The sequence below is a fragment of the Notothenia rossii genome (assembly GCF_949606895.1).
Source record: "Notothenia rossii genome assembly, chromosome: 10".
NCBI lineage: Eukaryota > Metazoa > Chordata > Actinopteri > Perciformes > Nototheniidae > Notothenia > Notothenia rossii.
Window position 1 is genome coordinate 54960960 of NC_136908.1, and position 72089 is coordinate 55033048.

The 72089-nt window shown below is 41.9% G+C and overlaps 2 protein-coding genes across 5 annotated transcripts in view; both read right to left on the bottom strand.

Annotated features, from left to right (window-relative positions):
* Positions 1 to 2184: 2184 nt before the first annotated feature.
* On the bottom strand, positions 2185 to 59016 carry mpped1 (metallophosphoesterase domain containing 1). Of its 2 annotated transcripts, none has more exons than XM_079655429.1 (7): positions 58879 to 59016; positions 54740 to 55101; positions 52491 to 52672; positions 39084 to 39309; positions 13240 to 13355; positions 8701 to 8814; positions 2185 to 5421 (listed from the first exon to the last, which is right to left on the bottom strand). In XM_079655429.1, exons 2-7 carry the CDS (start codon positions 54916 to 54918, stop codon positions 5300 to 5302), a joined length of 939 nt encoding a protein of 312 aa, XP_079511555.1. In that variant the 5' UTR covers positions 54919 to 55101; positions 58879 to 59016; the 3' UTR covers positions 2185 to 5299. The 2 variants fall into 2 exon arrangements, with proteins under 2 accessions (XP_079511555.1, XP_079511554.1); XM_079655428.1 differs by having other exon boundaries at positions 54740 to 55121; positions 58879 to 58994.
* Positions 59017 to 62364: 3348 nt separating this feature from the next.
* Positions 62365 to 72089, bottom strand: part of scube1 (signal peptide, CUB domain, EGF-like 1) — a 73310-nt gene continuing 63585 nt past the window's right edge. For 2 of the 3 annotated variants that reach the window (XM_079655202.1, XM_079655200.1), the window contains 12 exons: positions 72029 to 72089; positions 70291 to 70389; positions 70057 to 70173; positions 69757 to 69915; positions 69404 to 69607; positions 68874 to 69035; positions 67478 to 67645; positions 66632 to 66793; positions 66344 to 66541; positions 66012 to 66164; positions 65837 to 65916; positions 62365 to 65707 (listed from right to left, as the gene is read on the bottom strand). The exon at positions 72029 to 72089 is cut by the window's right edge and continues 59 nt beyond it. In XM_079655202.1, coding sequence (XP_079511328.1) covers positions 65555 to 65707; positions 65837 to 65916; positions 66012 to 66164; positions 66344 to 66541; positions 66632 to 66793; positions 67478 to 67645; positions 68874 to 69035; positions 69404 to 69607; positions 69757 to 69915; positions 70057 to 70173; positions 70291 to 70389; positions 72029 to 72089 — 1716 coding nt within the window. In that variant the 3' untranslated portion in view covers positions 62365 to 65554. The remainder of the gene's footprint in view (positions 65708 to 65836; positions 65917 to 66011; positions 66165 to 66343; positions 66542 to 66631; positions 66794 to 67477; positions 67646 to 68873; positions 69036 to 69403; positions 69608 to 69756; positions 69916 to 70056; positions 70174 to 70290; positions 70390 to 72028) is intronic. The other variant, XM_079655201.1, reaches the window with a different exon arrangement.

A 72089-nucleotide genomic window follows, 5' to 3' on the forward strand; every position in this document is an offset into this window, starting at 1 on the left:
CTTCTTCTTCTTCTGCTTTGGGTTTACTGGCAGGCCGCAAACAACTTCACGGCGTACTGCCGCCCAAAATCCCCGGCCGGAAGTCCCCGGTTGTTGGGGACTGGCTTCAGTAGAAGCTGCTGGGACTCCCAGCAGCTTCTACTGAAGCCTTCCGAGTAAATCGCCAGAACGCCGACACCTCCTCATCTCCACCGCTCCCATGTTTTATTATGTGTTGCCATAAGTTAGTCTCTCTGCGTTTCTGCGCTGGGCTAATGCTAATGCTAATAATGCTAATAAAATGGTGGCTTCACAACACTTTTTTTGAGTTTTACGGGGCGTGGTTTGCAATCTGCCCAGCCAATCAGAAATATAGCTCTTTTCTCACAAGAGAGCCGCATGAAAAGGGGGTAAAAAGGTTCTCATGAACACATTTTAGTTCCGGCTCTTTTTGGTGTGAACGCGACATTTCGGAACTATATCGGAACTAAAGTGGGAAAAGTACTCCGGTGTGAACGCGGCTAATGACGTCAGCGTCAGTCGAGCTCGCCCAAATGCGGTAAAAATCTAGTTTACCTAACAGACTGCGCACATTCAAGTGGATGAAACCCAACCCAGACCTAGCTTTAAAATCAGCAGGAGTAGCGATCTGACTACTCCTACTACTGGGTGGACCAGAGTTAGGTTGTACATTTCCTGAGAGTAATAACAACAAAAACAGGCATCTCTTCCTCTTAAACGACACACATACATTGTCATCTACTTTAGAATCACCGGAAAAGTCTGTGAGAGTGTGATTTGAGCTTAAGAAGCAGTCCTGAAGAACCATCATCGCGGGCAAACAAAAAAGAAAAACATATTTTGTCGAGCAAATTGACTGTGACAAGGCAACCGGTAATTGTTTGTGTAACACATCCGAACCTTTGCAGGGGATGCCCACTGCGGGTGGCAGAACAGACCTGAATCCAGTAGACTTCTCAGAATGACTAGAGATCTTCTCATAGTCCAAAACAGTTAATAGGCACAGCAGAATCACGATATGGGCCATTTTCCCAGACCAGCACACAGTATCCGCGATGTTCCTGGGGCAAATCAGCACAGCAGCAAAGGACAGACGAAAGCAGCAGCGTGGAAGCAAGTAAACGTATTCCTCTATAAAATTAAATAAATGTTTTCTCTAAATAACAACCTATGCTGTGTTTTTCAATTTTTTTAAAGTAGCTATCTTTCTATGAAGGAAAATGGTGTCTCATTCTTTATTCCACCTGTTGAACTGATCCTTTGATGGAATCAGAGGTGCAACAGACCTTTCAAAGGTTAACTAGAGAGGGCAGTCAGTCTGGTTGCAGGTGACTCTTTAATACTTATTTTTTAGAGACAGTTGGTCAAACTACTTTGAATTTAAAGCATTTGTGAATATAAGAGATATGTTTGCCCCTGGGTAGGTTTATCTATCCCTGACGAGAAGATTTTTTTATTTAAAAACAATGAAAAAGCTACTTTAGAGTTATTTGACTATTTGTCACTTATTTGTGTCCAAAGCCAATTAAATAAAGTGCTTTTGTAATGACGCAGACGACGGGACTGGGTGCATGTTTTGTTCATATGGTGAAGTGTAAAGTGAGATGGATGGCAAGAAGATAGGAGGGTGTCCGTCATTCATTTAAAGAAAACACAACCGCAGCAGTTGCTCTCAGAGAGGAGAGAAAAATGTAGAGAGATGGGAGTCATTATCTGAGGACGCCAAGAGAGGAGGAGCAGATGGAATTGGAAAAGGGATGATCCCAACTGAGAAAAAGAGCTCAGCATTGTGGTAGAAAAAAAAGAGGGAGGGAGATGGAGAAAGACAAGAGTATATGAAAGCTAGTTGTATTAATGGCAAAGTAAAAACGCCATCCACGAATAAATTACCCGGTCTCCCCTGGGATTACTAATGTAATTATTTGAATGAGGGTCCTCATTAGAATGTGCAGAGGTGTGGAAGACCTGCGGAACAAAATGGGAGACGGGTTTAGCTTCTGGAAATTAACTCGCTGCTCTGGGCTCTATAATTGATATGAGACACAGATATCTTTGATTGGATTAAAAGAAAGAACCAGGACGGGAAAAGTTTCTTCAATGCCTCTAATTTTTTAGAACAAAAAATAAGAATAGAAAGAGAAAAGGGAAGAGCGACGAAGGAAGTAAGAAAACATGATCCAGCGGTCACAGATAAGGTTTTATTCAATCAGTGAATAATCTCTCAGAACCAGCAGAATCCTTATGGTTTTAAGAAAGAGAGGTACTTTACATTTTTAGAGTTGTCTCCAGGAACAACACAGTCATATTTTCCCACGGTTGGGTCTTCATTTTCTTGTATACATTTCTAAGGAAAATTCCCCAACAACCATGGAAATATACGACACCATATGAACACTTTTATTCCAAAATGCAATACATCCATTTAAAGAGAAGACCTGACGCTCTATCCAGTATTGTTGGAGTGTGGAGGATCCAGCTCATAAAGAGAAGGTACTAATGATGCTTTAAAAAGTACCACCACAAACCGCTTTCAAGTTGTAGCTGTCAATCATTCTGCCTGTATAGGCGTCTCTTCTTTTTCAAAGAGATATCATTTTGGAACCAAACTCTTCATATGCAGATTGTCTGATTAGCAGAAGTCATTAACTCCTTTAAGCATGCCTCAAGAAAGAAATTTAAGAAATAGTACAGCACTTTTTTTTTTCTTGGAAAAAACAGGAAACACATAACACGGCTACTGAAGCAGAAGAGCATCAAAGTGAGACATCTAAATGAGGACTGGAAGAGGAGAGTGGGACCAAACAGAAAGCTTTTCATGAAACAGAGATGAAAGTTCTCCAATTTTCTGGTTTTCAACAGTTCCCTTTATTCCTTTTTTCAGGCACATTCCTTCGTAGACATGAATTAAGTTGGTGTTTTAAAGGATGAGGCTGAGCACTTCCTCTCCTTGCACACTCACACAGACACACACACCCGATGTTGTGCTTGTACACAATCCCACATTCAAAGTATTAATGCATATCCTTATTTAAAGGCTCCCCATTTCATGCCTCAAATCGTAGATCTTTATGATATTTTGTGCCAGAATTCAACAAACAAAAATACTTGTTTTTCTGATTCACCAAAACCAATTAGTGAAGTGAAAAATAAGAAAAATGGTGCAACTGTTTGTTTCTTATTAACAATTTAAGTTTTGAGCAGAGGCAGTTGTTTGTTCCAACTATCCACAAACCACTTTTTCGAGAGGGATTTTAATGTGAAAAATCTGCAGATCTTCAGCTCAACAGAAATGATTATCAAAATAAGTGATTATTTAAAAAACTGTTTTTATGCTTTATTAGAGTAATTAAATGCAGCCAATGACATGACCGTTTTTCTTTATACTATTATGTGTCCGCAGGCCCGTCCCTCCCTACAGACCGATCATGCAGACTGCGTTGGGCCTCACCTTGGGGAGGGGGAGTCATCTTGCGGAGGGTGCCTCAACTGAGCCGAAAATGCGGCCCACCTATGCGCTTATGCGGCGCAATTAGTGTGGCGCTCGCGAAACAGAGGGCCTCATCATAACTTTGCGTGGGGCCTCATGTTGGCCAGGGACGGCCCTGTGTGTCCCTTTGTGTTTTTGCTAGAAACAGACAGCTTTAACTTGACTGACACGATTATTTTTGAGTTTGCTTCAAATGTGCAATATTAGTCATTACATTTAATCTGCAGAAATTTCCTGAATTTCAAAACAAAACTTCCACGTTATATTAGCAAAACGCGTAGGAACAAGTGCACGCACCTCCCCCCGTTATCCACACAAATTGGTTTCTTCGTGAGTAATTCTGCTGCTCTTTCCTCTTTTGCCTATTTGGAAACATTAAGACATCAGCTGGCACAATGAATGCTGATGTGCTGAGGAAGCGAGAGTGAATGCGGGAGGAAACTGCAGCTCCAGGGAGCATTCATACAGTAGATAATGTCTGAGAACAAGAAGATCAAAGTATGACATGGTCTTGTTATGCTAAGCACATTCAGACTCTTACTGAGAACAACGTTATTCAGAAATAAGAGCAATGGAGAGAAAAAAAGGAAAAGCTTCTTAAAAACACAGACACATTTGTAAGAGACATGAAAGAGTTAATAATCACCAAATGGGGCCGAGCAGCTTTACAGAGAAGAAAATACCATAATAAGAATTTACATTACTAAGAAATTGACAAAAGGAAATGTAACAACCACAAATATAAACAAGTGTTTTTAAAGTATAGCAACAACCTGGAAATCTTTTAGAAAAACTTCAAGTTTTTTTCTTCTTTACACTGACAGAGAACATTTACATTGACCAGTTATACAGTACATGTAGTTACAGCTTTATTCCTCTTGAAAAAGGATACAAAGTTTTATCTCTCAGAATAGTGGCTCAGAATTACTGGCCATTAGCATTTAGCTCGTAGCGTTAGCATTTAGCACGTAGCTTCTACGTTGAATGAGACTCAGTCGCTGCTGAAAAGTTGTGGTAGTCATTCAAAACATGAATGATAGACAGGAATTCAAATTAAAATAAGAGTAGAAAAGGTGAAAGGGCAGCTACATGGAGGGAAAAGAAAGGGGGAAAATGAAGTGCTGTGCGTGGTTTCCTCTGTGTCCTCCTCTCGGCTGGTTAAGAGGCTAATGAGGGCTGTAATGAGGCTCAGGGGAGCCATGTGAACATGTTTGACTCCCCAACTCTCATACAGCCCTTAGCAGAGACCTCTTGCTGCCCTCACACATTCACTTTGATCTCACATACAAACATATTGGCAATACAAAATAAAAACACTCCATCTTGCTCCGGGCGCGAGGAGAGGAAAGAAAAAGGCGGGAGACAGGGAAAGAAATTAGGAAATACATTTTTAAAGTGGTAAGGGATCAAAGTTCTGGTAAAATCCCCCAGAGTCATGGCTTAGCCAAAAGTCTCATGTAGACAAGGTGCTGGGTCGTTTCACGTCCATCAACATCGTCTCTCTGAGAGCCACTTCAGATTGTCAGTGCAGTAAAAGAGTGCAGAGAAATGTCCATTTGTCCGCATATAAAAGTGTCTCTCCGCTCGTCCATTTGCCTTTTAGACGCAATGTTGAGATGAAGAAATTATGGCACATTAAATAATATTTATACCGTCAGGAAAGGTCCCTTGCTTAGTCTGTTCCATCCCTCGGGTCGTACCGTTTGTGTCTAATTTACACAGTCGCTCTCCGCTCCACCACCGTCCTCACCTACCTTTCCTGGCATCTTTCTCCTCACTGCCGGCAGGTGTTTTGGGGGGAGCTTCCTCATGTCATGTGCTGGTCCTGGGGTTAGGAAGGTCAAAGACGATGGGGGCGTTCATGGGCATGAAGTTCACGGTGCAGGCGGAGGCGTTGATGAACGTCGTGGTGCCATCAGTCATCATGCCGTAACCTGGGGAACAGTGGACCACATTAATCATGTTTTTTTTACTTTTTAAGACTTATCAACTCATTCATTAATTTAAATGTTTCAATCTTGGGATAAGTTTAACTACAAATTACAATTAAGAACCGCAATATGTGTTAACTCAAAGTGTTACTTCTTGATGTAATAACACATGCATCTTTTAATTACCATCTTCAACGTAAAGGAAGTCATCCAAAAATATGTTTCTCCATATTTTGTAAAATGTTCATTTATTTTTTTCATGAAAATGATAAAACATACACTTTATAATACCAAACCGGAATGGATGTCCTCATCTGTAATTGTTATATTTTTAGAAAGGCTAAGGAATACGGTGATGCTTGTAATAAGAATATGGATGACAATACCCATAATCCACCTGTGATCTGGTGTAATTTGGCCATGATAGATAATCTACTAATCTAGTTAGCTTATTTTAAAATGTATTTTTATTCAGTTTTAAATTACGATTGAATGAAATAAATACATTTTATTTTATTATGGTATAATTATTTATATAAATAAAAAAAAAACATACATTTTGCGTGACCATATATATTTTTATAATTAGAAAATTGTAATAATTATAAAAATAAACTTAAGAATAGGATTTATCGCAACTGTGACGCATTGGATGGGGTTATAACCGTTATAATAAAGACACAAACATATAAGATATATTTTGGACGTGACAGCAGAGCTATCAGCGCTCAGTATCACCGCACATCGTTTCCAAAATGGAGAGATCCCAGTTTGAGCAAATATATGCATGAGAGTGCCACACTAACAGCATTACAGCTAAAAAAATCCCTGCTTCAAAGGCACTTTAGATCAGCGTTCCTTCCAAATGGTAGATGTGAAAGTGTTACCATTTTGTCAAACATAAGTTAACTACCATCTCTCAGAAAGTACTACAATTCAGCTTTGCGCCATCAGTGATTTTTTAAGTGTAGGTGTCACTTTCAGCATCTCTTGGAATCGAACAGATGTCTGCGTTGGTCCATTCAGATTTGGAATACATGAATACAAAAACGCACTGCAGATCAGTTCTGTCTTTCTCTCTGAATGAAGAGAGCTGCGTTCAGCCTATTTCTCTTGTTGTGTAATCTGATCTAGTTTCTAATATGGCTCACTCTGATAGGGCACTGCTGCTCCAGGGGCTCAGCACTGACCTGATAACCCCGAAAAAGCAATCCTCGGTCCAGGGAGACGGCCTTTCTGCCCTCGTTGGCCTGGATTAAATGCTTATAAGGATGTGGCAGCTCAGCTATTCCATGATATACACTTTTATTAATTAAGACATTCACATCACTCAGTGTTTTTCAGTGGAACCGGTTATTGAATGGCTGGAATTGAACTTTTGTAGGCAATTTTAAGGAAAAAGTATAAAGGTCCCATGTCATGGCCATTTCCACTGATCATAATTACATTGTTGAGGTCTACTAGAATAGATTTATATTGTGCAATTTACCAAACTCACTTTGGTTTCTCATACAGCATCTCTGTATACTACGTGTATTCACTGAATTTCACGCTCTGCCTTTAACGGCTCATTGTATCTCCAGTAGCTCCAGCCCCCACCTTCCCTGTGAGCACAGTGTGCTCTGATTGGTCGGGACGTTGTGAATCGCGCTGAGCTCCATGGAGGTGTGGTTTCCTTGTTTAGCGATACACAGCCAAACACAGCCAGACTCACCCTGAGCACACACAAAGTCACAGCCGAAGTAAAAACAATAAGTGTGGCTTGATATTGAGTAAGAAAAAGGTTGATAAACGCTGTGAGAATAGGTCTGCAGAGAGAATTTCGCCGCGATCCCAACTGTCTGTTATCAGCCTGCAGCCAGGGAGGAGAGATCAGCAGAGCTGCATGCACTGAGTGTGTGTGTGTGTGAGGAAGTCCGTGGAATGGTCAATTTGGACCAATCAGCGGGGGCTTAACGTAACAGCTCCACGGATTGGTCCATTTCGTTCCGGGTACGGTTGACATCATGCGTACCCGGAAGAATCAAATGGACAATGACGTATATCCAACGAGGCGTTCTGGGGCAGCATAGACAGGTATTTTCTGTGTTAGAGTTTTACTCGCTATAGGTTGTACTTTGAGGGTTTGTGACTCTGCAGACCGTTTACATGCATAAAAAACTTCATAACACACAAGGGGACGGGTAATAACCGGAAAAGCATGAGATGGGACCTGTAAGTAGGTATAAAACAAGGATGTAGATACATTTCTTTTCGTAAATGTTTAGGTTATAAGATACATGAGAAAATATTAGACAGTGATGTAGCAGCAGGGGTGTTAACTATCTGCCTCATTCAGAATGCAATTTTAAAGAGGCCATTCCTGGATGCTAAATATTATATTGCATCCCATGAATTTAGGTCGTTAGGATTTATGTGAGCCTTAAAATGTGTACATGGTACTCTGTAAACAAAAGAGGGGGTAGTTTATATTTAGAGTATCTCTGACTAAAACACAGGAACTTGGAGAAATGTGTGGCCATGTTGAGAAGTTGTATCCTACTCCCACTTAAATTAATCAAGGGGGCTAATTCCACTGGGAGGAAGATTGACTCCTTCACTAAAAGACCACTAAGTCAGCATTATGATTATTTGCAAGTCCTTTGTGTGAAATAGTATTCATTATTTTTTAAAACATTATTTCAATGTTTTCTGAACTCTGTTGAATGTCTGTTTCTTTTGATTTTATGAGTATGATTTGACAGTCCAAATATTGCCAGAAAAAACAAATGTTCAGGCCATGGCTATATGTGTAAATATTTAAATAATAATTAAACTATGGAAAGATTTTTTGGCATCATGTATAGGAATAATTGTGTTTAAAAATGATGTAAAATACCATAACTAAAGAAAACAGGACCAGAACATATACTGTTACCAGTCCTTTGCTTTCCTTGTGTTGCTGCTGTGCAAACCGGCCTAAATGTTTGATTCATCGTGTTGTATTGATTGATTAAAAACATTTCTGATTTTAAGGGCACGCCATTCACTTGACAAGAGACACTTTATGTCTATGTTGTGAAGGGACGTGTCATTACCTGGGCTTCTAGTTTCTATAGTTCCAATGTAATACTATATCAATAAACAAGCATGACTGGAAAAAAGTCCATTTGATTAAGACCTCCTCTTTTACAATGTTGAAAATAGTTTATTTGCTTTAAATGGCTGTGGATCGTCACATTTGTCTCTGTTGCAACTGCAGGATTGTGTGTGTTTTACTGTTTTACAAGCACATGCAAGTACCTTCATGAATGTGTCCGAACACGTGAAACTTGGGCTGGACTCTCCTCTGGACGGTGTTGAGCAGCTCCATGCAGCCCACACGCTGCATCTTTTTCGGGACCCAGTCCAGGAACCCTGCACAGAGTGACACCAAAGATCAAACACACCTCACACTAAAACGCACCACTTCCAACTGAGGACAAATGGCACCACGACACATATGAAGATCTGTAGCACATGTGGTGGTATGCTAAGTATGCTAAAGAAAAGTGTTTTTCTATCTAATGAGATGTAATATTAAAAATATAATGGGCAAAAGTGTACTGATCATTTTGGGCTGACTTTCTATTTTCTGTTTTCATTTTAAACGTCTGAATTTGTCTTCATGCAGTTATATATTCATCTTCCTTCATACATCACATTTAAGAACAACACTCTCATTTCAGACTCCTTGTCTAATGGCAAACTGCACATTGCAGCACAAAAAAGACTCTTAGAAAGCAGCCATATAAAATAAAGATCAATCACAGCCACACACAGATGCAGACTTCCCAGTGTGTGTGACAAGGATGAAGCAAGGAGTGTACATGATTTAGTGGCTGCTCTGCGAGGAGGGATGCTGCTGATGCTGAGTCAATAAAAGCATCAAGTCGGAGAAATAAAATGAGTGAGGAGCTCGTGGCTCCATCTTCCCTGCCTTCTGTCGCGCCGCGCAGACAGGAATAATAAAGTCAACACAAAGGAAAAAAGACAAATAGATTCAAGTGAACAAAATAACAAATGGCCAGATGAGAAAAATAAACTGAAAGAAGACTTTAATTCCTGCTTGCATAGTTTTTATCAATGTATCCATTGTTGCTTATATTAACTGCTAGAAACATTATTTCCACAAATTATTAGAAGATTTAAATTTGAACAATAGTCTGTTGGAGTCTGCTAATTCAAAGGCCTGGACAAATGGCGACCTCTGGACAGTCAGGTTTAAAGTCTTTAAGGACAAGTCCAAACCAAGTCTCTAGTCTGAAAGGACAGGTGAAGTGACAATTTGTTTACACATTGTACTAGAAAAGTCTCTAAGGGCGAGTCAAGACCAAGTGTCAAATCTCTAAGGACCAGTCCAAGTTAAGCTTTCAAGTTTTTTAGTCCAAGCCAAGTCTCTCTAAAATAGGTTTAGGTCAATTCTCAAGCCTTTAAGGAGTGGACTACTCCAACTCCAGTCTCAAGTCTTTAAGAACAAATCCAAGCCAAGTCTTTGAGGACAAATCCAAGCCAAATCTCTAGTCTGAAAGCACTAGTCTAAGTCAAGTGTCAGGACATTAAGTTGAAGTCAAAGCCAAGGTTTTTAGGGCGATTTCAAGCCAAGTCTCAAGTCTTTAAGAACAGGTCCAAACTGAGTCTTTAGGGACAAATCTTAAATCAAGCTCAAGTCTTTAAAAGATGAGTCCAAGCCCATCCTTAAGTCTTAGAGAACGAGTCAAAGCCTTAAGTCTTAACGAAAGAAACTCATGTCAAGGCTCAAGTCTTTAAGGACAAGTTCAAACCAGGTTTACAGTTTTTAGGTCAAAGTCCAAGCTAAGTCTCAAGTGTTTGAGGACAAATCAGGTAAACTTTCAAATCTTTAAAGACAAGTTTACATTTCTAGCGACAAGACCAATTCACAACTACATTTAGAAGTCTAACAGTCCAAATTAACCTCTCACCAAGACCAAAACATTACAAAAATTATTTCAAGTTGTATGCATTGACATGCCAACGCTGAATGACAAGTAGCATGAGTTATGATAGTTATGGCTGCCTTTCAGCAAGTCAGGGGCAAAAAAAGAGAAAGGGAAGAGTCTCTCTAGGGATCTCTAAGATTATCATTCTTTTTTTTATCACCAAACAAAGTGCTAAAACTCTCACTCACAGCACAGTTAATGGATTCTCTTAAACTCAACACAGAAATAAAACTTCTGTGTAGGCTGGCAGTGAATCAGTCATGATGGTAAAGTAATACAGTCTGACTTCTTTGTCCTCTAAATGTATCTACTTGTAAAAAAAAAAAACATACTTGTAAAATCAGTCTAGGTATGAAACGCCTTCAGAATTCTTTACAAGCCTTAGGAGATGATGGAAGCGCCGTGAGAAGTTACGAGGGCTTTTTGCGTCTCGGGGTATTTTGCTCTAATGTGCCGTTTGTTTCAAAGCAGCTGCTGCTTTGGGCACGGAGCCTGTTTTCCTCTTTTGTCTCACTTGCTCTCTTTCCCTCTTTACTGTTAACTTCTTCCTCACAGCCAGATAAAGAGGCCATATTTTTCCTTTCTAGCTGCCGATCTGCCGTTTTATCGCGCCTCATAAAAGACGAGAGCTTTTTGCTGCAGTGCGAAACAAGTCTTGCTAACACTTATTTTTCCGTCACCTTCTGGGCCATGTTCGTTTCACACTCTTTTTAAAAAACATTTTAAAAAAGGATGTCTTTTCTTGACCTCTAGCGCGTTAAACAATCCTCTTTATTATGCACACTTTTGTGGTCCATACCCTTTATCCCTCTTTCTTTCTCATGCCATTCCTGCAATCTTGCTCTGAATATGTGTGTGTGTGTGTGTGTGTGTGTGTGTGTGTGTGTGTGTGTGTGTGTGTGTGTCTCGTGCATTAGTAGCCTGCTGTTGCCGCTCCATATGCCAGTGGATTACGAGCAGATAGCTGGAGACACTTCGCTAAGCTGAATGGAAAATAAACGGCCGTGTTTGCAGCCGAGACGCAGACACAGAAATCAATCACACACACTCGTCTGAACACCACAGATGCAGAAGGAGATGAGGTGTGAAAGTGTGTGTGGGAGAGTGAGGGTTAGGGAGAGAGAGCAGTGAGTGCCCCTGTGTCTCTATAGGATGTCAGTTAGATTGCGAGTCAGCATCTGTGTTTGTCAAACTCTTGCGACATTTGTTTGTGTGGGGACGAAAAATGTGAAAGGTGATGACACAGGAGACTCTACAGGTGAAGTGTGTTTGTGACCGACTGTGAGAATTTATTACATTACCAATTACTCAACAATATAAAATCACCTTTTTGACGATTACACAAATAGGTCCGAAATACAGCCCAACAGTGCCCACGATGTAACCTCAATTCTGTATTTTTGGTTTGATCGGGACTTGGACCGACAACCCATTTTGATATTTTTAAAGAAAATCAAGCATTTACAGTGTTGAGGAAATCTGCAATAAAGTTGATGAAGAATATGTCTTATACTTACTTAAGAAGAGAAAAGAATACACCTCAGAACAAGTCTGTAGTGTAATGAGAAATTCGACCAAGGTCTTTACACATTATATCGAGAGAAACACCAAAATAACTAAGAGCACTTTCCCTGAAGTGATATTCAAATGTGTACTTGATGGTAGGGTGAGAGCTGGTTTCAACAAACTCAAACACTATACAAACATGTGCAGTGAAGGTCAGTTCACATGTAAGTATCTAAATAAAAGTAATACAAAAAATATGTTTTTCTTTATTTGCAATGAAGTCAGGTCCAATCCAGCTAGGGACCTTTCACTGTATAAAAAAATATAAAAACGTGACAATAATATAAAACATGTTTTATAGGCTGGTGACATTCTTTCTAAACTCTATATATTTAAAATGTGTCTACGTGTAGATCAATAAATAAATATCGAAATAAATAAATAAAGGACTGAGAGCCAGATTTACTGGTCGGGAACAGATGTGACGCAATCTGCCCCAAACAGAAGTTTATTTATCTAACAGATGCAGCGGGGTGGAGTTAAACAAATATATATATCATAGGTGAAGATCATGCCAATGATATGTAACTTGTCGACTGTATCTTGCTGGATTCACTGCGGTCAAGCGCTTTGGAACTGCCACTTTTGTGGAGTCAATTGATCCATCAAAGTTTATAGTGGTTAAAAATACCCACAATATATATATATGCAACCCCCTTTAATTTCAACCCAGTCTCACGGCATGTCGTGTAATAGTCACAAAATGTATTTAATCTATTGATTCGTGTTCACCAACACAACTTTCCCATTTTTTTCGTGTCACACAGAACGATTTTAAAAGCAATGTATTTCTATTGGTAGTGTGTTTCGTGCCTGCACCACGTATTTTTGTCCGGTCGGGTCTTGGACGAACGGAAGCTGTGTGGTTCATAAACACATGTTCTTACTTAATATCAAGCCACAATTATTGTTTTTATTTTAAATGGTTCAATGTCGGACTTTTTTTGCTGTCCACAAGGAAAATAAATGGGGCTCAGGGCCTCAGAATACTGAAATCTGTATTTTTTAAATCTTTTTTTCCTTCTAATTTGTTATTATTTACATTGCTTTTAAAATCGGGACTATAACACGAAATGCCATGAGACATGATTTAGGCCAGGAGGGTCATAATCTCACCAAAATCCCACTATTCCCCTTTAGTTTAAGCAAACAAAAGCAATTTACTCTGAGCCAATCAGTTGAAAATGTAAAGGGCTGTGATTGCCAACGGTGTGTGTGTTTGTGCGTATGTGTGTGTGTTTGTGTGTGCGTGTGTTCAGTGTAATGTGTGTCTTACCCAGTGGGGGGCAGTGTGTGACCAGGATGTCTGTGTTGTCAGGGATTTGGTTCCACTTGTCCAGCAGAGCCTGACCCCGAGGCAGGTTGAAGCCCCAGCCGTAGTACCAGGGCTGCCTGAAGACAAACACACACACACGGGAAGATAAATGGTTAGTCCATTCACCATCAGTACAGACAACATCAAGTGAACATCTTATGCGTTTCTCTTCGACTCTGGCTGTTAACCTTTACAATAATATTGCAGCTCATTGAAATGGGATGTGAGTGAAGTAACACTAAACAGAAGAACTCACAACCAAACAGCACACATAGTAAACAACCTACAACACTTCAGGCTTCGTGGAAAATGTGTTAATGTGCTCATAAACGAAACACTCGCAACCCTCTCAACACAAAGATTCCTTTAGTGTGTTCTCTGTGGGAATTTCTCTCTCACCCATTCCCCCCCTGCCTGAAACGCCTCCATTGGACTCCTTTGTTTACTTCTGTAACATAGTGACATCACTATGTCACGCTTATATTTGATAGTGCTGTAACACAATGTACGTGACGGGTCAGGGGGCGGGACATCTGTGAGGAGTTGACCAATCATCATCAAGAGAGCTGGCCAGCTAACCAATCAGAGCAGACTGGGCTCTGGTTTCAGACAGAGGGTGAAAAGAGGTGCTGCAGCACAGGCAGTATGAGACAAGTAAAGACCTTCTTGAACATTAAAGCATGGAAACATCTCACAGAATACAATATGATCCTGAAAATGCGCATAATAGTGAGCTCTAAAAAGATATTCTCAAAACACTGAAACTACAGCAAACAAACCGCAAACACACAGCAAAAGTCAAATGTTTCAAAATGATGATGTCGCGGCATTTACAGGTTGTTGTATCAAAAACTTTGATGAAGTTTATAATGTTACATTTTTGCAGACTGTTGTTTCAACCGGACAGTCATGATGAGTCAGTTTTTGACAGTGTCTAAAATAATTTGTGATTGCAGTTTTTCTGCACTTACACTACAGCAGCATTTACTGTATGCAATCTTGCTCTGTAAGCTATCTTCGTTCCATTGCCTGAAAAAGTGACAGTTTTCATTTCCTTAATAGGACTTTATTGCAATATTTTAACGGTGACTTCCTGAAGTTGCTGCCTTTGCTGGTAAATAATGAAACACACAAGGAAGTCAAAACATAGTGTGACTTCTCACTCTTCTTTAGCATCCCACACACACATCTTCTTCCTTTCAAGTGTCTTAACTAGTGGTTTGACCTTCAAGGTGAGAAGTTTCCAGGGGGTCTTCTGAAGAGTAGTCATGTACTGAAGGGCGAGGGGAGGAATCAAACAGATCCCTAGAAGGAGGGCGGGTGAGCTGAAAGCGACATTAAACTTCTTCTTGATCACAGTCAGCCCTTGAACGCTCCACGACAGGAAGACGAGAGAAGAATCAGGGAGAAATGAGAAAAGAAGAGAAGAAGAGGAGCCTTGATGGCTGGGGCTCGCGTCCCTTTACTTTGATAGCGGACGCCTCGTATCGTGAGTGACGGAGAAGAAATTAACATGTCACTTACAATCTGTACTCCGATCCATCTTCCTTTCCAACACGCCGCACGTGTGTGTGCAACGACGACGTCCGCCGCCACTGCCGCACAACCGGCTTTAAATTGCCGAGTGCAGTCACTCGAAACGCCAACTTTATCGCTGTGGCCGCTGCTCCACGCATCTGTGCTCAGTGGAACATCAGATGAGGATTTTTTTAATAATTTCCGGAGTGAGTGTCTGTGTGTCTGACATGCTTGAGGACTTTTGAGATGGAAAGACAGGTTTGAAGATAGAAATAAACACCTTCCACATATGTAAGTCCCTTTCCAAGCTAAAAATGAGAACTTCAGCTCAGGGAGGGTGGTCAAGCACATGTGGCAGTAGTGCATCATGGGAAATCCTGTCCTATTTCGACAGTGCATCCGATTAAAAATCCTCCCACTTCCTGAACATCAGAGAATACATTTCTTACGAATGATCTGATGCTGCCCATGGACAAAATCTCAATAATTTACACTGGGAATATTAAAACATTTAGACTGGCCTTAGCACATTCATAGGGCTTGTGGAATGTAATATTCATGTCAGTTTTCACGTGGACATCTCAATTAAAAAGAAATGAGCTTGGCGGTGCGGTTGATTCTCCCGATTCTCTCCGTGTGAATGTTTGGATGACTAGAGAGCAAATGAGGAGAGACCATAACGACCAACGGACACTACTTAACATTTATAAAAACTTGCCCGACTTGTGTAGACTCTTTTCTTCTTTAACTTTTCTTTGTTGAGACCTTCAAAAGGAAAGCATCTGTTCAAGTGCTTAAACTACCTGATGATGTTCCTGTGATTTCTTTAACTTTGATGGCAATCAATCTAGCTATTGGTCTCCAATATCAAAATGTTTCATTCTTCTTATCTAAGAAAGCTCTACTGAGATAAGAAGTCTCTTTTTTCCAAGGTAAAGAAGCCTACATTGTTTTCCTATCCAAGGTCTATTAACTTTAGCTAACCTTCATGATCCTAAGCTCATTCAAACAGTCTGAGGGGCCTTGACCTAAAGGTAGCATGTGGAGTCAATCGCATTGATGTTCCAGCAAGGGCAGAGAAGAAGAAGACTGTTCGCCAGTCAACAAGCAAGTCACATGACTTTAAAAACAATGGCTTTACAAATGTTTTAGGAGAAATTGTATGCATTTACCGTGTTTGTTAGACCCTAAGGCCACAGATAGTTGTATGTGAGTTATACCGAATGTTTTATTTGCATATGAGAAAACTCTGCAAGGCAGCTGTAACAACATGTTAATCAGAGAGAGAGCTGAATTTTACTTTCAGGTTTTTCTAATATTCTATCCACCTGAGAGTCTTAACATAAGAAACACCTTGCAGTTCAAATCAACAGATTAACTGCATCACTAACTGAAGCCTTTAAAATTAGTATATCAACACTTTCTAGAAATGCAGCAAAAACGACAATCTCAGCCTTGATGTCTGAACGGTGTGAACGCGACCAATGCACGGTGGTGCAGTTTGGTAGAAGCAGAGACTGTTTGATGGTGCATTCAATAATCCTGCATTCATAAAGTGCTTTCTTCTCTTTCAACCACTCAAAGGGCATTTTTATCATATTCAACATTCACACACAAATTCAAACACTGATGGTCATGCCTTCGCAGACTTGAGGGGCAACACATCGAAAATTAAATTGCTCTTTATCCAAAGCCACAGCCGTCCCATGACGCACCAGCATCCTATTTCTGTGACGCTGCAGTACAAATGTCATAAGGCTCTGAAACTGATTGAACCAGTGGTTACCTGGAAGGTTTGGAATCACTCTAAAAGCAGATTGGTATGCTTCAGAGAATGGTTTGCAATACTTTTAAGTATAAGCTGTTAGTGGGCAATGGAATAAAACAGTCACAGTCCTTTAATGCTTGTTCAAACATGTGGTGATTGATCAATGTTGCTTTTGAGTTCCTGTCAAAACTTGTGAAAATATACTTTCAAATTATAACTTTCTTTTTAATCTTTTGAGAAGCTGCGTTTCTCATTTTGGACAGAAAAAACCTCAAGTTTGTCATCCTGTATACATAAAACAATGAAGATCCAGTCTATCATTTTGTCAGCCGAGGATTACAGCACCGTCTTGAAAGTACCGCAGCTTCTTTAATTTGGTGACATCAATCATTCGGTAAGAGAAGGCGTCACTCTTTGTCAAATGGTTTGTATCTCATTTTGCAGCAAGCCTCTTCGGCGTGCCAGAAAAACGTCCCCATGACGACTGTAGGCGTCTCCATCACAGTTGCTAAAAAGAGATTATCCCTCGCACCGAACTGACCGTAGCTTCTCTCAGTAAGAGACCCACCCTGTGTTTGTCGAGCAAACCCCAGAATAACTGAATGTAATTCCACGGATAATATCCCTGCTTCAGTATATTCAGATTTGCTATCAGGTAAAGGGATTACAATGGGGCGAGTGATTTGTGTTAGAGGAGGAGACGTGTGTGACGCATATTAAAGATTCTGCTAATGTGCTGGGCTGGTATTTGTTATGGGTTTTGAAAAAAAAAAAAAAAGGAGAAAACAGATGTTTGTGTTGAGCGCTCCATCCCCCGGCACGTCTTCAGGCAACACACGGGGAGAAAAACAACAGCGTTCAAACCATTTCTACTTTCATTTCACAAACCCACACACAGCCCTCAGTAACTGGCGTCACCTCTTTCTTAAGGACAAGAGGAAAAGTCAAACTTCACACTCTAAAATGCATTTAAAGATTTAACACAAACAGCAATGCACAGCTCTTCGCTTGCATGTATCACAGTGTGTGTGTGTGTGTGTGTGTGTGTGTGTGTGTGTGTGTGTGTGTGTGTGTGTGTGTGTGTGTGTGTGTGTGTGTGTGTGTGCGTGCGTGCGTCTCACTAACAGAGGCCCACTGATATCACTGGAGTAAGTCCATGAATCATTGAAAGCCTCTGCCAAGGGCTGCCAGGCACCCATGCTTGCCTCTTTTTTTTCTCTTTTCCCCCTCATTCTCTCTCTTCTTCATCTCTACCCCTCATTACGTCTCTCCGTCCGTTTCCCTTCTCCTCCTACTCCCTAGTCTGTCTCCTCTTGACATATTACTCCATTGTCTCTCTTCCTCCCTCTTCAGTTCTCCCCCCTCACTTTCCGAGTTAGGAGGACATTACCTGCTGCCAGGAGAGAGGCTGCCTTCTATGTGTGAGAGGGGGGATTTAAAAAAAAAAACTAAATAACTAGCTAAGGTAACCTGAAGTTCAGCAGCGGAGGGAGAGGAAGCGTTTAGAAATAGACGGAAGGACTCAGTATCAATAGTACTTTTTGAAAACAACCAAAAATGTGTTTTACTAATACTAAAATCGATCAACTTATTAACCTTAGGTAAACATGCATCATATCATGTTTTTGGCATGCAGTCAAACCGCTGTTTTGGTTTATTCAATAATTCACGTCACAAGTTTTCTGTGTGTGTATGTGTATGTGTGTGTGTGTGTGTGTGTGTGTGTGTGTGTGTGTGTGTGTGTGTGTGTGTGTGTGTGTGTGTGTGTGTGTGTGTGTGTTGTTTCCTGCTCGACAGAGAGTGGTGGAGCCTTTTAGGTCGAAATATATTTGTGTCACATTCCAGTTGCAGGAGGATTCAACTGAAAGAGAGTTAGAGTTACAACTCTCTGTGGATCTGTCAATATGAGTGAGTAAGTTATAATTTGCTTATTTAGGACTTAATCACACGCTAACCAAGTAGACTGAGGAGGAGGCGAAGAAACACTGTGGTTCTCGAGTAAGAAAAAAAGGGAAATACAAATTAAGCAGGATTACTGTAACAAGGTCCGTCTTAACGTGTATCACGGCCCTCATGCTAATCACTACATGCTCCGACGCAGTGAAAACACCCACCCGCCATCACCTCTGCAGGATTTAATTAACTACTCATGACTTAATGACCCTAATAACAGCCTGGGAGGCAGTTTGGGGGAGTGGAGCGTGGCGATCTGCATACACACACATTTGAGAAGTGCCGTTTATTCTGTGTTTGACGTTTAACACACAGATGCTCATTTGCGAAGGCACTCAGGCCTATTTAGCTTAATGTTTGCCCCACGGCTTTATATCTTAACTTCTTCTCCCTGACATCTATCTCCTTATATGGTTGGACCTCATGCCTCCCCCTCATCAGTAAACATCCTTGGGGAAATGTTTCAAAATGCAATGTAGAAGAGTATAATGTAATCACTATGTATGCTTACTTAGGGGTCAGCTTTCTCAGCAGAATCCATTTTGCATTTAGATTTTTTTCAAATGTTTAAAGATTTTATTTTCTGGCTTGATTTACCATTTACAGTGATAGAAGTGAGAGAGAGGGCTATGGGTGAAAAAGCGTAGGGGAATGACAGGTGCTGCTCACATTATTCAAGATTTCGTCTTCTTTGAATAGCCTGCTACGAAACTTAAAAACGTCATCTACAGCCACAAGACTGCTGTTGTTTAAAACACAACATCATTATAAAGTTATACAATGATAAAGTATTTCAAGTTCAAAAAAGGTTGTGAAGCAAAGCTACTTGACATTGAAGAACATCAGAGCCATTGTTCCTACTCACACTCTGCTCTGACGACAACAGAGAAGACAATTCAAAGAAAGTTCAAGGAATCACACACAAAACAAAAAAGGTTCCTCTTTTCAGCTTAAGATTTCGAACAATGGCGGTTTTCAAACAATATAGGTGTTACATTTCGGGAAATTTAACAGTTATCACTTAGTAGTCACATAGTGTGCTTGTGGACATTAACAGGCATGAGTGCGTACAGGCTAAATTTGCATGTGTGTTTCCGCGCTCACAGAGCCCGTGGTGGTACATGGCAGGCATGAGAGAGTTTGACTCGGCCCACTCAGCACAGTGGGGCGTCAGAGACACGCAGGGAGGGAACACGTTGTTTTGCAAAGAGACTGTTATTCAATTTAGTCATTAACTTGACTGGAAATCACTAAAGACACATGCCATTCGATTCCCCAAATCCAGACTTTGATGTTTAATTGTGGGGCAGCACTCATGAGAGACAGCCATAGTGACAGAGAGGGGGCGATATACATAGACACTGAATGAAAGGAGGGAAGAAGGAAGAAGGAGGGTAAAGGATGCAAAAAACACATTTAAAATTTGATAAGACAAGATTGAGGGAATAATTGGAACAGGTATGGGTTAAGGCAAAAAGATGGAGATGAATAATGAAGATAGAGGGAGAGGAATGGGTGAGTAATGGGAGGAGGAAACAGTAAGAGAGGATAGGATGGAGTAAATAAGGAAGGGATGAAGACAGAGCTGGAAGGCAGAGTATATCTGACAGACAATAAGGCGGATTTAAGATGTGACAGAGGCTCGCCTGCAGCACCCCTCTCACTGTGTGTGTGTGTGTGTGTGTGTGTGTGTGTGTGTGTGTGTGTGTGTGTGTGTGTGTGTGTGTTCTTAACCCCACTTCATCCATCCCATCTCATCACTTATATCATTTTTTTCTTCAGACATATCATCCTTGTCTCCTCAAAAATTAAGTTCCCACAAAATGGAACTGCATGGTTAATTACATTCAGACGGGATATACAGTATGTTATCCCAAAATGAAATGAAGACATCAAAAATGCATTTCTAAACAAAGCTACTGAAGTAAATGCTCTGATGCTAAAATACTAAAAAGCCAGATTAATGCAGAAAGAACAATTGTACAAGAAATAAAAAATGTTGACAATGAGGGAAAGTAAAACGTGTAATGTTCATTAGCACAAATCAGTCAAATACAAAATATGAAGGAACACTTTCAACTGACCCTGCACACATTACATAGCAACTTTGACAAAGATGACTAACGGTGACTTAACAGAGAGCAGGTTTTGTTTGATTTGAGTCTAACTGCTCCTTTAATCTGACTTTCCTGTGGCCTTGGTTCCACCTGTGTGGCGGGGACTGTCTTCACCCCCACACCTCTCTGCAGAGAGGCAGATTGGAGACATGTTGGCCCTCAGCATGACTTATGTAAATCACTCTAGGACACACACACAAGTTATTTATCCTGTGAGATATTAGGTATTATGTGATTTTCTTAAAGTAATTACTTTGTCTGCGTGTGTGTGATGTGTAGTTACATGTAAGCAGTGAGTGCACCAGGGGTTACAGCTGAAAGTATAAAGGAAGGATTAGAAGATTGCCAGATATCCGATCTACACAGTGTTATGTGTTACATTAGACATTCTTCTGTCTACTGACACACACACACACACCTCGTTGAATATAGCCTGTGTGTGTGTGTGTGTGTGTGTGTGTGTGTGTGTAACGCTTGTCATTATAGATTCATCTGATGATTTATTCTATATCTATAAGGGAGGAGGAGAACATGATTGAAAAAAATCGTTTTCTAATTGCATTTTCTGTAATGATCCCAATTTGTCAAAAATATAAACAAAATAGGGACAAAAAAGGGTTGAAGTTGTAGCCCAGTGTAAATCACTGACTCCATGGCAACATTCTACTTCCTGTTGTAGATCCCACAGATATCTCTGAGCCACAGATTTGGGGATTTTTGTCCTCGTGGGGTTCCAATAGTGTCAGAATAAAAAAACCTCTGCGCTAAAGTAAGTAGTACATTGAGTAATCGGATACTTATTAGCCATGATTACTGCATCAACAATGACAGGTGTACAGTGTCACAACTTTGTGTAGACTAGACTTGTGCCATGAAGGAGGTTTTAAGTGTTCATAGTTTCTCAGAATTGGGGAAATAAAATGGCACAGTAAATATTATGCAGCACAAAATAAATTATCCAATGAGAACCAATGAGATCCAATGAGAACAATGCCATAAGTATTAACTTGGTTCACCATCATTATCACAAATAGAAATGGTAGGATGAAACTTAAATCTGAAAGCTTTTGGGACGCCCTTTCAACAAATGCATTGTTTAATATTCTGTTAGCAGGAAAGTTATCCCAACCAGAGAGCTGGGCAATACAAAAACTCTTTAGCTGAAACATCTGTGAATAATTTCCCTTCTTCTCAATTCTATTCCCTATCCATCCCCGAATGATTGCTGTCACTGCTCATTTACCCACCATGTCCATCCATCTTTACTGTACATGCATCTATCCATCCATCCCCAAGGCTGTAAAATCTGCTTGTTTGCTGAAATGCTGAAACATCACACCTCAAGGCCTGCGTCAATTACACACAGACACCTGGCAGATCTGGATCTCCTGGATGTTAACTTTTAATGAAAGCCATCTTAAAAAGGGGTGGATAGTGGAAGGAGATGGGAAGAAAAAGGAAAGTAGGAGAGCCTTTTGGGAGGAAGAAACGATATGTACACAGAAAAAGTGCATGCAGTACAGGAAAGGGGAAAAATGAAATGAGAAACAACAACGCCAAACAAAGACATGAGACGGAGAGGGGAAAGTGGGATAGTGTCGGACGAGCGGAGGGAAGGAATAATAAACAGGATTAGTGACAGATGAATGTTCAAATCCCCTGTTCCTGCTCTCCTCTGCTTTTCTGACACTCACTCCCTGCCTCTCCATCGTTCCCTCTCACAAGCTGCTTTTGCTCTCGTCTCTAGTCCAAAAGTGATTCCAGGCCATCGAGAAAAGAAGGCTTCATGTCAGCTCAGAAGATACACGGAGAGCGTTATCAAACTAGTTGTTGACTTGTAGAGAGAGCTGTCCTTCAGTAAAGGTACAGCCCCTTCCAATAAACCGAATCAAACGCAATATTTGAGATAGCAGCATGAAGTCACAGTGGAGATTAGATCTTTTTTGCGTTGTTTTCAAACACATTGAAGTGTATTTCTGTCTTTAACCATTGGAAACTTAACTAGAACTTCAAATAAATGTTCTGCAGGTTTAAAAAGTATAAGCTCAATTTGCCATGATGCATCCGTCTGGGAGATCATGTTTTATCTAACCCTAACCCTGACCTAAGAACCTGTTTGGGCCACAGGGCGCTACATTTGGTTGGTGTTCCAGCTGGGTCCAACCTTCTTGTATATCTAAAGCCCCTGACACACCAACCCGATTTTGGGAGTCAGAGGCCGTCGGAGGCAGTCGGGCATTCGCGGCGCCCTACTCAGGTTGGTGTGTCCCGCACCGTCGTCTCTTTTCGGCAAATGTTCACACCTCCCGCGGCCGATTCAACGATGACGACAACACATGACGAATACACACTACCGCTGCCTGCTGGTAAGGACAGTCATTGCCACTCGTCGACTGAAGTCTTTGCGGTGTGTTCGTAGGCGGGCGACGTATTTGACGTAAAAGTCGGGACGCGTTCTTTGGTCTCAGGTTGGTGTGTAGCGGTCTTTAGGCGGCCTGTAGGATGAGTATCTAATTTATATTTTACCTGTCGGTAAAAGGAAATAAAAAGCAGTTTGATTCTCATAATCCTCTACTTGGCGTCACCTGGTCATTTAAATTAATTTAGCCCTTATTTCCTTAGGTTAGGTCATTTCACATAATGTACGGGTTCACGTTCTCTTCAATGTGTCGGAACAAATAGGGACTCGAGTGGGCCTGTTCAATTGAAGTGAGTCTGCTGCATTAAATAAAATCCTTATGTGGAAGAAGTCATGCCTTTGTGATTCCACTTGTGAGGAGCACAGATGAATTACCTCTGAATTTGTTTTTATCAAGAATGAAGGCCATCCTGAATGTATCAATTCAAAAACTTTCAAATAAGCTGAAAGCCTGTGGTACAATCCAACACTCATCCTTAAACTCATGACCTGTGGTTATATATAATGCAATGCTAAATGATTATATTTTAATGTACAACACAGAGAAATTCAATGCTTGCTCAGACCTCTTCAGTAGAACCATTGTTAGGCTTCGGGATGAATTGATTTGCACACTCTGATGAGGCGAACACGGTGAAATATGTCAGTTTGACTCATAAATCTTCGCTGCTTCTCCTCACAGTCTCCAGCTAATCTCATGCATCTTGTAAGTGGATGAATGTCTGCCGGGGCACTGTTTCCATTTCAAAATACAAAACAGCCATAAACAAAAACGGCATGAATCACTGTAAACAATACCAGCGACATGACAGACGCCACATGGAGATGTTCTCAACACACGTGACTCGCGGTCGTTTCTCTTTGACGACAAGACTGACTTTCAAGAAACAAGACCGTAACAAGCACAGGCCTTAGGAAAAAAACACTTTGCGACGCTCCCCAGAGCAGGCAGTTCTAGACAATCCTCCCCCCTCCACACACCCCACTCAACAACACCCCCAATCTGCTGGGCTCGGTGGCAGAAGGGAACTGGGATGTGACAAATCAGCCGGGACCCTGGCAGTCAACTTCATGCCCGGCGATAATGAGCTCCCGCCGGAGACAACTCTCACTGGGATGTAATGGCGACGTGGAAATGCGGGTAACGATGCGCTAATCGGCCGAAGTGGAGTGTTTAAAGTATGTATTAAAAAACAAAACTGTTATCTTCTCAGGGAGGAGATGCATGAAACTGTGAAGGAGGGGGAGGGAGTGATCTGAAGACAGATGGGTGGACAAACACAACCAGGAAGAGGGGATTTTGGAGGTGTGTGTGGAGAGTGTGCTGGATGCGCAGGGGAGAGGACGGGGAGATCAGAGCACATGGTTTCAGCCCTGAGTAAGCCCCCCTCGGTACGGCAGGTGGAGGCTGCAGTGTGTGTGCATGGGAGTGTGTGTGTGCGTGCTTGTAGAGCAGGTGGGTTGTGTCATTTGGAGATGCCAAGAGCTGCACTGGGACATTTACACTTGCAAGTATTTTTACTGCATACCTGCTGCTTCTACTTTCTAACAATTAAAAAGGTATCTGAGAGGACTCACAGATACAAAAGTGGTCAATATGCAATTTAAGCTGACTTAAACTTTGGACTAAGTTTTCCGAAGGATTCTATCCCTTATTTTTCCATGTGGAATGACAGAAGTGTTTCCTGATTTGAAGGCTGACGAACAGGGGGAATGGTTTTTTGTACGTCCATTACAAATCACTATTTTTTTATGTGCTGTGGTTCAAGTGGTTAGGTTTAGGCAGGCCTGCGAAAAGTTAATGGTTTGGGTTAGGGGTTAGGGTTCGGAGTGTTTCACATCTGTTGCACCTGTTAGCAAACCCAACAGCAATAGCAGAGGTTCCTTTAGTACACTTGAAACACTTGATAAGCTTCATATTATGTTTAATAAAAATACAAATGTTTACTTATTTGCTTTTTTACACAATGAATAATAATTTTGCAGTAACGCATATAAAAACACAATTGAGATAACTGCCACAGGATAATAAGGTGATTTTACACCTAGTTACCTTGCAGGTTCCAAAACTTGTCTTTGTGCTTTTATCGTTGCTAGGCAACACCAAATCACCTGTCCGCTAAATGAATACGATGGGACAATAGATGCTTGGTGCTTTTCTGCTCTGAGTTGGAGTTGGTGCAAAGTTTATTTATCTGGCTTGAACTCCTGGATGACAGCAATAAACTTTACCAAGCTTTATGATTTTTTCCTCAGTGTTGGGTTCCCTTTCTTTTATTTTTCCTGTATGAAAAAAATCTAAGCGTCTGTCGCCAACATTTGAATTTGCACATGGATTACAATTAGACTAAGAGCCTTACAATACTGTGTGTGTAAAACAAAGAGGAAAATGCTTTAGGAAAGATGCTAATGTGATTCTTCACATTAATATCTCATGTGTATGAGTTGTCCTGCAGGTTCTGCCATCTTTTTTCTTCCAATCAAACATTGGTTTGAATTTTGTGTGGGAGCGGGGAGAGGAGCTCCACTTTACTGCAAACACCTGTCAAATAGTGTTTCGTGCCAAGCACTATAGCCATTTATTGATTTTTGTAACAATAACATTAGTGATAATGACTTTTTCTACTTTACTGAAAAAAACGTTATGTTTTTTCTCATTTTCATCTAATACCTTCCCTTCGAACGTCATTAAGGTTGGGCACACTACACACTACAGATTTTAACGTATTACAAAGACTCAGCATCACTGCAACTGTTCAACTTTCAGACTGCATTAAAAAAAAACACATCAAAATGTCATGGGATGGAGGGATAAGAAATCCTTCCCTATCTTATCTTGTCTGGACTGCAGCATGTGACATTTTACACAACTGCCCCCCCCCCCCCCCCCCCTTCTCCTTTACCACCATCTCTTACTGTTCGTGCAGGCATAATGAAGGGCCGTTTAACTTGCATTTAGAAGCGCTGGGGGAAGCACATTTGTCCCCTCCTGTTCTAAATAATGACCAATTACCAGGGAGTGTGAGGTGGGCTTCTGCGCTGCGGAGGAGACGTTTCAGACAGCGGAGAAGCTGTCACGGGTGGGCGGCTGGGGGTGGACCGGGTGGTTTAGGCCTCTAATTGGAGGCAGATTTCACAATGATATTTCTGATGATTCTGCAGCATGAGGGATAGAAAAAAGAGAGAAAACAGAAGTGGAAAACATGGAAAGGGGGAGGGGGAGCAAGAAAAGAGCCGATAAAGAGAGACAGGCCGACAGTGTGTGATGGAGAAAGTGGAATGAGAGATGATAAAGAGACTGAGAGAGGGATGATGACATGAAGAGAGATGGGAGGAGAGCAAGAGAGAGAGAGAACAGGCCCGCTGCAGTTTGTCTTGCAGGGATAATATTCCACCAAAGTCTAATTCTGTCCATAAAAGCTGTTGGACTTCGTTTTTTTTCTCCCTGCATCAAGCCCCCCCACACCCCCACCTCTTTTTTCTTTCAGAGTGATAGTTGCCTTGGCAACCGTGGCAAATCTTCCTTTTCTCAAACAGATGTCCCATTTAGTTGGAAATTAGAATGTGTAAAAAAAGCCCACGAGACGCAAATTATTTCAAAGTTCTCCGGTGGAGAGAGGGAAACAAGGGGCGGGGGAGAGGAGAAGAAAGGCACAGAAAGACAATAGAAGAAAAAAGGGAGGGAGGGAGGGAGGAAGCGCCATCATCACCTCCTTCTGTCTTCGTTCCACTCCTCCGGTCTTATGCGCTTCAGCGTGTGAATCATGGAGATTAGCCAGATCACCCAGAGCTGGAGGCTTGTTCCGGGGCAGCGGAGAAGGGGTAGGGGTGGGCATCAGGGTGAGAGGGTGGCTCCTTCTCCTGATCATGGGATGGGGGGGGGGGCAAGTGGCAGGAACTGTGAGCCTGGTGCCAGGGTGGCAGAAGGGACACGCTGTGAAACACAGAGCTGCCCTCAGGGCAGGATGGAGCCTGTCCTGTGGTCCCTCCACACTGCAAAACATATCCTGTCCCGCAGCACAACCTCATTTAAATTGAGAGCTGAGCCTATTATCAATTTGAAATCAATAATAATTATATTAAAACACATTTTCTTGCTCTGAAACCAACTTGAATTCTTGCTCTTCTTTCAAATGCTAATCAGTTCTTGGAAAAGTACCCATTTAACCCAACCATTTGATCAGATATAAAAGACAAATCAACCCAGAAACACTTGAAGCCCTTCATGAAAAAGAAACTGGCTGGGACAAGTGATTAACTGGCAAAATGGAAACAACACAGCGTTCTTCTGAGACATTTCCAGCAGAGCCACGCAGAAAAGACCAATCACAACGCAGACAGACGTCTCCATAGACCAGAATGCAATGCAGCCCCAAGACATGCATCTCTGGGCCAAGGAAGCTTTTTGTTTAGGCATAGAAGATGTATATGAACAACTTTGCTGAAATACTGTTATCATCCTTGTCCAGGGAAAATAATATTGTATGATTGTTTAAAGGGGCCTTATTATGCTTTTCCAGTAGTTTGTTATATAGGTTTTTGTGCATGTAAATGGTCTGCAAAGTCTCTTTTTGAACATTAAAGCACGGAGACATGTCACAGTCATGTCTCCATGCTTTAATGTCCTCTGTAACAAAAGACAGGCTTGCCTCCTTCAGTTGAGTAATAATGAAAATACACTTTAGTTCAATCATTTGCCTCTGCAAGGCTGAAGTTCCCAGTGTAACCTGGTGCAGCTCAGCTTGCTATAGCACTAAGGTAAACAATGGACATTCAGGGTAAACCATGTATAAACTGTGAATTTTGCTCGTTATTAACTCAGGGCTCGACATTAAGGACTGCCCGATGGCCCGGGGCCATCTAGTATTTAGCTAGGGCAATGAAGCCTCACCTGCTGGTTGCCCGATCGGGCAATCTATTATACCAGTATCATGCAGCTCGCGGATCCAGTAATGAGTGACCCGACAGTAAAACTAAACATATCTATAACTAGTTTAGGTAGTTTGAGAGTTAATTAAAATAGCTACGTGTGATATTCTAACCTGAAGAGTGTGTTTTGTCCGCTCACCGCTGCATGTGATCATGCAGAACTTCGTGTCGACTCGTCAGCAGCAGCTGATCTCTCTCTCCCGTCAGATTAGACTTCACTCGCGCTTATGTCCATATTGATCAGATCCAGCTAGTTCTAGCTAATGATAGGACTACCTGCTTATTAAAAGACACCTAAACAATAAGGGTCGCTATGCAACTGGGTGAGGCCACAAAGTATAGCGCAGCATTATGCATTTGTTTACTTGCCCACCGGAACCCCGAGGCATTACCAACAGATCAACGCACAATCAACCCATACAGCACATCTCTTTCTCCACATTAAGTGTTAGACATTAGAATTGACTATTCTTGTCCGTCACATAAGTGGCGCAACTGAAGTGGTATTGCGCTAAAGGGAAATTATTTTGACCAAAGAGATTTAGATTTGTCGGCCAACGGGAACTCTGACATCGCCATTTTGTGTGCTTCACGGGATGCGCTCGGCTCCTCTCGACTGCTGCTCGGGTTTGCTCGTTCAGCTTCCGGATGAGGAGGCATTCGTTCGACCAACTTACAGTAGATAACATTACAAACATTTTTAACAGGGGCCATAATAGTGTAAATAATGTTTGTTTTGGCAGTTACAACTGAATGTAATGTTTTTTACTTTTTTAGATGGGAAGGCATTTGCCTTCATCAGATGGAAAGTGTCTTGACGAACAACTTAAGTATTTCTTATAGCTATGCAGGGCATGCAAGTGAGCTAACACAAACAAGAACAAACAAACAAGTGAAATGAAGAATAAAATATTGTGGTGGTTCATCTTATAATTCAGTCTAGAGAATGCACCAGACAGCATCTAAGACCTGCAAAAATCTAAATGTTCTAGGGGAAGGCCCCCCAAACCCTTCGTGCCATTTCGTCCGCCCGCATTTTTCAGGGCAATCTCTATTGGGCTCAGGGCCATCTGTAAATTAGCTTAGATGGCCCACAGGGCCAAAATCCTTAATGTCATGCACTGTAACTACAGAGGCAATACACCTAGGAAAATAGATTCAGAACACTTGGAATAGAGTGCAATGAGTTTAAACAAATCCTATAGTGGCATACTGGTGAACGTATAGGACTCAACACTTATATATATATATATACACACACACACACACACACTGACGAAACCTACTGTACCAAGAGTAAATTAAAGGACCTAACCACCAAATAGCATCCACAATACAATTATTCTAACACTGTGAGAATATGCAAACTTGTGTTTGTCTGTATTCTCTATAAAGAAAATGTGTGAGACAATGTTCCTTCATTTTTGTACATCAACATGTTTGTCTTGCTTGAAAAGCTTATTTTAATGCAAGTGGATTAGTCTGAGTTAATCTGTCTTGTTTCACCGTGAACACATTTGTTTGTACAATGTTTCTGAAATAAATGAAAATCTATTCAAAAAAGGAGAACCTTCCTATTTGCTTGTTCAATATGACTTTCCAGCATGGAAACTTTTTGCAGTGTCCATGGCATCCCGACTCCCCCGACTCTGCGGTCAAACACCGAACATAACCACTCGCTGATGAACTGGTGAGACGGAAAGAAGAAGGTGTGTGTGCCTGTGTGTGTGTGTGTGTGTGTGTGTGTGTGTGTGTGTGTGTGTGTGTGTTGAGGCAAGAAGAGAGACTGAGGCGAGGAGGAACATAAGGACAGAATCACTTTAATTCAGTTTTTCTCCTCGACAATGCCACATGCCTTGGGGAGGGAAGGCATGTGTGAAATGGAGGAAAGTGCCCCGTAGCGTGCCATAACACACACACACAAACGCTGACACACACACCAGTGCATGTTGAAGTCCTGCCCCTGGAGGCCATTTAACAGGTAATTTAAAGAGAAATCCCTCCAGGGAAACGACACAGTAAATATCCTCTCGTCTGTTCCTTCTCCCTCCATAACTGTTTATTCAGCTAGGGCTGCAGACTGGCAGACATTTAGGAGGGAGGAAGGAGTGTGTGTGAGAGGCTGAGAAAGTGACAAGTGTTAAAGTAGGCCGTTTTCTCCCCCCTTCTTTCCCCAACCAACCCCCTAAAGTATCCGTTTATTAATGTTCAGTGTTCTTAGGCTACTTTATTTGGGTCTTTTGGGAATGTTAGTGCTACGGAGAAGTAGGTGGGAGACGGAGGAATAAAGAGACACAGGGCTACAGGAGAATCGGTGAGAGAGGAGAGGACACAGCCCAGGAGGGATTTGGGAGTCTCAAAGTGAATCGGATGTTAATTTAGTGTGGGCTCTGGTGAGAAGGCCCAGAAAAGAGCCATCTCCCAACTGTACATCGCTCTGTCTCTCAACATCTTTTAAGGGAGCACACCGGTGGTGCTGCATGTTCCATTGACTACAGACATGCATTTCAATACTTCGGGCGGTATTCCAAAGCATACCAGACATTTGTTTCCTTGGTTTCAGTTCATTTAACAAAGGAAATCAGCTTGGAAGAACTCAAAACCTGGCATTTCGGCAGCTTGAGATTGAAACTGAACACAATATAAGTTCAACGAAATGTCTCAAATTGAAAAGAAAAACAATATACTTTTCTGGAAATTGCCTACTTCATAGTGTGCCAGCCTAGTGGTGATGTCACTAAATATTGCCCAATTGTTGAGATCACACGCTTAACAGAAACCAACCAAAAGATACAGACTCAAGAGTGGCGGAAGCAAGTCTATGCTTTTATGATTTTATTATGTTACACAACTTGTGCCTTTGAGGGGAGAAAGTCATTATAGCACAACCATAACAGGTCGCTTCTTAGTACATTTAAAGAAATTGGATAAATGGCTTTGCTTTCATTTTGTTAAGCATCAAATGCAACTCCACCACCCAGGATCTAAGTTTGCAGAAAAACGTAAGCCTCTTCAATGCAAGAAATGGCCATAAAATATCTCAGCGTCCATATTTGCTTATTGCGTATCTTCAGGATTTAACATCCAGCTATTTAGCGGCTGTTTCTCCTTCTTGAGAATCAGACTGTCCTTGAACACACCAACAATGGACTGGTTTTCAAAATGGTCCCCGTTTAAATTACATTACCCTGTGATAACGGTGTACAACAAAGACCACTAAATGTTCACTGTGATGGATTAGCTACCTATGTTTCTGCAAGTTGATTTTCATAGGCTCCCTGAAATGAAGTGAAACCAATGTCTGCCTGGAAGGAAGGAAATCAGCCTCAAAACTAAGAGAATGCTCTGAAAAACGGTTGGCAGTAATGTGAACTAAAAACAATTTGTAGTTAATGGGCTAAAACATACACTGGCAGTGTCCTTTGAGAAGTTGGATTAGTTACTCAATCATTCTCTTTCTCCGTCATTCAAACTTCTCTTCCTCTGAAGTGTCTCCTCATCAGACGGAGAACAAAGTAAACTCCACCCGCTCAGAGAAGAAAAAGATGGTCAAATTACCTTCATGCCATCTCCGCCATCATTAGACTCATTATCATTAAAGGGAAGCTTTGCACACCGCCACCACTTTTTACCTCTCCTCAGTGCAACAAGCAAGTTAATTAAAGTCGACAAGAGTCCCCTCCATTTCCCGCTCATCAGCGAGGACAAGCCATCAAACGGAGCGCAGGTAGTCCATTTCTGTCAAACGAGAGCGTGGAGGAAGAGAGGGAGGAGGAAGACGAGTTTGGAGTGGGGGGGCAGCGAAGAAGAGGGGGAGGCCTCTCTTCATCTCTTTAGTTTTTGATGAGGTTTCTTAATTGGGCCACTATAGAAGGAGAAGTGAATCCTCAATAATTAAAAAATCTAATTAAGGAGTCTTTTGCATCTCCGTCCTTAATTATTCCACGCGGAGCAGTGGGGAGCGATACATTTCTGCCGTTTTCATTTAAAGAAGAAAAGAGGGTTTCTCGCGTTCTCTCCCCCGCCGCTCCTCGCAAATCCCCCGTCCACAAACAGACTACTTTGTCTCTCTCATCCCTGTGTCGATCTGTCTGCGTGCGAGTCTGTGAACAAGCTGTCCGTCTCCCCTGCCCGTCTTACATCCCTCAGAGACCATCTTTATAACATTTAAAAGAGATTTAACCCATTAGTCCCAACGCATACAGACGCTTTTCCAACAATTCTCCTCACCTGCTGTTTCTACCTTATACTCAAAGACTAGACAGTACTTAACCGATGAACAGATTTATATCTTGACCCTGCAAAATAACCCCCTAGGATTTGGAAATCAAGTCTATTAGTTTCAAAGTTATTAGAGCTGACCCCTAAAATTCAATTATTCGAAGCATCTGTCAAAGACCCCCAAGCCATACAGTCTCCTGTCAAGGATGTACATGTCTGCTGGTGAATGGAAAATACACTACTACAGTAAAAGGCTGGTGATATTCTATATTTAAATATGAAAAAGACCCAAACCTATGAAACCATTATAATCGTGTTCAAGATCATTCACGATAACTATCTTGAAGCGATTTGAAAAAAACTCAGAAGTAAAAAAATGAAAATAAATTCCATGGAAAGGATTACAGTAAGAGATGAGAGCTTCGTCATTCATTTAAAGAGGCCAAATGATGCCTGCATATAATAAGCCACTTTTGTGTGTTCTGGTGATAAGCCTGTTACGTAAACAGAAACTAACCCAAGTCCAAGTGTTTAATCAAACAGCTTCAATATTTTCTAGGGTATTATTATTATTATTTCATTGTGTGGTGTAAGGCTTCAACCAATAGTGTTTTTATTAAAAAGGTCCCCAAGTATACTCTTTTTGAACAATATATTATAGGTCCCAGATATACACAAAACATATCCAAACAGATCATTGTAGCATGTCATACACCCCTCTGTTTCAAAACCGCTGATTCTGTGTCTGTAGCTTTAAATGCAAATGAGCTGCTGCTGGCCACGCCCCTCTGAGAGATGTTTTTCTTTAAAACACGATGGTGCTCTAGGAGGAGATTCAGGGGATAAGGTGGGGGGGTGTTATCTTGGTTGGTGATTGGCTAATGGTTGCACAAACCAAAACATTCTGACATCACAGTGGCCAAAATCTGATCAGCTCATTTTCAGACAGGCTTTTATATAAATGGATCAGGACAAAAAGAGAGAGAATCTTTTTTCCTGAAACCTTCTGAATCTCAGAGGGGACACATATTTATGTATAAAAGACGTGAAAAAGTGGATTTTGCATAATAGGTGACCTTTAATACCTCTGCTAACTGATGAAGAAAATACATTGAAAAAGTAAAACATGCATACCATAAAACCCGACAGCCCAGGTGTCTTCCTTGAATTTCTTGGTATTCAAAATGTTTATTGTAAAATGTTCCGTTGATCGACTAATCCATTAAATCAGACATTTTGTTTCTAATTGGCTTCTGATGAAACGCTAGCACAGAGCGACACTCTCCTACTCATGGCATGTGTTTGAGCTGGTGGAGGAGCGATGCATGAATGTGCAGAGCTGCGTGTCCCGTCCATGCAGTTCATTATTAATAATGACTCAGATATAATCTGCAGGGTTGCCAGACTGCTTTCTCCTGCCGAGAATCTTAGTTGTTAAATTATGAGTAGAGAGTAGTTCTGAGATCCTGAGCGTCCAAGATCTGTGATACCAGCTGGTGAAACTTTTATGCACTTTCTGTGTCAATGTTTAATTTCAGATTTGCAATTCAGTCCAGTTATAGAAATGTTCTAATAAATGAAAGACAGATAATACCTTATAATCAGTGGTATGAAAGTATTCATCTTTATTTTACATTTATGGAACCAAACTCAACATGTGGTGAGGCTAGAAAGGAAAGATTCCTACTTCTTTTATACATTGTATTGTAATGTATACTATAGGGCACTTATGGCTCAGGAAGTTTGACAGTTTGGGCCGCTAGTTCCTCCAGCCCACATGTTGAGTCCTTGGGCAAGATACTAAACCATAAACTGCTCCTGAAGGCATCGCCATCAGTGTGTGAATGAATGGGCATTACGCATCCTACACACGGTGCCGTTGGAAGCTTCAACGGAGACGCTTCCCATTCACTTTGAATGGGGTGACGTCAAGCTTTGCCGAACTGCATTGTGGTTCCGTTGCTTCGCTTTGCCTGCGTTGCTCGCGCTGAAAGTTGAGAAAAGTTCAACGTTTCAAGCGTCGACGGAAGCGCCAGCCAATCAAATCATACAAGTTCTAGCCAATCAAACCGCGTGCTTTGTGTGTCCGGGGCAGGAGATGAATGTGATTGGTTGTTGGTCGAGTTAACCACAAGCGCCAGATATGCCCGCCGGCAAGCGTCAACGCAACGGAACCGTGTGTAGGTTGCGTTAGATGACAATGAGCACCTTGCAGGACAGAGCTATCAGCAGCAGTGCATGTGAATAGGTGAATGTAGTCTAAAGGCACTTTTAGATGTTGGACGACTAGAAAAGGCGTACATTTAACAGATTCATTTTTAGAGCGTGCTGTTTTGTTGTTACTTTACGATTTCTTAGGTATGATAAAGTAGGCTGCGTGTGCCAATGGGCGTCTTTTACTCTGCAACAAAATTGATTATTTTTGGATGTATTTGATGTTGTTTTGCAAGAACTCAGCAGTTTGTCTTCATCTATTATTATGTTGAACAGCATACTCAAAAAACGAAATCTGATACATTTACACAGTCGTTTTCCATGCAGTGTGATGGAGTCGTATCCTGTTTGTAGTGTTGGAGTGGAATATAGGGCTTTGCCTGGCAAAAGTAAAAAGCTGTGAAAGAGCAGCATGACCCGCTGTGTGTCAGGACATTTCATTTCACCCAAGCATGTTCTTTTAATGGATCAACAGGTTAACTGTCAGTCTGTATGAATCATATTGACTCGTCATGGTCATTCTGAACTTCATGCCCACATTCCTTTTCTTCCGTTTTATGTTAATGTCGCCGTTTCTCTTCCAGAAAGATTGAAACTCACGTGTGTCCTGAGACAGACAGAGGGTGCCTGTGCGCTGCGCTCGTGACGAATGACTTGTAAACTCACATTAGTGTCAAGAGGAAGGAGCCGTCCCTACCCTCCCCCCTGTTGCATGCAGTGACATATTTGGAAAGTTTGGGGAGGATGAAGCAAGCACGATTTAATTCAGGTTTGATGGCATGGGGTAAGGACGGGGATATGTGATGTATGTGAAAGCGATTCAGGCGCGGGATGGACTTGAAGAGCCCGCTGAGAGGCGTGCAGCAGTGACTATACCTCTTAGAGATAGAAAAAGAGAGGATGAAGTCGGAGTGAGGGATGGCGGAGTGATCGGCCGTGAAGACAGATGGATGGAGGAAAAGAGAAGGGAGAAGAGAGAGGAAGTGATGAATTCAGTGTCAGACAAGAGGATGGAGAATGAGAGAAGGCGAGAGGCACAGTTGAAGAAGAACTTGTTTTATGACCTTCATTTATTTAGATTTTATCGTACTCATTTGTTTTAAAGTTCTGTTTAATCAAATTGATTTATTTTTTGTAAGGGCGTAACCAGTAATAGTTTCATTGTCGATGTATCTGAAAAAACGACTTTTTACGAAAATAAAATAATGATGATGAACCGACACTCAAAGAAGGCCGGGCAGACCACTTTTTAGAGCAAGTGTGAGGGTGATAATAACATACACACAAACACATACACATTCATAGACTTCTGTCATAGTAGGATGCAGGACCCATGAAATGATTTAGGAAGTGACAGACAGGAGTGGAAAATGGTGTGCCTGAAAAAAGGGTTGGAAAGAGGTATAGTTGAAGGGCAGAGGAGACAGGAATGAGCTATAAGAGGGAGGGAAAAGCAGGAGGAGATATGTAGTGAAGGAGAGAACAGGATAAAGGAAGTGATGATTGAAGGATGCGAGATAGAGAGACGGAAGAGGAGGTAAGGAAGGAGGGATTGGGGAGCAGACAGTGCAAAGGGGGGGGGGGGGTTGTGGGGGAACCCAGAGCCTCCAGCTGGAGCCCCTCTGTGCTGCAGGAACACACCCCGAGGCTCGCACACACACCAGCATGCAGTCCAAGGCAAGTGAGAGCACACTTACAAACCCACAACATACATTCAGACAGAAATATACACACACACACACACACACACACACACACACACACACACACACACACACACACACACACACACACACACACACACACACACACACACACACACACACACACACACACACACACACACACACACACACACACACACACACACACACACACACACACACACACACACACACACACACACACACACACACACACACACACACACACACCTATTATACAAGCCAGGGCCAGCCGGTGAAGCTGAATAAAATCATTTCTTCCTAAATCTCCATCCCTCCCTCCCTCTGTCTGTCGGTCTGTCTGTCTCTTCCTCTCCATCCATCACCAACTCTTCCCTCTCCCCTCCCTCCCTCCCTCACTCGTCCACCTCCTGCAATTTTACTTTTTACCTCCTAATCTTCTTCTTCTTCTTCTTTCCCATCTCCATCTTTCTCTCGACCCACCCCAGGCAGCTCTATGCCGAGGCTTTCGCAATAAACTCAGGGGACCCTGCTATCACAGCAAACCAATTAGCCAGCACTGGGGCACACAAACAGACACACGTACTTTCTGGAAGTTGCAGTAGAAAAATAGAAAGCTATGCAAGTTGAAACTAAATGGAGAAGCAACTAAATGATGCATTTTAAAGATTCAAAACTGCAAGGAAAGAACCTCAGTAGAGAGAAATGATCATGGTCAGATAAACCTGATAGGGGGACTAAACATAAAATGACCTTCTGCAATTACAGTGGGGCAAAAAAGTATTTAGTCAGCCACCAATTGTGTTCTCCCACTTAAAAAGATGAGAGGCCTGTAATTTTTATCCTAGGTATACCTCAACTATGAGAGACAAAATGAGAAGAAAAAAAAATATCCAGAAAATCACATTGTCTGATTTTTAAAGAATTTATTTGCAAATTATGGTGGAAAATAAGTAGTTGGTCAAGAACAAAAGTTCATCTCAATACTTTGTTATATACCCTTTGTTGGCAATGACAGAGGTCAAACGTTTTCTGTAAGTCTTCACAAGGTTTTCACACACTGTTGCTGGTATTTTGGCCCATTCCTCCATGCAGATCTCCTCTAGAGCAGTGATGTTTTGGGGCTGTCGCTGGGCAACACAGACTTTCAACTCCCTCCAAAGATTTTCTATGGGGTTGAGATCTGGAGACTGGCTAGGCCACTCCAGGACCTTGAAATGCTTCTTACGAAGCCACTCCTTCGTTGCCCGGGCGGTGTGTTTGGGATCATTGTCATGCTGAAAGACCCAGCCACATTTCATCTTCAATGCCCTTGCTGATGGAAGGAGGTTGTCACTCAAAATCTCACGATACATGGCCCCATTCATTCTTTCCTTTACACGGATCAGTCGTCCTGGTCCCTTTGCAGAAAAACAGCCCCAAAGCATGATGTTTCCACCCCCATGTTTCACAGTAGGTATGGTGTTCTTTGGATGCAACTCAGCATTCTTTCTCCTCCAAACACGTCTAGTTGAGTTTTTACCAAAAAGTTATATTTTGGTTTCATCTGACCATATGACATTCTCCCAATCCTCTTCTGGATCATCTAAATGCTCTCTAGCAAACTTCAGACGGGCCTGGACATGTAAAGGCTTAAGCAGGAGAACACGTCTGGCACTGCAGGATTTGAGTCCCTGGCGGCGTAGTGTGTTACTGATGGTAGCCTTTGTTACTTTGGTCCCAGCTCTCTGCAGGTCATGGACTAGGTCCCCCCGTGTGGTTCTGGGATTTTTGCTCACCGTTCTTGTGATCATTTTGACCCCACGGGGTGAGATCTTGCGTGGAGCCCCAGATCGAGGGAGATTATCAGTGGTCTTGTATGTCTTCCATTTTCTAATAATTGCTCCCACAGTTGATTTCTTCACACCAAGCTGCTTACCTATTGCAGATTCAGTCTTCCCAGCCTGGTGCAGGTCTACAATGTTGTTTCTGGTGTCCTTTGACAGCTCTTTGGTCTTGGCCATAGTGGAGTTTGGAGTGTGAGTGTTTGAGGTTGTGGACAGGTGTCTTTTATACTGAAAACGAGTTCAAAAAGGTACCATTAATACAGTTAACAAGTGGAGGACAGAGGAGGCTCTTAAAGAAGAAGTTACAGGTCTGTGAGAGCCAGAAATCTTGTTTATTTCTAGGTGACCAAATACTTATTTTCCAACATAATTTGCAAATAAAGTCTTTAAAAATCAGACAATGTAATTTTCTGGATTTTTTTTTCTCATTTTGTCTCTCATAGTTGAGGTATACCTAGGATGAAAATTAAAGGCCTCTCATCTTTTTAAGTGGGAGAACTTGCACAATTGGTGGCTGACTAAATACTTTTTTGCCCCACTTAAATGTAGTGCATTGTAATAGGAGTTCTGGTTTCACATGGGACATCAAAAGCAGTCTCCTGTCTGAGTGTACTATTTTCATTTCATTCACCACGGACTCTTTCCTCGCGGAATTTGTCACTTTTTATGGTTTTCGTTGTGTGGGATGACACATCAGGATAAACTATTGTCTTACTTTACCTCAAAGTGTAACTGTCTGTGTGGCATTTCTGGTACTTGTTTAGTATTTGTTGACCTTTAAAAAGGTTTTTGACCCTTGATAGAAGCTGTCTGCACACAGAAAGGAAAAACACCAAGTGTAAACGCAAAAACACTTAATCTCTCACTTAAACCGCACACAAGGACTCCACCTGGAAACTTAGATTTATCCACCATGCAACCAGAATGTTTCATTGACACATCCTCCCATATGTTGCTTTTTATGTCTGACATTTCTGTAATCACAAGATGTGATGATATTCTTTACAAGGAACATTTTCGTAAAAAATACAATTATATAAGTGTTTATTTCACACAAGTGGATGACAGCAAAGAACACCTTACGGAAGTACTTTTTTTCAGTATCTGAAATGCTAAGCTAGCTCTTGTGTGTGTGCAGGGGCAGGGGTTACTCACCAGGGGGCGCCGTAGATCTTGAAACCCCGCACGGTGACCTCGGAGTCCTGCAGGTAGATGCAGTTGGTGAGCAGCGACTGGACGTTCTCGTAATTCTCCGGCTTCAACTTGGAGGCAGAGGGGAAGTAGTAGAAATCCTGCTTGATCAGGTCGGCCATAAACTCCTGGTCAAAGGTCAACTCGTGGTTTCCGGAGATTACTATTTTGATGTCGTAGGGCAGGGTACCTGGCAGGGGGAGAGAAAGCGAGATTAGGACAAATAGGAAAGGGAACATGGGGAAGCAGGAGGAAACATTTGATGGACCTATGAGGGGTAACAAAGCGAGAAAATAGGGCTATACAAAGATATGAGAAGGAGAGACGAGAGACTATAGAAGACATGACAAGAGGAGACAGGTGAAAGTGTTGTAGGAATGAGAGAAAGATGAAAGATAGAGGGATGGAGAGAGGGTGAGAAAACACTGAAAAAAGGTTTTGTTGACAGAGGGAAAATTCAAGACCATATGAATCCATCCCAGACAGCTTGGCATTCAAAAACGACATGGCTCTCGCATTGTTTTCCCCTCTATTTCTAGCAAATCTGTACATCTGTCTTAGCTTCCCTCCATCAGTCAAGGTCTCAACCCAGTGCACTGCTGTCTTCTGTTTATGGAAGCATAGCTGAACGGATCCGTCAGGGAGTCTTTATCTGAAGGGGGGGGGGGGGGGGGGGGAAGATGAGGACGGAAATCAGCGAAAGGCGATCATTGTGAAGTTTACCACGCAGAATATTAAATATTTACTGGCTACCGCTGCTGCGTCGGTCCCCCTTTTCCCTCTCATCCTCCTCTAATCAAAAACCTTCACATCGCTCTCCATTTTTTCTCTGTCTCAATGGCTTTAATTGGCTATTCAGAATCCGGCACAGCAGGAAGCTCAATCGATCTGCGCCCATCACACCAAGCGGCTGCCGGCCCTTCACAAATCGACATGATGTTTTTCAAAGCTCTACTGAGGAACCAGAGCCAACACTGACAAAACATCTGGGGGTCTGCTTTGTCAGGTAGAGCGGCAGACGGCGGGTTCAATCACCATGGCTTTTTTTTATTACTGCTAGGCCATCGTGGCGTGCAGCTGAGCGTCGGCTTGTGTGTTTGTGAGCAAATTTTGCTTGTGTGTGTGAGCGAGTTTTCATGCATCTGTGCATGAACGTGTCATGTTAGTGAAAAGGAGTAATTAAACTGAGCTTTAGAAGAGGCTGACAGCCCGGCGACGGCTCTGTCATAACAGCCAATCACAGCCCGGTGACAGAAAGAGAAGGGGGGATGGAGGGAGGAAGGAGAGGACGACAGGAATACTTTAGGAAGCCCAAAAAATCATTGAGAGTGAAGGAGGAATAATAACAAGATGAAAGCAGCTGTCAAAGAGTGCCCATCTCCGCAGTTTGGGCTGGGGCCGCCCCCCTCCCCACAACACAGCCCCCCATTTGTTTGGCAGAGGGGCTTGTGTTGAGTTGTCAAGCAGACACCAAAAAAGCCCTGTAAATGAGGGGCTGCACCGCCACAAAAGGCACATGGGACACACTCACCAGCGTACAATGAAAATATTTTACGATTGCTGTTCGTCAGACTTTGGAATGTGAAGTAGCGTTTGCTCAATCGCCCCAGAAATCACAGGCAGACCGAGCACCTGTATTGTATCTGACAGAAATATTGAAGCTCTCCTTACCCAAAATGCATCAATCCATTCATTGTCTAATGCCTTGTTATCAATGTAAGTCTTCAAATCAGATCATTACCCCTTTCTATTTTCTCACAAATGTTAAATAGTGTGATATGAGAGGAAATACCCAAGTAAGCATTCAACTTTTGGGACTAAATCATTTGGTCGCAGGAACTTTAGATGCACCACACGAGCTGCTGGAACACTCTGAACTGGGGTCTCATTTGTAAAACTGTGAGCAGGATTCATATTAAAGTGAATGTGTGCAAAACATCTCAAAATGGCAAGTGCCAAAAGCAACCAGATTAATAAAACCCTATACACACACACACACCTGCCTCCACAGTGACTCGCTAGAACTACCCGGAGGAATACCAACATTATTTTTTCCGCAGTCAGAAATCTAGGTGCTGTTCCTCCTTATTTTCCATTCACACATTCCTAACAGAATCATCCATCATGCAGAGCGTTGCATCAGTATTTACATGTTTACAGCAATTAGACAAATAGCTTTTTGCCAAAATGAGCGAGACAATCAGTGGTATCCCTCAACCTTTGATATCATTTGAAAATGGAAGTTTGAAATGAATTGAGTTTTGTGGTACTTTGTCTGCATAATGAATTATAATGCGGATATGGAGTCTAGTGATTGTGCTAGGGCCGTCACAGGATTTATTTTCAGACGTTAGACGTAGTGAAGATGTGTCCGCCGCCGTGTCTTCAGTGCGACTCAATCTAGTATTCCATTGACCATGTGTTCGTAGTTTTTCTATGTGCTGTAAATTGTGTCAGAGCCTGTCTAATAAACCCTAAATAAAAACATTTGGGATTCTTACGTCCACTCGGTCACATGGGAAAAATCTGACTGCTGGAAGATTGACAAAATATCACCTTATTTATTGTTTTGAGTCACTTTTCTGTCCACATGATGAATGAAGTTAGTCCAAGAAGCACTTTTTCACTCTGGTTTGGTGTACCTGGTACTGAATATGTTTAATGCTTAATTTGTGGATTAGATTAAAAGTAAAAAAGCAAACAAATTGCTTCGTAAAACGGTGGCTTTGATGAGTCTCTGCAACACAGCAGAAACCTTTTCACATTAGACTCCATCATATGAGCCTTCGTAGAAATAATTTCACCATCACAGGCTCTTTATTTCTAGAGGTTTACAGCATGTACAAACCTTGTTAAATTGCTGCTCATGCCGTCCTCACAAAATGCTTCACAATTATCATACATGTATTTTCTCTGCAGCCTTGTGCAGTTTCTGGGTAAAAGCACACTGAAATAGAACTATGAAGCTGCATGGGGGGGGGGGGCAGCATCTACCTGGAGACTTGTTAAGCTTGTTGTTTAAGTCTTTGAAGACCGGAGCAGAAGTGAACGAGTGTGAAGTTATTCATATTAAACTGGACAGAGCTGAGACTGCATGCATGGCAAAAATGCAAAGCGTGCATTAAAAATATATGAAGTAAGGTCAAGAAGAAGCCTTTAGTCTGACACTGGATATTATCTCAGGGGTGGCACATCTACATCCAGAAGTAAAACTGTGTATCTGCAAATAAAAGCAAAGAAATGTAATGAACGGAATCATCCAAAGGTCAAACAAGCTGAGGAAGTACGCAAGTTGCTATGGGGCAAGTGAAAAATAAGTAAGGGGAATGCATAAGTCTTTTGTGGGTCTGCATGTGTGTGTGCACGATACTATGGAAAACAGACAGCGAGGCAAGGTGACGTCGTGCTCATACATTTTTCGGCAAATGAACAATATCTGTGTCCCCTCAGAAATTCTGCAACGTTAGCGGTTCTTCACCCATGAAGTTTGACGGCCAACTGTAAAACGGAGAGAAATAAATCACACGGAGAAATAAAAAACTCCACCAGCTGGACACAAATACCCATCCTTATGCGCAAACACACACACACTCTCTCTCTCTCTTACTTGGAAAATTACATTTCAATTTCATGGATGAATTTTTTGAAAGTTTCCCTTGGTAAATAATCTGCAGAAGGACAGAGCGTGAATACCAACTAGCTGAACTTTACATAGTGGAATCTGACAGGAAACAGTGTGTCTGCATCTTCCGTCAATATGAAAAATAATAACTCATAAGAGAAAGACATTGAACAATGCAGTCTGTTTCTGTGTGTTTACCACAAAGGGAAAAAAAAATCAATCACAAAAAGACAATTTCTGCGTCAATTGAGAATGAATGTTGTTGCTTCTGTGACAAAAGACGAAGAAGAAAAGGGAAGAGGATGTGGGTGGAAGTGGAAGGAGAGAGGGGGGGGGGGCATCTAAACATTTAAGCCGACATTCCCCCACAACACGCGGGCCGCTCTTTGTCGCCCGCGCCATCTTTTGTCTTTGAATTCAAAAGGCTTGCTTTTAGGCAACAAATACTTTTAATTTCTGTGTGAGGGAGTCAGCAATGGCGCGGGGATGACGGCCACCTCGCGTTCTGTCGCAGCGTGGAAAAACACAAAAGAAGAAGAAACAAATGAAAAAAGGGGAAGTGCAAGGATTTGAGGGAAACATGGGACAGCGCAGTGTGAAAGCAAGGCTGCGTTCAGGAGTGGAAACAGCTGGACTTCAGTCTCTGCCTCTGCCCCTTCATCCCTCTCCGGTTCTTTTTCAATCCCCTCCTCGCCCAGAGTCTTTGCTCTTTTGTCAAGTGTCTCCCAGCCTCCAGTCATACACACAGATCTGCTGTCTGTCAGTTTGTCACCACAAAAACCTCCGTCCTCCCACAAGCGCTGTGCGTGTGTGTGTGTGTGTGTGTGTGTGTGTGTGTGTGTGTGTGTGTGTGTGTGTGTGTGTGTGTGTGTGTGTGTGTGTGTGATTTAACAATGCCACATCCTGCCTGCAGGTATTTACATGATCCTGTGTTGGACATATTGCTTGTGTGTCTTGACACTAATGTGTGCCTATACCAAACACAGGCTACAGTATATGAATGTGTGTGTGTTTGTGGTGGTGGTGGGGGGCGCCACAGGAAGTCTTCCAGAGTTCGGCCACCATTGTTCCGGGACTGCGATGGGTGGTCTGCTCTTTGAAGAGGAAAATCCCTGCTCTGCCCAAATCTCTGGCATGTACAGGGGGGATTACTGCCCATTGTGTGTGTGTGTGTGTGTGTGTGTGTGTGTGTGTGTGTGTGTGTGTGTGTGTGTGTGTGCGTGTGTGCGTGTGTGTGTGTGTGTATTTGTATATGTGGGTTTGTGTACATGCAGAAAAAAAAGAAGAAAATGCCCAGCCTGCCAAGACTAAGTTAATTCCTAAGTGTGTGTGTCTGCATAGATACCAAAAACTAGTAGCCAAAATGTCCTGCCAAATAACTTAATCACAAAGTGTGTGTGTATGTCTAAAATGCAATAAGTGTGTGTGCAGTTGAAAAAAAGAAGGGCCAAATATATCCTGCCAGCACATAATGAATTAAATGAATACCAGTGTGTGTCAGTATGAGTGAATGCATGCATACAAGACGAAACCTTCTGCTAAAATGAAATTAAAGGAAGTTGGCCTCTTAATTTAGAGCCTGATTATAGTTGAATTAATGGAAAGATTTACTTTTCCGTGCAATTACAGTATACCTGTTTGAATTCATGTGTATACTCCCCACAGCTTATGTGCTTTTTATGTATAGAACACAGCGAGATTATAGCCTGTGTAGCTCCGGCTGGCATTTATCTGTGTGTGCAGAAACAGAAATGCAATAAATCAAAGGGGAGCTTCAAAAGCAACTGATGTTCAAAGACAGACAACCTAAAGTCTCAGCTCGGATCAGAGTTAATTCCTTTACAGCGCGCGTGTGTGTGTGTGTGTGTGTGTGTGTGTGTGTGTGTGTGTGTGTGTGTGTGTGTGTCAGTCAGAGAGAGGGATGTAAGAGAAAAAAGCAATATGTCACATGACGGAGGTAAAGATGGATGATGGAGGAAGAGAAGCCTTCTGCCTTCTCACCTCAGCTTAAACTTAATACTCACACGTTTCATTTAACTCACCACCCACACGCTGCGTCGCGTCACGTCTCATCACACACACACACACACACACACACACACACACACACACACACACACACACAATCATAGACGCAAAACAAAGACAGCCAGCAATTATGAGACGGCGTACACAAACACCACCTACTGTGCCACGCATCCAAAACACACATTTTATCTGAGTACAGCAGCACCTCGGAACACTTCACAATGTCCTCACTGAACATAATGAATTACACACACACAATATACATTAACACACACACACACACACAAAGTGACAAAGACAGATACAGCACATCATCAAGCGGCCTCGTAGGTGGTCTCTCTGTTCTCCGTCTCTTCCCTACACTCCATCTTTGTCTCTTTCATCCTGTCTGCTCCACTTCCACATCAGTGTGACGACGTCGCCTCCAGGATAATGTGGTTGAAGATTAAGCTGCAACTTTCAGAACAAGCGACGAGGGCCTTTTGATGAATTCAATAACTGGCCACTTGCCATCTGTCCCCTGTCTGTTTTTAAACTGGATCTCTACTGACGCCACATTTAGCTGATGTTCAACTGCAACTCTCACACTGAAATGTACCATTATGCGTTTGTCGAAGATGGTTCTTCCCAGCGAAATGCAGATCTGAAATTATCAGGATGTGTACTCGAGTGCTCAAGATGTTAAGTGTTTTTATATGTTTTTCTCCTTTTCTATGTTTTCTTGCTAGCTCCATGTTACGCGCGAAGGGTGCGGACATTGATTCACATGAAGTCAGAAGCTAAGAGGTTCACCAGGAACACTTAGAGAAACCAGAAACGTGTGTAAACAGAAGCGTTTTCATACTGCTCACGATGGAACTTTAAAGATGTGGCTAGCTTTCAATTGTTCACTAATATGGATTTTAATCAAATGTAAACCTCTGCTCATTGATCAACTCAACTGGAAAATGTAATAATCAAAATGATTAGCTGGATATTTAAAGCATTTCTTTTCGCTGAGGAGTTTTTAAAATGGTGGATGGTTGTTAAAATGTGCTTACAATTACTGCCCAATGTCTACTGCAATTAGCATGTTGAATATACTTGTGTGTTTGATGCATCTGCACACACACTGACTCCACTCTGCTCTTTGTTTCACTCGCTAAAAGCTTGGCCTCTGTTTGTTTGCTGTCTAAAGCAGATTCAGCAACAGTTAGCAGACAGCAAATGACATGCATCGACGCTGACCCAGAAAACAAATCTGAGATGTAACAAGGAGAAAGGACAATTACGAGAAGCTCTCGATCATTTTATAAGAGATATCCACAAATCCAACTTGAAGGGGGGGAGGAAATTGGGGATGCAACAGCATTTTACACACACACACACACACACACACACACACACACACACACACACACACACACACACACACACACACACACACACACACACACACACACACACACACACACACACACACACACACACACACACACACACACACACACACACACACACACACACACACACACACACACACACACACACACACACACACACCAGGTCTTTCAAGTGTGCAAATAGACGACTCGAAAGCAGCGAGGGACAGATGGGAAAACAGTTTGCTTAAATTGACAGTCACTTGAAATTCTGTCGAGTTTCCCCAATGTTAAAAACCATAAAGGATTGTCAAACCTCCTCGTTATGCTCTCCTCCAGCAGCACTCACTGCTGGGTAAACATAAGGGGGGGGGGCTTTCCCAAAGAAAAGATGAGAAGGAAGGAAAGCAGAGAATGAAAATGGAGAGTTATGAAGTTTAGCGAAGGACGGAAAAAGAAGAGACAAAGAGTTGAGTGGAAAAAGAAAAATGCAGGGGTAAGGAAGGAGAAAGGAAGGCAGGGGGCAAATGAGGAGAGAAGAAGAGTGTGCTAGAAAAAGACAGCAGTCATGAAAGTTTAATGCCCTCACTGTTACTAAGCTAAAGGGAGCAAACTGGGGAAGAGCGAGGTAAAGAGGTGGGGACAGATACCTGACAGAGGACGGAGACATAGGGCCGACACACACAGACACACACACACAGACACACACGCAAACACACACACAAAAGGAAAAACACACATTTAAAGCGCCTACAGTACAATTACATCATCGTCGTCACTTATCTATTATTCACTAGTTAAGGGAAGCAGTGTGCAGCAGGCGCTAAATAAAGAGTTGAAGCAAAGAAAATAAAGACCTCGCAGCCCTGAGTCAGAGAAAGAGCAAGAGGCCAGCTGTCATATCTGATACATAATATCAATACCAAAAAGAAAGTTTGTGTTAAACAATCTCTCCTCAGTTATTTTACACGTTTTACTTTAAGAAAGCCTGAAACTCTGGACTCAGTAACATTGTACATGATAGGGCGGGACATCCCTAATCGGTTGACCAATTACAAGAGCCGGCAAGACTGGGCTCTGGTTTCAGACATAGGGTGAAAAGGGGAGCTACAGCACAGGCAGTATGAGAAAAATGAAGACCTTTTTGAACATGAAAGCATGGAAACACGTCACAGTAGAGAAATTAAATACAAGTATGAACCAAAACAAATGTGCACAACAGGGCCCCTTTAAAACAAAATGCTACTTTAAACAAATAAGTGCTGATGTTACCTGAATTCACCCCCTGAGTGGAGTTCGTAAAAGAGAGGAATATCCCTTTAATATTTCAAACATTCAGTGGATGTACTCTCAAAAAGACAGAAACACCGCAAATAGCCGGTTGGTTGTTACTTGATCTGTCTCTTCACATTGTGAATCTTCAGTGTTTGTGTGATGGCAGTGAAGCCGCTGAACTGAAGTCAGACAAACAGAAGGAAAGAGCGGGAGAACAAAGCCTTTAAGAATGAAAGCTGCTCCTCTCTTGACCTGACGTTAACTCCGCAGCACAATGAGATCCATATTTAAACAATGTACACTGCAGTATATATTCCCGCTGCGCTATCACACAGCATGAACACAGATGTCACTCAGGTCGAGAGCAGCACACAAACAAACACTTCCAGTCGACTCCGCTTACGAAATCCACGTGGGTGTGTGTGTGCTCACGGCTGGAGTGTGTGCTGGAAGCCTGATCAAAGAGGCCATTATTGGAGACAATTGGAGTGAAGTGTTACTGCTCATATCTCGAGCTCTGCCCATCGCCCTCAATAACACCTCTTTCTTCACTGCTTTACTCTTTATGAATCTCTGCTCTCACCTGTCCCGCGCGATCAGCCTCCATCTCCCACAATCCCACGCTCACTTTCTGCACAAATGGCAGCTTTTCAACACCGCTAACAGTGCTACTTGTTGGCTATCACTGCTTTTCAGGCTGTGCAATGTGATCACCAGGAAATGTGTTTTTAACACCTTGAAAATACAAAACACAAACAAACACACGTAAACAAACTGAAAAGATTAAGAAGAAAATAAACACCGTTAAAGTTTTTTTTACGATTTAATGAATGTATTAGCTTCTTAATTAAACATTGTTTAAAAAAATCCTTTGTAGATTAGATAAATGTCTGCATACAAGTGAATTGTTTCACTGCATTAATATCTTCATAAATAAGTTTAGTTCAGTTTTATGATTTGGGACCTAAACATTTGCAAACATGGGATTTTAAACTAGTAATAACAGAATTACGTCTTAACAATAATTCAATATAATCATATCAAACTGTAGAAATCTCTCGTATATGAGAGAAGTCAGAGGATGTGTGTAATATATTGTATTTTCTTCCTATTAAAGGTGGGGTAGGTAAGTGTGAGAAACCGGCTCGAGATACACTTTTTGTTATATTCCATGGAATGTTCTTAACATCCCGATAGCAATGAATATCTGAAGTGCTTTGACAAAAAATACATTAAAGCCGTAGTACTGTAAAAAGCATGACCAATCATTTTATCCAGCCCGGCTAAAGTAACTGGATGGCCTACCTGCCTGTCAGCCTTCCATCTGTGCACAAACGTATCTCGTGCCCTCATTGGTCATGTTCACGTTTGTGTGTTGGAGGAGGGGCTCTGTAAGGAAGTGGCAGATTTTTCCGGCTGTGTATTTTCAAATTCTAGCGCACTCGAGCTGGTTTCTCCAAAATTACCTACCCCACCTTTAATTAATTAAATCAATCATTAATTCAATATATTAGTAAGAACCACATTTGGTTCCACAAAAAGCAAACAAGACTAAGGTAGTCTCAAACTCAAGTCCTTCACACCTATGTTCCAGAACACACACACACACACACACACACACACACACACACACACACACACACACACACACACACACACACACACACACACACACACACACACACACACACACACACACACACACACACACACACACACACACACACACACACACACACACACACACACACACACACACACACACACACACACACACACACGAAGTTTAGCATCAGTCTCCAGAGCTGCGAGTTTACCTAATCATCCTCTGGGGAGAACTCTTCCTCCTCTTCTTCTTCCTCCTCTTCCTCCTCCTCCTCCTCCTCCTCCTCCTCTTCTTCCTCCTCCTCCTCCTCCTCCTCCTCCTCCTCCTCCTCCTCCTCCTCCTCCTCCTCCTTCTCCTCTCCCCCTGCCATCCCCTCATGTTCAAACTTCCTTTCTCCCTGCATGAATCCCATCTCCTGCCTCTCCAGTCCTCCCCTCTTTTCCCTCTTTCCTCTCTTCTCCTTCTCTCCTGCAGCGCTCACCGTTCCTGACAAAGCCTTGAGCAGCTGCCAGCGGCCCCCGAGAGCCTGACTGACTTCCTGCTAAAAATAAGAACTGGGGGAAGAATCGCAGAGACCTGCCACCGAGGGCTGAGCGAGAGAAGAGAAGAGGTGGAGGAATGAGTTTGTGGAAGGAAATAAAAGAGGGAAACAAAAAAAGATTGAGAAGATACGCCATGAAAGAGTAGGACGTTTGGGAGCAGACGGAATTACCTGACCAACTTCTCTGTAATGGATACCATCTCCCTGTAAATCTGCTCTGCACACACTGAACAGCGGGAGTTACATTCATCTACAGAATTGGACGGTGTGTGTGTGTGTGTGTGTGTGTGTGTGTGTGTGTGTGTGTGTGTGTGTGTGTGTGTGTGACAGAGACTGGGAGCAGGAGGGAATGAAAGAGAGAAAGAATAGGAATAGGCAGATTATAAATATTTATACAGGCAGGCAAGAGAAAGAGGAAGAGCTGGCAGAGTTGCAAGGGAGGAGGAAGTGGAGAGGCAAAGGAGAGGAGGAGGAAGGGAGGAAGGGAGGAAGGGATGAAGAGAGAGACTTCAGAGGCAGCAGCAGGCACGTTTGGCTCGGTTTATCTTTTCTTTCCCGTCTCTCCCGTTGCCTCTCTCGCCGCTGGAGTGCGGGCTAGCGGATTTGCAGCTCGTGCTCCCTGCAGCTTGGATGTGTGTGTGTGAGGAGGGGAAGGACAACAAGTTCTCCCCTTATCTCCCCCCCCCCCTATGTTCTCTTCCCTTTAGAGAAAGAGATGAACACACAAAGGCCCACCAACATGCTTCCTCCGCTCCTGGAGAGCTTTGTGCCCGTGGTGATGACGTCGATGACAATGGCGATGATAGCGGTGATAGCGCGGCTGCTACGCTAACTCGACAGCTGTAGATCCAGCGATTCAACAGTTTTCCTGCCGCTCGGCTTCGTACGAGGTCACCTCATTCCGGTTTCCAACAGATATCACGTATAGCAATGATAAGACTTACACTTCCCAACTCAGTACAGAGATAAGAAGCTTCCAGGGGAGGCAGAAAAGTCTGAGCTAGGTAAAGTTCCTCAGCCAGACAAAGGAAAACAGCTCGGGAATATACCGCTGAAATCTGAACAAGAAATAAACTGCTCTCCATAGTGTCAACCAGACACATTTAAATATGACTGATATGCAAACCTTTAATGCAAAATCACATTATAGTAATCCTACATCGTACATAAACTGGACAGCTTTCCCAAAACTCTATGTCCATTTACCAGTTATTTTCCAAAGCCTCAACTACATCTGTTTTTTTATAAAGCCTTCATGTAAAGCAGAAAGACGTTTGGTAAATGGACTGTATTGATATAGCACTTCTCCAGTCTTTACATTTACAAGCAATCATTCACAACTCATTCATTCAGAGCAAGGTGCCACTTGGAAGCTAACATTCACACACATTCATACACCGTTGGCCACGCCATCAGGAGCAACCCGGGGTTACGCATCTTGCCCAATGATACATCCACATGTTGACTGCAGGGGCTTGGATCAAACCCACAATTTAAAGACAACCGCACTACAGCCACAGTCGCCCCTGATTTAAGGGACATTTGAGTAAAAGGATGTCAACCGAGCAAACTCCATTCACTGATGAAGACCAGAGAAAGTGCAGACAGACATATTAACCATGAGCAAGGCAGCTACAATTCAACTATTCGCAATGCCTAACCCACCAAATGTACGCACATACCAGCAAAGTAAGGCAGACTTTGATCAGCTTCAGAGTGGCGTGCAACCTTCAAACTTGCACACGCATGGAGATGGCCTTCTCATCACAGTAAGATTAAGACCTCCTTTATTTGTTGTATATGGATTAATGTGTAAAAGTTTAAAAAATGTGCGCAAAGAAATATCAAGAATAAAGAGTTTGTGTGCTTCTAGTGATGTCTAAACAGGGTTCAACAGGGTCGACATAGCTAAATGACACATTTACGCAAACCCTCATAGGCATGGTTATTCATAAGGCATCAAAAGCTCTTAACAAAGATAACTGGCTTTACAGACAAGCAGTTAGAGAGCGTAAGTAAATTAAGTGTCAAAAACGTGGCTTGACGTCAATTTGAAAACCATGCAAGGCTCATGTACTCTATCCTTTAGGCTTTTGAAAGCCTGCACCCTGCCTGGTTTGTTTCAGTGGTTTGTTCCAGACAGAGGGTCGCTGTCATTGTTAAACTACACAGATATGAATCCGGACTTCCCTGCAGCCTCTGTCAGAGCTGAGAGGAGCGTAACACAAGCCAGACTCCCCCCCCCCCTCCACCACATCACAGTTAAAGGACCATACTGTGGGTTCTGCATGTTCAACACAGCTTTACATAAAAGGCCTTCTTTACAATACAGGGTTCTGTATTGTAAAACACTGCATCGGCTTTTGATTAGGATTTGTTTAGGCTGTTGGTTTTAACTCATATATGTACGGAAAGAAGATGAAGCTGAAAATACCTCTTGTCCATCACAATGAACATCCAGTCATGTTTGTGATGTTTCCAAAGGTTTCATTGGCTGGAAGTGCAGTTATATTAAAACTCTCCTTTGTGTTTGTTGTCAGAACATTTAGACATACATTTTACATTTGCAAAATGTGTCGCTGACTATTCTCAAATGTTCTTTGAACTCAAAAAAGAAGACAATCTCATCAGTAAGCATTAAATCTATTAGGAATGTGTGTTTGCTTATGAAAACCATCATCGGCAAAGTGGATTTGCAAACAGTGTTCTAAAAAACACTGCTAGGGTTGTGTTAAATAACAGTAAAAAAATGTGCATTGTAGATTAACATCCTGAAAACTCAAAAGAATCTTCTCTTTCTGAAAGTTTTCTCACAGCATAGCAGCCAGAGTGAGTATATTTAGCCTGGCACTGACCTTAATCAATTAATAAACCGTCACAAAGGGACCTAGTTCCAGAAAGCGGGGCCTTGACACAGAGCAACAACATGGATGCTAACCTAGCCAGTCGTTGAACTTCTTGACCTCAGAGGGCAGTCCCAGCTCGGTGAAGTCTCCGGCGTGGATGAACACGTCTCCGTACGGCATCTGGATGCTGTCGGTGCGGGAGTGAGTGTCGGAGATGCACACAAAGCGGGTGTAGCCGGGGGGTTTGGGCGAGTCATGGGGCATCGGGTCCACCCTGAACCGAGGAGGGACAACAGAAGAGAAGAAAGTTAGGAAAAAGGGGGTCACTGTGGATATTGGAGCTCTTACGACACAGAGACACTTCCCTGTACAGTATGCAAAGTCTCTGTGGAAGGAGGTTTGAATTAGTAGGCTATCCAGCAGAAAATCATCCCCACAGACTGAGGCAGAGGAGGAAACATGAGACGTAGCGAGAAGCGAGAGGCCACAATAAAAGCCTGGCGCTGAGAGAGACAGAAAGAGAAATGTGCAGAGATAGAAAAAGAATAAAGCACAGATATAGGAAAAGAGCAGAGTCCTGTGGGATTCACAGTCGTGTGCAGATCCACAGGGTCTCCAGAGGGAAGAGGGGAGCTGGTGAATAACCGTGGCCCACTTTAGTGAGTTCTCCTCCAGGTACGATAAAACCCAGCCCAGCCTCCTCCTCCTCCTCCTTCCTCGTCTGCGCCCCACCACAAGAGAGACAGAGACGAGTGGAAGAGGCAAAGGAGATATGCAGCCATGTAGCACAGCTCGGCTGAAGTGTGAGTCACAAAGTTATGAAATACAGATGAGGAGGTTCGTGGAAGATGTTTTAGTTCCACCATTGTACCAGAATAAGGAAATGTTAAGTGCTGCTTAATGGAGCCCCGCTGAGAAATTCTCTTTCTTTGCATTAATGTAACTGTTTAAAAAGGCAGGTTTCCTGGTTGTATAAACTACACTGAACTAAAGTCAGAACTCAAGCTGAACTTTTGAAAGTCGGAGAAGGCCAACAGGTAAACAACTTTTAAGGACGAATCATTACAGTTACTAAAATGAGAAATTCTGTATGTCTGTGGGGGGAGGGGGGGTACTTACTCCATCAGTTCAACAGAAGTAATTCCCTCTTTCTGAGTTATTTTATTCCAAAGACTCACAAATAAATTCCAGTTGCTGGTTTTAGTATTAACACTTTCGGCTCAGATGTATCACATTAAAAGCCTTCTTTTGACTTATAAAAGGCCTAAACTATCAGCCATACTGATACAGTGACCAGCCTTTGTTATCCATGCAAGCTAGATATTTAGCTACAAGCCTTCCAACAGCTCAAATGCTCCGTTTCCTTCAAGTCAGCTTTTAAATTTGAAACTTCTACAGGAAGTGCTCTATCAACACTAACAACACAAATCGTTAAAACTGCAAAGCAGAATCTGCAGAGATCCATAAGCAACTGAGAACAGCGTTTTAGTTTAGCTCAAGAGCAGCAGAGTGATGAGTATGACATGACTCTTTTTGGTTCTTTGGCAAAAGTGCGAATTGCTGAATTTATAAAACAGCAGGTTAACACAGAGGATGTGTTGAGTTTGCAAAAACAGCAAACGGCAGGCACAGCAAATTAAGAGAAAAATAAGCAGAAGCGGGAGTGTCTCACTAAAATATGATAAAGAATACAACTCAATGCCTGCCTTAAACATAAACAGAACATCCATGAACTTTCAACCAAAAATTGTCATTTTTATTTTACTGTTTGTGTTTAAAGGTCCCATATCATGCTTTCCCATTGTTAAAGTTATGTAGCTTTTGCGAGGCTAGTGGAGCCTCGCAGATGGGGGTGCTGCAGCCCCCTCAGCACCCCCCCTTTCCCACGTCCATTCGCGATGTCTCGCTGGGTTCAACCAGGTAATGAACCCAGCTCACACTGTCCGCTCCTCACAGCAGGCACCCAGACCCCACGCAGAATTCTCATCTGTTTGTCCTTACTGGTGTCATTTTCTGGTTGCTAACGCCATTGTAACACATAATCACTGATTTTTCGCTTTGGTCAGAGCCAGGTTAGCTGTCTATCATAAAGCAAAAAGACCGGGAGCAGGACTTTATGCTAGGCTAGGCTAACAACATCTTTAACAATCAGACTGATATTAATTCCCTCTTATCTCTTTAGGAAGGAGACACAAAAAGCTCATTACCTTAAACATTGACTTCTATTATCATTAATTTCAGTTCAGAAACAAGGAAAGTTAATCAAAAGTAAAACAGGAAATAAAGTAACTTCCTCCAGGATGATCAGTAAAATGGTCATGTGACCGACGTCTCTACTCACATGTGGACTTGTGGCGGCTGGAAGCGTCCCTGGTTGATGTTGTAGAAGGTGAAGGCCTGAGTGGGGTTGGTGCTGTATTCGTCTACTTCCACTGCTGTCCTGTTGCCTCGCTGGGCCTGCAACTGAGCCTGCGTCTGCTGCCGTCTGGCTGCCATTATCTCTGACAGGGTAAAGGCCATGGCACTGGGACCAGATCAGAGAAGGTGGAGGGCAGCGAGGTGGGAGGCTGGGAGGGTCAGTTTGGCTTGAGAATTGTAGGCAGGTAGTCCAGGTTCAAACACCTCACTGAGTCACAGTGAGCTTAGTAGAAATGGCCCCTCCTCTCTTCTCCTCTTCTTTTTCTTTCCGCAGCTGCTCGGCACCTGAGTAGGACACAACAGAGCTGTGATGAAGAGGGTGTGATTAGGATGGACAGCGGTAAAAACAAGCAGAAATGTGAAAACTAAACCAATTCATTTCACAGTCATCCATCAAGTCAGGGTACAGGATTAAATATGATGAGGTCATATTATGTACTTGTTTTATACAGTTTATCATTTAATAAACAGTTTATTGTTTCAGCTGCTGATGTCACAACTTCCACTGCCAACTTGTGATGGGCATGTTTCACAATTTCATGACAATGTAGGCCTATTGGCTACACAAAAAAGATTTTAAAGATGACTGGTTCCAAAATGTCAGTGAATCATCTTGGTTTGGCGCCATCAATTATTTTTTAACATCGGAGTCTTTGTTTGTTTTAAAAAGGAGGTTCGGTTCTAGCCAACCACACCAGCAATAAACACCACAAAGTTGGTTTAAATTGAGTTTACTAGCTTTTAATCCTACATTTCTTAGTTTATGTGCAAACATCCAAGCCCTGTAAGGTTAACACAACTATTTGTTTGGTATATCAATTATTATTTGTTTGTCTTTGAGTTACCGTGCTTGTTGACGAAGGTTACTTCCTGGTGGAGCAAAAGGCGTGGCTGAGGACTGAGGACTTTTCAATCCTGGAGCCAATTGGGCCAAACCATGTGCTGCCATGTCAAGGGGGGAATTGGGACTAATGTGTTTGCTTCGTATAGTGTGTCCACCTTAGTTACCCCTCGTCTGCTACTTAGTTCGGCCAAGCCACTACATCCCCTCAAGTGCCATTGTGGCAGTTCAGTTTGTTCAGTCAACATATGTTTAAGTTGCTGTTATGATAAGAGTTATTTTTTGTTGAGCTCTTTTAAAGGTCCAGTTATTAAGATTATTGCTTCAAATGTATTTTTGTAATTTTTGGGTAAAAAAACCCCCTGTTTTCTTTCAACAACTTGTGCCGTTGTTGTCTCACTGCTTGGTTAGTCAAATAAACTAAACTGATTATCAAAATGTCAGATGATATAACAAGATGTTTATGATTAAAGGACGATCCATCTTTTTTCTAAGAACAAACAACAACCTGGGAATTACTGTTGTTCAATCCTGACAGAAAATACAGAAGGAAAAAAAGTCCAAAGCATGCTTTACTTTTGACTAGATTTGAGTGTGGAGGTGCATGCTGGTAAATGACAGCACTGTGGTGTGAATGCTGCATTCTGCATCCCCTGCAGCTACTCTAGTCCAAGAGCATCTATAAACTTAAATCTGATATTAAAATCCAACAGAGCCTCACAAGCCGCCTGAGCGCAGCATTTTCACCTTGAATAGGAGGCTAAATGAAAAATGGATGTTATGCAGAATCTTAGTCAGGCTGCAAATTGAAGTTCAAGAGCTTGGATGATTTTATATTTAGAAATGTCCTTTATTTCTGCTCCTTCAAAGTAACTTTTATATGCCGATGTATAATGTTCTTTTCATTATTATATAATATGAAATAATATACTGCAGTGATAGAATATTTTGAATCCCTGTCACTGTGTGTGAGGCCTGCACACGTGTGTCGCCCATTAAGAATGGATTTCCTCAATGCAGCTCATTTTCGGAGCTCTGGCGACCGCTGAGAGCTGCTGAGATGACGGGGATGCTGGAGACGGAGGTGATAATTTGGGGACAGGCTGCTTTGGCAAAGCCTGCCGGGACCGCCATGCCATGTCGGCGTGCCATTTCCATTCCTCATTCACTGCAACCTCACACGCTGACAGCACACCGACGTGACAGATACACACTTCACACTGCGCCTGTTTGTCACGGGCAAATCCCAGCATGCGCGGTGGATGTGTTTCAGGGCTGCATACATTACATGAGTGTGCTCTGTGCGCGCAGGTTGATGTGTATGTGGGCCTGTGCATGCATATTAAAATGTGTTTCTGTTGTCATGTGTGTGACAGTGACAGCCTCCCACACTGCCAGTGAGAGACAGAAAGATGCATTAGCAGATGCTGTGAGAACACATTTGGCCAAATTGCTGTTTTCTGGATCATGCAAGTACGTCTTCCACTCACAAACATTAGTCCACTCTCAATCCCATACTTACTCTGGCCAAAGTAAAAACTCTATTGCTAAAATCCGTATCCTGACATAGAGGTAATTCCTGATTATTCTTTTTATATCCACACCAGCCTCAAACTGCCCTCCCTGGAACAGTTAGCCCTCCTGCAAATGAGACCGAGATGTTATGGTGTCTCTCCGTCATTTTGCATCTTTTGTGGTCATGTTGTGTCCTATTTGGTCTTTTTTTTGTCTATTTGTGGTTGTTTTTCTACTCCTAAGGGACATTTAGCATATCTTTGTTGTCTCCCTGTATTTGTTTTGCATCTTTGTTGTCATTTTAACTCGTCTTTTTAATATTTGAATGTCTCCTTCTGATCATCCCTCTATGGTTGCTCTGAGTTTTTTTTTTACTGCAGAACCTCGTCTGCTTTTGTTCTTTTCATTCTCTTAGAAGTTTCTCTACATATTTGTGGACATTGTGCAAATCCTTCAGCAGTTTGTTTATCTGTTTGTGCTCATTTTGTATATTAACACAGTAATTCCAGTATTTAGTTTACAGTGTAGATCAGGATTTATAAAGTAAGGTAATACAACAATGTCAACTCATATAGACAGAGCACATCGTACCATTTTATGATTTTCTTTGGAATGTTAAAAGACAAAACTGTGCAAAGAACCTGTGCTCATGCACTTTATTTGTAGAAATAACACAGATAAAGTGGGAAAAAATTAATTAATTGCAGTTTAAGATGCATCAGATTCAGCATAGTCATTTATATAAAGACTTTTTAATTCAGGCTCTAAATAAAAATTTACATTTTTTTATTTAACCTGCATTTTATCTTAATGTGCAAATATATTCTCTAAAACATGACTGAGTTCTGAGAAGAAAAGAGAGATTCCTCTACATTTCAGCATGTTTTGCAGAGCTCGGATTATACATGCAAAAACCGGAGAGACTGTCTGATTGATGCTCTCTCCTCTCGGGCACATTCTCATATTTAACAAACGGCCGTCATATATGAGCCCGTGACTATTATCAGAGTAACTGTTTTATGTATAGCCTCCTGGTCTTAATGGTGTTCTGGTATGATGTGAAGCCTTAAATCTGTGAATCATGAGTTCAGAAATTATGAGGAAAATCTTATCTGGATACAAAAATTACAAGACAGATTCAACAAAGGCATTTTTCTCTGAACCATTAATTGACTTTCCTCCTTTTCATCTAACCAAATGTTATTCACTGACACACTATTGACTGGAAATGCACATTTTCCAAACCTTAACATAGTACATTTAATAGGATATTTTAGTCTTCAGTGACTGGTCAGCTTAAAGCACATTGTGAAGAAGTGTCCCTCTCCTCTTAATGTGTTGCAGGCTGCAGTGAACTATAAAAGTTTGGTCACACAGGCTGCCCTGACTGCCTTTTTCTCTGACATGTGGGATGTTTGGGGCTCTGGTGAGCCTTGGAGACTTTGTCCTTTGGATGCTTCTGAAATCGGATCCAACATAAAAGCGTTCCATGCTTTAAAGTGCAATACATGGAACGCATGCCATTATTAAAATGCAGGTTACTCATGGGCCGTGTGAGAAAAACACACATTCATCAGGTTGCCCAGCTTAGATTAACCTGGAAATACGCAGCGATGTTTTGGAGTTCAAGTACTGCGGTGTGGCATGCATAAAAAGACACATCTGCACAAATGCACCCGGAGGAAAATTAGAAGGAATCAACCTACCGGCTCCGGTTCAGCTGCTGCTCGGTGATGGATGCAGAGGACGGTGTGCGCGCAGAGACCCGCTGGTCAGTTTGAATGCGAACCCCGTGGTGCACCGGTGTAGTGCGTGGTGGAGATACAGCCCCCTCTCTCTCTCTGGCTCTCTCTCTCTAATTCACCATGTTTCCCGGTGATCGGTACAAGGAGGAGCATAAAAAGGGGGGAGGACCGAGAGCTTCTGCGCAGCCACACAAAGCTCACCCCCTCCGGTCACACATCCACAGAGAAGCCGCTGGTGGTTAGAGGCTCACCGGGGCCACCAGGGCCGGGAACAGGAGTTAATGCACACTGAGGGCATTGGTCCATTATTCCCCCAGCACACTGAACAAACATGTGGTTATTTGGCTGTAACATTTTAGTCTTCATGATGTTATACTACTGAGCGAATATATGTTCAGACAGAGCTGATGGCATGCGCGAAAGGTCCCCAGGTCAGGTTCAAATCCCGGTCCTCCACAGCCAGGACTGAGCCTCTACATGGGCCACAAGCTTTTTGCCGATTTTTTTTTAAATTTAGGGTTGGGTTGGGTAATGTATTTTTGGAGAATTGAAGGTATTCTCATCCCTGAATAACCTATTACAATGTAAAGTCCTGCATGCAAATTATTCGTGGAGTAGAAGGTTGATTTTAGCAGGTAAAATACTTTAGCCTACATTTTTCAAGTACACGCATTAGGCACATTAATCTATGTATATGAAAAGGGACATGTCTCATTGGTGGATCTGAAACATGAGAAGGAGCCCCAACTAGACACAAACAAAAACGCAATTGTTTTTTTTATGTAAAATCTCGATCTGGAAAGGAACTTTTATAACTATATTATATTAATTATGTGGCTTTAAAATTACATTATTTCCCTCTTAATTGCAGTGAAATTGAATTATCGATGGCTATAACACTTTATAAAAAATAAGTTGAAGTAGGCTACAATAATTGTATTCAATTAAATATCAAGGTAAACAAGCTTCTATCGACTATCTATCTTCAGCAATATGACTGTTACTCGGGTTTTGGCAGGATCTTTTGCTTTATAATCAAACCAAACATTACAAAACACAGTTTTTTATCATTAAACCCTATTTGATCTTTTGCAACTTCCCACATTAGTGTTGGGATGCTCAGTGAAATTACAGCATTATATCTCTGCATCGTCTGTTCCTGTTCATCCACAGGTAATAGCAGTGGGATTTAGGCTGGTAATGAGCTAAACAAATAGAACACAATCTGGAGCTCAATTTATGCATCAATAAGTCAGGGAGGAAACTTACAGTGTCAGGTTGGAGTGAGTTCGCCATCTGCTGGTCATATGTGGTCCATTTCTATACAATTTACTGGAACCTGCTGGGATGGTAAGGCTTACACATTTCACCCATTCTTCATGTGATGACGAGTCATTACACAGCTCTTCGGCCTGAAAGGTTAGTTTGGCATTTTCCAAGAACTTTCAAGAAACATTGGTTCTGTCACATTTTGGTCACTCAATCGGCCCCTTTATAATTTCATATCCAGTGAACTTTGAGCAGAGTGACTGATAGAAAGGCAACAAGAAAGCAAAAGGGAGAGTAATCTCAGCATCTGGCACAGTAGAATTTTTCTGCTGATGCCGGATACTGATTGGACACCCTGGAAATAACTCTATAACATCCGATCTGCCTGTCAAGTCTGATTAATGACCAGCACAAATGGTGAAGCAACTCAAGACTTTTAGTATTGTAGTATTTTAAACAGGCTTTGAACCCCATCATTTAAGAAGACTGCCACTGTCACTCAGTTATCAAAGGCATCTTATGGATAAAGAAACGGATTCATCTGTAATCAAGGCTTATGATATTCTTTTACGGATGTCCTTAAAAGCCAAGTGAATATTAATTTAAATGCTGTTCTGAGAAGAGACACAACAAAGAAGAGGACATGGATGCATCTGTAAAGTTTGTAAGGTGACATGTTTATTTCCTGGAGCAAACTTCCTCTGTTCTGGTGTCAGCTGATTGACAGGGAGGAGAGCAGCAGGGATATGAAAACACTCAGTTCAGGAACAATGAAAAAACACTCAAACACAAACTCTGATCAAACCAAATGCTGGTGTCACACTGTGATGGATTATCACGCTCTGTGGAAGCAGTATTTTTTATACTTCACAGGTAACAACAGCAATATTATGGCTGCTTCTTACGGAGGAAAACTCTGCCTGATATTTTCTAGAATGCAGATTTTTGGATTGCAGGAAGAATAGGAAGATCAAGGGAGCAAAAATACTCCTGTTTGTGTATCTATAGTTTAATCTGGGTCCTCTACCTCTCTTTCACAACCATAACCAGTCACACACAACTCAGGAGAGGTACAAGTTCCCCAGTTAATTCAGAATTGACGCCGCAGGGTCCATCTTGAACACATGAAGTAGCATTTAGCATGTTAGCTGAACTAGCATTCACCTGTTTGGTGTGTCAGATTTGGATCTCTTGGATCCAAGTACACAAAAAAGGATTTGTTTCAATAACAAGAGTCATGTATTTTATTACTTCTACGGCTAGCTGTATCTGTATGCTGATATCTGGTCTTGTTACAAGGCTTGTTTGTTATTGTGTGTCTTGTGTGTTTTGCATGGTTATACTCCATACATGTGGCTGTAAAGACTTCATTGAATATACCAGTGTTTGTTGTTAACATAACTTCACCTGACATTATATTTAATTGGCTTAAAAAGAGAAAATTGCCTTGTTGCTCATATAAGATATCTAATAGTTTATTAGCTTGACTAAATTAACCCTTTTTTGCTAGTGGGGCGCTGCCTGTGCACTGTTTATTGGTATGCCATTGCTTAAATTAGATAGTAAACCAATCCTAAATTCTTTGTTTGTAGCATACCGATGCCGTCAGAGTTCTCAAATGTGTCTGACCCTTCACCGGAGGCACCTGACAGTGACTGAACAAACTCTTAAATGGGAGAATTTGTGCACTTTGTAGAGTCTGTGGTCACAATTCAGTTACCTGATTTGCTTCACAAGCTTTCCACTAAAGCAACAGTTACCTACAGCTATTTGAACGGGACAAAATGGGCAACCTAGACAGCAAGCAGCAGATTCATCAAGTCCTAGAACATGCCCAGGAGGAGTGTAGATTACCTGACAGCAGTTCAAACAGGTTATCTCACTCCCATTTCCTTCTAAGACAAAGAGAGACAATGTGAATGGGAGAAAAAAATCCTGCCAGGGTGGATGATGATGAGTGTTTCTGATGTAGCATCCAGATCTCCTGTACAGATTGTGTCACTTGAAGATAAGAGGAATATTAGCAGCGTCAGCCACATTTTCCACAAGCGTACTTTAGGCCAGTCGGGTTTAGAGCCACATCTAAGGAAAGATAAGAGATATAATGAGCAGATAAGAGCCGCTCCGACGGCTCCTCTGTGTCTGTTCCACATTCAGGGACAAAAGAAAAAGTCGGAGTGTGTTTTCTGCTACTGTTTTATTTAATTTGTTCAGTACTGGAGTTTCATGGACCAAACAATGGCACAACACTGCGTTACAATTTCTCTCTTTGGGTACAACCGACTAACACAAACGTTACAATTATTCCTCTACAAATTGGACTAAAATACAAACGCACTCTCCCCATCACAGGCACTCAGAACAAATAACACACACACACACACACACACACACACACACACACACACACACACACACACACACACACACACACACACACACACACACACACACACACACACACACACACACACACACACACACACACACACACACAATAGAATACATTCTCAGGAAAACAAAACATTCAATTAAAATGTTAGAGCATTTCATGTAATTTTTTTCATAACACTCATATTGAACAGTGCCCACCTCAAACAGGAAGTAGGCCATACCATAAATCATCTGTATGGCAGCTATTCGGCAGTCTGGAATTTCAGTGAAAGAGTATTTAAGGGGGTGATTATCAGTCAATGCCGGTAAAAATATTTCCCTTTTTGTTTAACTGGTTATTTCCATTTAGTATCTTGTTTTGGAATGAAATGCCCTAACTATGACCAGCTCAGTGCCATGCAGGACCATACTAGTAGTTGTGCATGCTTCAGTCCATTGAAAACAAATAAACAACATGATTAAAGATTGAAGAACGCATTTTTTTAATTGACTTCCTCCTGTTTTATTTCAGTGTGCTATGAAAATCAAAATGTAGATATACTAAAAAACATGTTTGCTGAAGCAACGTATTATTTATGTAGATATCATGAACAAAAGAAAGTAGGGCGGCCCAAAACACTTCCATCAGGAGAAACGTGCTGCACTTTCAAAAACCATGCAAGTCTTGAGCTTCTTGCTGCATTTTGTATCTGCGTGTTTTGTTCATGCAGTTGTAATAAACGCTGCGCATGTCCCTTTTTTTCATTTGCATCATTTTTTAAACTGCAGCAAACCGTAAGAAAGTGTTTTTTTTCCAAATATCAAACACATTGATTTTTCCAGTGTGTTGAAATTACACCCCTGGATTATAGGAAATCTGTGATACTGCACTGAAGATAGTATACATCATTTTAAGTACATGTGCTAAAACATACAAAACCTCCAGTATGGTCCTTTCATTTATAATCATCACGCTTTCTTTATGCTCAGCACAAAGACTCTTTTCAGGAATGTTATCCAAAGTGTTTCTAGAGGAGCTTTAACGTCAAAAGGGGGGATGTTCATCTGATTTTGTATCATCCGTCAGGGGAGGCCAGCTTGTTCATAAACAACACAACACACAGATAAAGTTTGCAGGCTCCAAGTGCCACACACACACACAGACACTCAGATAGGAGATGTTTCTTATTCTGACTGCCACTACATTCGCCTCCAAAACTCCAGTCACACCATACATGTTTTTCCCGCCTCCAGTCGCATTGTGCAGATATATAAAGCCCATCTTCAATACATGTTATAGGATTTCATAGACATACTAGTACCATTCGGAATGACACAGAAACATTTAGTTGGGTTATAAAAGAAAGGTATACTTCCTATTTAATGGAAAGAGACTGCATCTGGATAAATGCAGGTATTGTAAGTAGTTTTTAAGTAACAGGCATGTAAGTAGTGCCATCATACAAGAAGCTTCTATGTTGACGCTTCCTCTCTCTGGCAGCTTTAGGAAATGTTTCAGATATGAAGCTAAATCTGGCAGTGATTACACAAACAAACTGTAGTGGAGTTTTTCTCTGTGCACATTAGTTTACATACATTTACGAGATGCTAAAGCTTGAATCTAACTGTCTTTGTGTGTGTGAATGGGCTATGAGTGCGGGGGCAATAACAGGAGACACAGCCGTCTCTCTCTTCACCGCCACATGTGGCACATTTCAAAACAATACATAAAAAGGTAACAAAAAACGTAACTTAGATCTTTTTTTCCTACAGTTTAAAATATAAAATTCAAGTGCAATTAAAGTTCCAAATATTAGTTACATTCCATACATTTCTCTCTAAAGTAACACTCTGTTACTTGCAGGTAGTTTATCTCATCTTGTTACATATGTTCTATTTTTTTTTTTTACAATATAGACTTTCTGATTCACCCCATTTAATCTTTCCCTGTGCTTAAATGGATAAAGCACATACTAAAAGGTGGAATGGTTAAGATTTCCCCACATAAAAATGGTTAAAATGTGCGTATAGAAAACACATTTGTCTCGTGCACAAAGGGGGCAATAAAGGAATCCAATTCAGATTACACATCATGCATGTCCACCTGCTGTATGTCCACACATTTCACACGTCTGTATGTGCGTTGTAAATCTGCGATGTGGGCTTCTGCAAGTTCAGTATAAATATTACAAAAACAACACAACAACACAGAAAAAAACAAGAGCGAAATAAAAATGAGAGAGGGGGAGATAGTGAAAAGAAAAAAATCTGGAGAGGGTTGGAAAAGAAAAAGAAATAGTATATGGTGTACAGAAATAGGGTTTGACCGACACAATGGTTTCCTGATACTTGCACTGTACTAATCATAAGAAGTATCATTTTATTATATATATGATTTTTTTTAAATGTTTGAAAACACATTTGAAAGGAATAGTCCAAGATTTGGAGAAATGTGTTTTCTTGCCAAGTATGAGACGGTTCATTGATTCTGTAATAGTCATTGAAACCCCTAATAAACAGGTTTCCTTTCAGCTGCTTTCATTGTCTCTTTAGTGACTATAATGAATTACATGTAGCTTGATAATGTAATGTTGAAAGGGGTTGAGTTGCATTTTCATGTTCATATTTATATTGTGTGCCTCTTCTGTGACATGTTTACATGCTTTAATGCTTTCACAAGTTTGGTATAATATAGTTGGATTTAAAGAAACAATATATACACACAATTTCTATCAGGCAGCTTCTTCTGTGTTAAAAAAATGGTCTGCAAAAAAACCCATATCGGTCAAACCTTATGAAAAGAGCTGCACAAACTGAGGGAAGGGCGTCAATGTGTTACTTATTAAAGGAGTCAAAGATGAGGAAAGGTATTATTTGACAAACAGGGCAAATATAGTAAAGGCGGATGTTACGTTGTATGATGGGCAGGGGCGGATCAGAAAAGAGGGGGGGGGGAGGGGGGGGGGGCTTTGACAGGACGTTGGAGATATCCCGACTATTTGTACGGCCTGAGGAACCTGGTGACTTTGGAGCGCAGCAGCTTGATGAAGGAGCGCGGGAACATCTCTTTGGACTCCTGCGCCGTGTACCTGAAGTAGTTCTGAGGGTGGGCCAGCACGTCAAACAGAGCCTTTATCAGCTTCTTATCCTGGGAAGAAAACACACAGACACACGGGGTCATCCGGGCTGCACCAATGAGTTGAGGAGAGGACCTTTTCAAACCTTCATTTTGATGTATTTCCATCAAAGACTAGTAATTGACTGTTTGGCTCAATACCTTCAGTATCTCCTGGTGGTTCTCAGAGGCGTAGAGCCTGCCATCTCGCACTATGTCCTCTATCAGCTGCTGGTAGTCCTCTGGAACAATGAGCAGGGCAAAATGATATAGTGTATAGATTGAAGACGGATGGATCACTGTGTGAGATTAGATTGATTGTGTAAAGGAGACTCACCATCATAAGTGACGTAGGGGACTTGGAACCCTTTGGCACTGTTTCCCTCGTTGGTCTTAAACTGAATCCAGAGCTTTCGAGAGCGAGACGTGAAGGCGATGGGCCGCTCATAGGTCTGACACGTCTCGTAGGTGGTGATGGAGGTGGGAAGGGCTGGAGGAACGGTGCAACCATGTTAGAATAGTACTCTCTTGTCAAGGGGTCTGAAATGACTTTGAAATCCTACCTGTGACAACATAATCCTTTCTGTCACAGAAGGAGAACATTCTGTGTGTGTCATGACGGCAACTTTAGTGTTATTCTTAATCATGATAAATCTATCTTTGTATTACCACTCTTTCTCATGACCAGCACGTCTCCACACTCATCCTCGATGGGGAGGAAGATCTCTGGTACTACGATGAGAATCCGCCTCTTGTGTGGGGGGTTGATGGTCCACACACAGTCCACGTTGGATGGGTAATCTCCAGGGTAGTTAGGAGACTCGATGAAGCCTGTGTAGTCTCCCAGTTCACCTCCACACACCTGGTCTGAGGGCAACATGAAAGAAACACTTTGAAATGTAGGTTACCAGTGAGATATTCAATGGACGCCTAAATGTATAGGTCGAGCAGGGTTACTTTTGCAGTGGGAGACGTTGGTGGCGCCGTCAAAGTCCGTGGTGGTGTTCCCGGGGCAGGTGATGCAGTAGTTCTGCCCAAAGTCATTCTGGTAGGTGCCTCCCGTGCAGCGGATACAGCGGTGGGTGCTTGAGTTGTAGTAATGTCCAGGAGCACAGTGCACTGAGGAGGAACAGAAGTGTCAGTACACACCGAACAAAATGTCTGAGGATAAACGATCCACAAGATACATGCTGCAGCTGTGATATTAAACATGCCTAGATTACAGAACAGGCACATAAACAAAACACTAAAGCCTGTATAGGCGACTTTAACATCGACTTTTGCAAATTGCCATTTCATGCACATCTGAACGCGGCTTTGTGACAGCGGTAACAATGAAACTGCTGACAAATGGCTTGTGTCATTGCAAATGTCGGTATGCACATACACATTTGTAAAGTGGCAGATAAAAAGCTCCAATTACACAGGAGAAAGTGAAGCAATCTATAGAATATTGAACACGCATTTTCATCTACAGTCTCTGTGAGGCTGCACTTCATCAGTTCATATCGGTAGAATGACAAACAGAATAGTCGTGCCACTCGTTGAGAAGCTAGGAAGGCTAAAACATTAAAAAACAATCTGTGGAATACTTGAGAATGATGTGCTGTCACGCCATCATGCAGAGGACTAAACTGGCATTTAATTAAAGAGACCCAATGAAAGCATGTATATGATCATACTCCCCCTCAATACATTTAAATATACTTTGGCAACTGAATGAAATGCCTCAGTGCTGATTAAATGATGTTGCAGGGAAATACATACAGTATACATAAAGATATGTCTGACACAAAGACTCACCTTTGGCCTCACAGTCCCTGAAGGCCGTTGATGCTTCAAACTTGGTCAGGATGCCTCCTCCACAGGGGAAGCAGAGCACTCGGCCCGGTTCAGGCTGGTAGGAGCCCAGCGGACAGGACAGGCATGGACGAAAGCCGTCAGGAGAGAAATGACCCGCTGGACACTGACCTGAGGGAAGGACACAAGAGAATCACCTGTTGTACTTTTTCTCTTACTGTTTCAATAGCTTCACTGAGAAGCTATTTGAGGTTCGACACTATGAAATGTAAGTGTTTCTCCGTCTAAGATCAGTTGGTAACCATCTTTCTAAGCTCAGATACTTCAAGAAAAAGCTAAATGTATTTTGAGTTGTAAAGGAAGGATTGGTCTTTTTGCATCATTCTCATCATCATTAAAAAATATCTAAATGAACATGGTGCGACTTTTTAGGTGCATCCAAACAAATATGTTGTGTTGTGTCTGTAAAATCCAATTCTGCAGCTTCCTATTTGTTTCTGCCTTTTTGATATTGTACTAATCAATATCGCAATTTTGATAGAATTTAGATGAATTGTGCAGCCCTAAATGAAATACACTAACAATGGTCTGTGGTGCTCCGTTGTTGCTGTAGCTGTGATTCCCTTATCACGAATGGCCACTAGGTGGTACCAACACAACATGTTTATACAAGCATTTTGTTGGTACATGTTTGCAGAGCATAGAAGACATCTTCAGCGCAACCTCCACACCCCAAAAAACATTTAGAATTGCGATTCTCAGCAATGACAAGGATAAAAGTGGGAGTTGGCAGGAGAAATATCTCAGATGCTCTAATACAGTAAAGTGTTGAGTGATGATAGTATGATTACTACTTCAACTGCTTTGTTACTTTTGGAGGTAGAATGCAAGAGCTAAGTGTTCTGAAGTCATTTCAACAGGGTTCATACACTTTTTCACCCCATGATTTTCCATGACTTCTCCAGGACCTTTACCTAATTTTCCATGACCAAAGAATTACTCTTTCTCAGCGGTATCACTGAAAACTGTTTATTTTAACATGGAACAGGAAAATAAGGTCTGCATATGAAACATGTCGTGCCTATCCAAAACAAATCAAATAGTAGGCTTACTAGCTTCTACTAAAATCTCTCACCAGCAAAATACCTTGACAGTTAAATGCCATTTTACGTTTCATTATTATACGATACAGTATTTAATATCATTATAGTATTACTATTTCGGCGATTAGATAACATATCAATTATATTTGATGCAACTTTAGTTACACTTCCATGACTTTTCCAAAACTTTGGGAAAAATATTGTTTTCCATAACTTTTCCAGAGTCTGGAATTTGCATTTTGAACTTCCATGACTTTTTCCAAGAACCCTGCTTCAATGATAGGATGGGGAGTTACCTCCACACTGAGACACGTTCTTGGCCCCGGCGATGCCCTGTCCTTCGATGCCGGGACATGGCTCACAGGACAGCTGACCCAGCGTGTCCTGGTACGTCCCGGGAAGACACTGCACACATTGCTCCTGCTCCCCGCTGTAGAACGTCCCGAGCCCACAGCTCACTGAGGAGGAAGACAGTGGCAAATGCTTTGGAAGAATACTTTTGTGGCTTGTTTTGAACTTTGTCCTGCTGTTTTATTTTATCAAATGAATTCAAGTATACACAGTCATTTTGTCCACCTAATGTAATTCAAAAAGGTGTTGTAATGCATCAGCATGAACTTTCAAATATTTGTATTTTAAATTGTATTGTAACATTGTTAAGCTGCTAGTTATCCCCCTTTTAAAAAAATGTACCAGTAAACTGATTCTACCTTCTTTTACGTAAATGTAAGAGACTACAGTTACCTTTCTTTTGCATGCTGATAACGTAAACCCGTAAAATGTAATCCGTTTCTCCACACGCCTGCTAGCAGGACCCTGAACTCACCACACTTCCCCTCTCGGAGGACTTGTCCCGTGCTGCAGAGCTCGACTCCCTCCAGCACCTTGGACGGTTTCTGGGCTACCTCGTACTCCGTCCCAGAGAACTGGATGTAGAACTGCTGTCTGTTGATGGACTTCCTGAGCGTCCGCATGGCGCTCTGCAGCTTCTGCTTCACCCTTTCCCGCACACACTCCACGTTACAAGTGTCTGAGGAAAAAGAGGTTTGGTGGTCAAAACACGAATTCTAAAGGTTTCTTTGAAAAACACAGCCTGACACTGTTCATATTTTACCATGTAAACAATTGTTATTTTTCAAACTGATTTGATATCGACAAATCATGTAAGAAAGAACATACCTGATGCTTCTTCCTCTCTCATCTCCATCTCAAACTCAGCTGTGATATGGGAAACCTCTTTGGAAGGAGATTTGCGTCCTCGTCGGCGCTTCTTAGAAGAGTCGCACTTGAGGTTTACAAATGTTACCTGGCAGTCGTCTGTGCAAGGGAATTGGCCTCCTTCCAGGTCAAAAAGACGAGGAGGAGGAGGAGGAGCAATATGTTTTAATCAACACAAAAATAACTGCAGTTTTTTACAATTTCACTTCAAATAAAAGCGTAGTGTGTCAAATGAAGCTAAACTCAGTACAATGTGTTTACCTTGTAGGTTCTGTCTGGAGGAGTCTCTGTGTTTCTCCTTGTTTCGGGGCCTCAGGTGACATTTGGCATCTTTGATCTTAAACCTGGCCTTCTGCTTTATGGGTGCGGCCATCGTGTCTTTATTCATAAGCAGAAGAGACACACAGATTTGCTAATCACCCTTTATTATAACAACAACAGAGTAAAGTCTAAAAGTCATATTTTGACTGAGAGTAACAGAAAGTCCTACTGTACCGCCACAGGTGGGTAAAGCAGTGGTGGTGTTCCTCCTCGGAGGAGCTTTAACAGGCTGGACGGGCACTCCACAGCTCAGTGTGTAGCTGTTCTCTGAGTCTGTTAGACAACACACACACACACACACACACACACACACACACACACACACACACACACACACACACACACACACACACACACACACACACACACACACACACACACACACACACACACACACACACACACACACACACATACACACACACACTCACACACACACACACACACACACACACACACACAAACACACACATCAGAGGAATCAGATGATGATGAGAGGTAAGGGAGGCTGAGAGTTTTCATTTCGTCTGATGGACTGCGTGACCGGGTCATCTGCTCCATCAAACATCTGTAAGATATGGAGGCATGTGTGTTTCACTTGGCACGGCGCTGGGCCACTCACAGCTCGGAGGATTAAGAAGAATTGTATAAACGCAGTAGGACCTTACTCTGCTCCTGTATTCAGAAACAACAGCCCAGAGGAAACTTGTTGAACCTCTATTGAGAAATGAAAGCCCATGTGATAGATCTACGAACCCTGTTTTTCTGTCGTGATGCGCACAAAGAAGCATTTCAAGTGTGAAATGAGGGATGAAGTCTTTGGAGGTCATAAAAGTGAGATGATTAAATAAGAGCCTGGGCTGCATTTAGCCACAGGAATTTACATGGCTCTCTCCCCCACTGAAATTAAGACTTTGCTCCAGAAAGACAGGAAAACAAATATTTCACTTCATGCTTGAGAGCTCTCCATCATTCTCACACCACGGCAGCCAAGTTAAACGAAGCAATGGAAAAAAAGGCGCGATCAAAGAATGTAATCGATTTACAGATGTGTGTTAAGTACTATTGCAGGAGGAGGAAACGCTGGGCTGCCAGCCAAAGTGCTTGCGCAGGGAAAACACATCAGTCTGAGTGAAGCATCCTGAGGAGTCAACAAGTACAGCAATAAAGGACGTTAGTGCTTTTTTTTCAAGCATCAGAGGCAAATACAGGAGAGTAGGTACAAGGAGCTGTGATAGCGAGCTGTTACCACCAGAGGGAAGCAGCGTGTGTAGCATGACGGCTAAAACCATCTGGCTTTTTTTGTACAGGAGTAGAGTAACATTTTTTATTTAAAAATGTTTCTCCCCGTTTTATTTAATCTAAGTGATCTCCCACCCAGACCACTTCCAGATATAACAAAACTGATTCAAATTGTAATCATTCTTAAATAGCACAACATAAATTCTTTACATCTTTATGTTCCTTTTGTCCTATTTTCAAAATGGTATATTTTATGTATTTATTAGTTTTGTTGTAAATAATTTTGGTATCCACTGTAAAAAATGAAAATACAAAAAACATGTAAAAAAGTGTCAACATCCTTAACTTAACACCAAGGTCCCAATTAAAGAATTTGGTTTGAATTGATACAAATAAAAACAACTGACAAGAAAACAATATGAGGACAACCAGAGCAACAACAATAAGAGTGTTGTAAATAACAGTGATAATGATACATGGGATATAGATGTAATGATTAACAGTGTCCCAGTTTTTCAATCCAATAGTCCTTCATTCCAGCCCCTGAAGTGTCAATACATTGTTGTTAGGAAGTGTTGGATAAACCTCATCACTTTACAAACACAAGTAGTAAAAAGATAATTGATTTTTTCAAAAAAGTGTGACTTTAACTAAGTGTTTTCGTGTGTACCTGCGAGGAAGAGGGCGTTGGAGGGGCAGGAGAGTGAGCAGACCTCTGCCCCCCCGCTCTT

Coding starts and splice junctions, on each gene's coding strand:
- mpped1 (XM_079655429.1), bottom strand. CDS start 54,918: ATGGCCTTTACCCTGTCAGAGATAATGGCAGCCAGACGGCAGCAGACG. Junction 39,310..52,490: donor GAAGTTCAACGACTGGCTAG/GTTAGCATCCAT, acceptor TCCCCCTGCCAG/GTACCCTGCCCTACGACATC. Junction 13,356..39,083: donor AAGATCTACGGCGCCCCCTG/GTGAGTAACCCC, acceptor GTTTGTCTTCAG/GCAGCCCTGGTACTACGGCT.